This window comes from Empidonax traillii, unplaced genomic scaffold (assembly GCF_003031625.1).
Source record: "Empidonax traillii isolate 1590-97213 ecotype Southwest subspecies unplaced genomic scaffold, ASM303162v1 scaffold53:size2875158, whole genome shotgun sequence".
NCBI classification, from domain to species: Eukaryota; Metazoa; Chordata; class Aves; order Passeriformes; family Tyrannidae; genus Empidonax; species Empidonax traillii.
In genome coordinates, this window is record NW_020955246.1 from 1,836,449 (window position 1) to 1,908,537 (window position 72,089).

At 37.6% G+C, this 72,089-nt stretch overlaps 2 protein-coding genes across 5 annotated transcripts; one reads left to right on the top strand and one right to left on the bottom strand.

Moving 5' to 3' along the window:
• Positions 1–776: 776 nt before the first annotated feature.
• FAM98B (family with sequence similarity 98 member B) lies at positions 777–17,895 on the top strand. 3 transcript variants are annotated; one of them, XM_027879296.1, is made up of 9 exons: positions 777–895; positions 1,673–1,821; positions 2,628–2,762; positions 3,454–3,632; positions 10,206–10,286; positions 10,662–10,778; positions 13,090–13,257; positions 14,604–14,730; positions 14,791–17,895. In XM_027879296.1, exons 1-9 carry the CDS (start codon positions 831–833, stop codon positions 14,985–14,987), a joined length of 1,218 nt encoding a protein of 405 aa, XP_027735097.1. In that variant the 5' UTR covers positions 777–830; the 3' UTR covers positions 14,988–17,895. The 3 variants fall into 3 exon arrangements, with proteins under 3 accessions (XP_027735097.1, XP_027735095.1, XP_027735096.1); XM_027879294.1 differs by having other exon boundaries at positions 14,604–17,895; XM_027879295.1 differs by lacking the exon at positions 777–895 and adding an exon at positions 1,202–1,305 and having other exon boundaries at positions 14,604–17,895.
• Positions 17,896–18,813: 918 nt separating this feature from the next.
• Positions 18,814–59,298, bottom strand: RASGRP1 (RAS guanyl releasing protein 1). 2 transcript variants are annotated; one of them, XR_003570705.1, is made up of 18 exons: positions 59,183–59,298; positions 56,677–56,846; positions 41,580–41,685; positions 39,831–39,893; positions 38,260–38,391; positions 37,201–37,354; positions 33,809–33,982; positions 32,952–33,068; positions 31,010–31,285; positions 28,814–28,894; positions 28,131–28,235; positions 27,593–27,702; positions 26,788–26,932; positions 26,077–26,113; positions 25,494–25,640; positions 23,358–23,731; positions 21,633–21,947; positions 18,814–19,189 (listed from the first exon to the last, which is right to left on the bottom strand). XR_003570705.1 is itself a non-coding variant. In XM_027879293.1 (17 exons), the coding sequence occupies exons 1-17, from the start codon at positions 59,212–59,214 to the stop codon at positions 21,813–21,815; spliced, it is 2,358 nt and encodes a 785-aa protein (XP_027735094.1). In that variant the 5' UTR covers positions 59,215–59,298; the 3' UTR covers positions 18,814–21,812. The 2 variants fall into 2 exon arrangements, 1 of the variants encoding a protein (XP_027735094.1); XM_027879293.1 differs by having other exon boundaries at positions 18,814–21,947.
• Positions 59,299–72,089: the final 12,791 nt, after the last annotated feature.

A 72,089-nucleotide genomic window follows, 5' to 3' on the forward strand; every position in this document is an offset into this window, starting at 1 on the left:
TGCAGTCAGCTGTGCCCTCTCCCAAATTCCCAGGCATCCCCAACCCCCTCACACACGGGGCAGTATGAAAAGCAGAAAAGGCCTTGGTCTATGTAGGCACTGCTAGGCAATAACAAAAATATCTATATTGCCAACCCTGTTTTCAGCATGAATCCAAAACATAGCCCCATACCAGCCACTGGGAAGAAAATTAACCCTATCCCAGCCAAAACCAGCACAGCAGAGCCGAGGAAAGCCAGGACTGCAGGTGCTCTGGAGGCAAGGTCTGCACTGTCTCGTGCAGAATTTCACAATTTGAGAGATCCCAGAAATACCACTGAGGTGCAGGCCTAAAAAGCTGTTTTTTTCAACCATGTCCTAGAGTGGCTTGGGGTAGCTCTAAGGGCCGCAGAGCCGGCTGCCCTGGCATGAGCCTTGTCCGGAGCTCAAACGGTGGCAGTGGTATCTCCTGGTCCCGCATTTCTCAGGGGGCTGGTGCCCGATGGAGAGGGGTAGGTGTCGGCTGAGCCCATGCACCAGGCAGGGTTTGGGCCACGTCCGCGGCACAGCCGCAGGGCCCGGAGACGAGCCCCGCCGGGGGAAGGGTGAGGGCCCCGGTGCGGGAGGAAAGGCAGAACCAGCCCGGGCTTCCACGAACGACTCATCCCCAGCCGCCTGTGCGCGGCGGCCCCCGGTGGCTCTGCAGCCCCTGCGGGCGGGAGGGCCCGGCAGAGGGGCGGGCGCAGCCGGGGCCTCCCCGCCCGGGCTCCCGCGGCGGCAGCGGAACGCGGCGGCGGGCGCGGGTTGCGGAGGGCCGGTTTGGGGCGGGCACCGCGCGGCGCGGCGCCGGCATGAGGGAGCTGCCGCCGGGCCCGGCGATGGAGAGTGACATCCTGGACGCGCTGGAGGCCCTCGGGTAACCGGGGAGCGGCAGCAGCTTCCCTTGCGGGGGGCCAGGGGAAACCCGGGCGGGCGGGGAGCGCGGCACCGCTGCCGCGGGCGGGAGGCCGGGCCGGAGGCGGGAGCGGCGGCGAGCGGAGAGGAGAGAGGGGTCGGCGGAGGGACGGGCCCCGCGTCGCGGCGGTGCCGGGGGGACCCGGTGGGGTCGGGCCTCGGGCCTTGCCCCGCAGCGTGGTCACGGCGGGTGCGGGGGCTCGCCCTGGGCGTGAGCGGGGAGGGCAGAGGGCGCGGCCGCTCGGGAGGTGCGGGGGAACACACCGGGGTCAGTCACACAGGGGCGGCAGCGGCGTCTGGGCGGGCAGCGTCTCGCTCTTTGATGCCTGCCGACCTCCCGCGATGTGCTTCGCATGCTACGGAGCAGAAACGATGTAATTTTCCGTTGTCTAATTGGCAGTACTCTAGGGCTGTGAATTACTAATGTAAAAGGAAATTTGACTAAACGCTTGAACTAATACTTAAGTTCTCTATTAAGCTTGTTCTGAGACTTAAAAGTCTGTTTTCACGTACACATGTAAAAATGCCTGCCTCCTGTTTTCTGACAAACTATATTGTTTGACCAATAGTTTCTTGGTGTGTTAAAAAAAAAATCTGAATTATTCCTTGACAAAAGTAACTTCCAAAGATTAATTCCTTCAAGTATAATTACTAACTAGCTTATAGTAAAATAATTTAAAAACATGTATATTTTACATTAAACTTACTTCCTATTACTAATATTTCTCTGTCTGTGCAGGTACACAGGTGCTCTCTTGGAGGAGGAGGCATTGAACAAAGCAGCTGAAAATGGATTGTCTTCACCAGAATTTTTTGAGCTTTGTGTTTGGTTAGGTTCCCAAATAAAATCACTTTGCAATATGGAAGAAAGCATCACTTCAGGAGATGGTATATGAATGCAAATTTAGTAAAGCAATTTTGTATTTGTTTAGTGGATTTAGACCCCTGTTGTTCAGCTAACAATGAAGTTACAGTGTTGAAGTTTACAAGATAACTGAAAGATAGCCCAGCTGAGACTGATATTTCTGTATATGTAGCTCTTAGATTAAAGTCTTGTGTTGTGAAGATGGTTTCAAAAGGAAAAAAAAAAGGTTATTTTGGGTGGATTTAGGTCTACATAAATATAAAAAGTAATTAACATATGTAATCATATTTTTATGGCTTAAATTGCAGTGCCTGGTATTTTCATCTTGTTGGTCCAATGCAGCATTCCATTCAGCACTGTGTGTAGATATGTAAGGTGCTCAGTAGTGCTACCTGATTATTTCTGTTGAGTGCTGGAATTTGGATGAGATTTCCTATTACTTATGTTTTCACAAAAAAAGTAGTAAAACTAAAACCAGTCACTGAAAATAATGGGCTCATGACTCCTGTAATTTTTTCATCAGAAAATTAATTGGATTGACACATTATTTTGTGACAAACTGTTCAGTTCCTTGGGATGTTCATTTGCATTTGTGTCTTCAGAGACACAAATTCAGCTTCTCATTCAAAGCATGAGTACAATATACTGTTGTAAGGCTTGTCTGCTTGTAGGACTTTTTCAAGAAAAAAAGAAAATGTTGTTAGTGTGGTAGGTGGTTAGTCTTTGTCTGGGCTGTTGAAATCTGCAATTTAAGTGTATAAGTTAAGAAAATTAGATTGCAGTTTGGTGATTCTGTAAAAAGACATAAGCTTTGCATTTATTTCCATAGGTATCAAAGACATAGAGAGTTTCCAGCTTGAGATGAGTGGCTTTCTGAGAGAAATGGCTTGTCCATATTCGTCACTTATATCTGGAGACGTTAAGGACAGATTGAGAGGGAAAGAAGATTGTCTTAAACTCCTGTGTAAGTAGTAACCATTTATCCCATCTATAATACAGTATTTTACACGCGTGCTTTATCATCACTGTACAATTTCCATTAAAGAGTTCTTCATATGTCTTTAAGTTGATGTGTACAATCATTACAACTCAGCTAAGCGCACATCAGCTCACTTGTGTGAAGTGGAAAATTGAAAAGTATTAGAAAATTGTTTTAGGTGAAACTAAAATTTCTTTTCAGTATGGTTCAACCTACTGAGGCCTCCTGATCTTTCTCTTGATCTAGTTCCAGTTCTCCTAAACTGAGACCTTGCTTCCTGCTTTTCTGAGAGGTTTCTGCACAGCTTGAACAGAAATGCTGTGTGATCTGAAGCTACTGAAAGCAGGAGTGAGAGAAGTGAAGTCAAAGTTTAAGCTGGACAAAGGAGTGGCAGCAGGAACCAATGTGATAATATGAAACTAGCCAAGGAACTAGGGTTCTGGTGGTGGAAGTGAATTGAGCAGTTAAATGCAATTTGTGGACTGAAGGTAGGAAGTCAGGTGAGAGGGAGTTTGGATAAAGAATGGAAAGCTGATACTGACCTGTTCAGAAGAGAACTGAGAGTCTTCCATTTATCGTGGTTGTCTTGTAAGCGTATATTGTATCTGTATATGTGAGTGTGGATGCAGAATTATTTATGTCTCTAAATCTGCCATAATAACGCTTTTCTCTTTAGTATTTCTAAGTACAGAACTTCAGGCTTTAAAGATACTGCACAGCAAGAAAATCAAAGGCTCTCATTTGGAAAAGCACAATGAAATTATTCAGGAAGTGCAAGCTATTTGTGATGCACTGGATCTGCCAAACTCCTCATCTTCTGGTATTCCTCCTTTGTTAACCAATGTGGAACAAAAGGTATGGGCTTTTATGTGTTTTCTTTATTGCCAAACTATAATTATTATTTCTGTAAGCATTCATCCTAGAGTTAAGGGCCCAGCAGTCTTATGCATAAAAGCCCTATCTGACAAATTTGAGGGAATTTTAATTCTGAAAGCCAGCCTAGTGTTTTAAGTTAAACTGTTTTAGTTATGAGGTGAAGTATTTCAGCATTTCCCTGAGGTTGCCATCTACTTAATGAGATATACTTTGCCTTGCAAGTTTAAGGTATCAGATTTCCTCTTACCCATTCAAATGTGCTATAGCAAGCAGAAGATTTGGATAATAACGGATTGTGCATTTACGTATCTCTAGTTATTTCTGGGATGTATTTGAATGTAATATCCAAAACTTAAATTAGGTCTTCTTAGTTTATCAATTTCTTAGTGGCAAGTACTGATTTGTTAGTGCCATTGCTTTAGTTGCAGAAGAGGATGAAAATGCCTGAATTGCCAGTACTCAGCCAGTTTAGAAGTCAGCCACCTTAAACCTTATTCAACAGGTTCTTTGTGTCATGGCCCTCCAGGTTCTAACTCAATTCACTGTTGTGATCTTTAGTCTGATTTCCTTATTGCAGAATGTAAATAGGCTCTTGAGGTGGCATTTATCTTTTGTGTCAGACAGCTGAAAGTTTTGCTGTTTATTTCTCTCTAGTATTTGGGGAGAGAGTGGGTGACCAACCCCCCTTAACAGAGGAATAAAACTCCCTCTGCTTCTGAGTCTTTTTACATGCCTTTATATGCTTCTGAAATCTTTTTACATGATTTTACATGATTATGCTTTTTAACTTCCTCCTCATCAACCAGTGAGCCGTTGACCATTCAGAGATTTTCGGGAGAGGGCCTGTTACATGGTTTTCTTACATCTGTATATCTTTAGTCTGACAAGACAAAAGCTTTGATAGATTCATTTGTGAAAATTAAGGTGACAATGAAAATGTCTATTCCTGCACTATTAACTTTGCTTGATCTATTTAGTTCTAAGGAAATCTTTAGTCTTTATGTTAAATATTTTTGAAAGGATGAAGAAACAATTTAGCCTTGTTTTCTGAGAATTCAGGTGTCTGAGTTACAGCTAATAACTAATTGATTTAAACTGGCCTGCTACTGCTGATCTCCCTCTGTGGGTGTTACCCGTGTTTACATCCATGTGTTCTATGCTGCAGCCATGGCCAGTGGCTTGCTTCCTTGCTTCACTTGTCAGTATGGATTTAGTTTAGTCCCATTGTAGGGGTAGGACTCTTGATCTGCAGTTGTGGGACAGCAAGACCAGACCTGGTGCACATACACACATAGTGATTCTAGAAGATTTTGTCTGAATTATTAGACACCTGCTGACACCTTTTTCAAAGTCTGAGATTTCCTATCAGACAAGACCACAGGCTTCAATTGTGTGTGTAGTGTTGCTGTCACAGTTTGTGTAAACTGTTACAGTTTCAGAAGTACTGAAATGAGCAGAATCTTTAAAGCATGTTATTTTTTTTTATTTTATTGTTTTGAAATAGTACTGTCTGGGCTATTTTCCAGTAGTTTTCAGATCTGTTAGTTCCACAATGGTTATACCACTTGTACTCACTTTGGAGTCCAGAAATGCAGCAACAGTAGTTTGTGCCTCCAAATTAATAGTGTAAATTTTTCTCTGCATGTTTCATCCCTTATAAACAAAGGATTTTTTCCTACCTCTTAGATTTTGTAGAATTTCAACTATCTATTCGCTTGTCCTTCACCTATTACTTTAATATAGGACAGGTTCAGAGTTATTTTGATATGTTACAGAGTTAGAGACCTACATTTGTAGGTAAAGCTGCATTAGAAAGGTGATACCACCAGTTAAAGTTCATTGGGTTTGTAAACACTTTTTTCATAGCACCATTTCTTACCTTTTTTAATATTCTCACAAAAATTCACATAAAATGATTGCAAAATATTTTTGCAAATATTTATGGCTTTTGATTTAATTAGATTCTGCCTAAAGTTGCACTGTTGATTTTTAGTATTATATCACTCATAGTAGAATCACACTGATCTAGTATATGTATTTATTGTATCTGCAGCATTTCAACATGTCTACTCTTTGTCTCTGTCTGGCATCTTCAGCCTTCTCAGTAGCTGTGGGAGTAGTTTGAGAGTAGTTTGGCTGTGCAGCAGCAATCTGCCAAAGGGCAGATGACACATTGTATTTTGGTGTGGAACATCAGAATGTTGATTGTTTTAAATAACTTTTAGTTCATTTAAAAGACTAGTATAAAATGAGAATTTCTTTCTTCATTCTAACTGAGCTTTGTAATAGCTCAAACTTCGAATATACAATCATAGCTAGTCTCTTTTACATCTCCTGTCGTTAACTGGAATTGTGGTTATCAACATAAGAAAATGTGAGAGAGAAACTGACAGTATTACAGCCTTCTACCACTAAATATATTTTGTTTTATGGTATAGTACTGAAAAACTAATAGTAATTTTTTAGTTGTTTAAGGTGCTGTTCCCTGGTAAAGTGTATTTGTAAGTGCAACTCTAGGATTCATTCTGAATTTTTGTGCCAAAAGCCCTGTCAATTCTAAGGGAACATTGATGAAAGATTCAGAAAAGTTTTCTGATATGTGAAAAGTGGTTCCCTGCTTTTCACACATCAGTAGAGAATGAAAAACTACAAAGAGTTACCAAAGAAACTAAATCAAAACTAAGCTAAAATAGCATTTAAGTAAATATGAGAAGAATGCTTTTTAAAATATTTGGGCACACTTCCTAGAATTTATTAATATTTAAGTTAATATGTTACTTTTAACTGTTGGTGTGTAATAATTTTGCAGATGTAATGATGCCTGTACAGTGGAGTATTTATGTAGTTTCAGGGAACAAGACAAAAGAGTTATCCTATTCACCAGATATAAAGGTCAAACAAAAATGTATATAAAGTTAGATAAGTACTGAAATTATCTGCAGGTATATTGTAAAGAGACAGAGGATGGTTAAAATTATTTTGTGCTTAAGATTTTAGGTGATCTTTCTGCAGCTGTGCAGTACACCTTATGACTAATTAGGACAGTATTCTTTCCTTAAAATGTAAACTAATAAAATTACACCTCTTCCCAGGTCAGGATTTTTCAAAGTCATAGAAACCCTGGAGGTGCCTATGATGTTTATCTGTGCAAAAGGTGTTAAACAAAAATTATTGCTGTGTTTTGACAGAGGATAATGATAATTAATAAATATATTGAACATGGTAATTAAATGTGAGCTAAATGTTTTTAAAGAAGTACAAAATTACAAACAAATGAAAAATGTCATGTTCAATACATAAAGATATGCTTTTTTTGATAACAGTAGAATAACTGTGTATTTTTATACAGCAGATTTTGAAGTTGGTATTTTTGTCTCAAACAGATCCAAGAGCTAATTTGTTTTCATTCAATTTTTAGGGAGTGTGTGAACTTCCAAAGCAATTTCATAAATATTTAGTGTTACCAAGGTCATGGATTACACAGTTTGTTGAATAGTTAAGTATACTCATCTCGATCTAGTTTTAATTACTGGGTTTGCTTTCTTACAGCTGAATATGTGAAAACTTTAGAGTGATTGGGCTGTGACAATTTGTTTTGCATTTCTTTGAGTATTCTTTCACTGCTCTTTTGTCTGGACACTGCTTTTGGTATTATGGTGGGGTTTTTTAAACTCCTGCTTATCCTGCCTAATCTAGGGCAACTTTCATGTTTGGGAATGTGGTTTATAGCATATTCTTGTCCTCTGGCAAACAGGTGTATATCAAAGTTCCTGTGCTCATAGCTCTGTCACCAGTTAAGGCTGGACAATGTATTCTGCAGCTGTAAGGCAGCTCAGCTTATTTCACCATTGTATTAACAGGTTTTCCCCATGAGCCTGCTGGTGGGAGTGAGGAGTAGAGTTTCAGTAATCTGGGTATGACTTTACAGTGTGTCACAAACATGGACAAGTTCATCAGTGAAAAGATTCTTCCTTAACTGCTCCTTGATTAGTAAACCAGTACTGGATAAAAATTACATAGGTATTCTCTTTAACTAGGAAGAAGGAGGTTGCAGAGATTTGGGTGTAGTTTCTCAGTCAATAAAGGATTGTTTCGTTTAGCTGCTCTTGTTTCTTTTACTTCTGATTTTCATTTATTATCTTACTTAATTGTGCTTTCTAAACTTCCTTTAATTTTTCAGTCTATAGAAATCAGGAGTATGCGGTGCTGATAGATTTGTGATGGCACAATATATGGCTTTTGTATGTGGAGCTCAGTGACTTGCAGTAATTCTAATCTCCAGATAATATTCAGCATCACTGGTTTTCAGATCTTCTTTCACACTCTAGCTGCAAATTACATTGAGGATTTGTTTTCATTCTGTTGTGTTGGTTTTTGTTCCAGCAGCCAGTCTCATGTTGATAAAACTCTCTTCCTTTCAGCTCATTAGAACTTTTGAGGTTGTATTTCTGACCTTAATCATGTATGGATAGACACTTCTTACCAGTAGAATTTTTAATTCATCTGCTGTTCATGCCTTCTTCTATACTAATTACTGATTTCTTCATCTCTTGCTGTCATACTTATCTTGCTCTATTGTTGATTATTAACTTTAGATTTTGATTCTTCAGACATAATGTATAAATTCGAAAATAGTTTGTGCTGAAGTGCATTTGAATTTTGGAGTGGAATATGAGAGGCACCGTGTACATGCTTCAGCAAAATCAAAAAAAAGTTGGCTGCATTTAGGAGATGGGCAGACAGCCCTGGAATGCTTTTTATAAAGAAAATAAATGTTGTAGAGAAACAAAAATTATCAGAGAAAGAAGAGTATTGGGATCAATAGGGTACATGAAACTGAACTTTGCCTCTAATTTTAACCTGGTTTTTTTTATATGGATGGAATACAACAGCAGGGAATATTACAATAATTAGATGGCTGCTTTTCAGATACTACTAAGCTGTCTTTTCTGCTGGAGTCAAAACACTGTTTTCCCATAATTTGCTCACTGCACAATATTTTTTTCTGGGGTATTGTGTTTTTAACGTGCCAGTGCTGCCCAGAGGTGATGTAAAAGAACAAAATATATACACCTTGGTTTAGCAATCCCTGGAGATGATATTTCTGTAGTATGTGGAGCTCAAAACTCTGAGCTTTGAACCATACCTTTATGATAAATGTAGTGTAAATACCTGTGTGTCTACATGAAGTCTTACAATCCTTGCAAACGTATCTATTGGCTGTCCCCAGCTACAGGTTTTACTGTAGATCATGCACTACCTTAATCCTTCCTTTGACATGTAAAAGAAAATTAACACTAGTTTTACTCTTGTTTTACTTGATTCCCCATAATTATAATTTTTTTGCCACAGCATACTCCTGAAAAAGCTGGCAGCTCGTGGCTTGGACAGGGGCACTCTGTGCTGGGTCAGGAACTGGTTGGAGGGCCGGGCCCAGAGAGTGCTGGTGAATGGGGCTGCATCCTGTTGGTGTCCGGTCACCAGTCGTGTTCCCCAGGGATCAGTGCTGGGCCCGGTCCTGTTTAACATCTTTACTGATGATCTGGATGAGAGGATTGAGTGTACCATTAGCAAATTTGCAGATGACACAAAAATAGGGGGGAATGTTGATCTGCTGGAAGGCAGAAGGGCTCTTCAGAGAGACGTGGACAAGCTGGAGAGATGGTCTGATTCCAGCAGAATGAGGTTCAACAAGGCCAAGTGCCAAGCCCTGCACTTTGACCACAACAACCCCCTGCAGCGCTACAGTTCTTCTCCCCATTAGACTGTGTACAAAACTTGCAGGAACAGTATTATGCATGCAGTCTACTCCAGCTAAAAAATCAGTTGGCTGGAAAGTTATGTACAAGTGTTGTAGGCATTCGTGGTAATGGTTTTAGAAGAGCTGTGCCAAAGGAAGTTCACTCAAGAAGAGAAGGTAGAGATTTCTTGTAATGAGAGAGGAGAATGCAGTGGTGTTTGGGAGGCAGAGAGAGCATTCTAGATGGGATTATTGAGGGCAAGAGCTAATGGAAGAAGTATAAGTAAGATTATTTTGGAGAGAATGCAAAAGTCTTAAAACGTAATGTTAGCTGCAACTGATTATAGGATTAGAGCAAAATTTGAGAGAGAATGACTGCATACATATCATCTCCCCTGCCTTCCTTACTAGCACCCATCACCAGATTTTGTAGCCCAGTCTAGCGTTTTGCCACAGAACTGCTAGCTTGCAGTTGTTGTAGTTACAACACTTGGTAATATGTAAAATGAGTAGTTTAACTAGTCCTACTTTCTATATGCATTTGATAAATTTGCTGTATAGCTTTGTTCTATTATCAGGAGAAGTAACATGACAAAATATTTTTGTGCAGAGGCTGGTCATTTTATGAAAGTATTCAGGAAATCTTTTTGTAATGGATCATAAGCCAGAAGATGTGTACCTGTTTTCGTGGAGTCTGCTAAAACAGATCTGCTGTGTTTGATCTTACTAGTACCAAAATGTGATAGTGAAAAATTGTGCTGAAATAAATCTAAATATCGTTTGTGTTCTGAGATGCATGTGTTTTGTTTCAGATAAAGGACGTTCTTGCAAAAGTTCAAAATAAACATGTGGGGAAATCACTGCTAACAAAACCTCTGAATTCTGACCAAGTGGTAAAGTTTCTCGATTTATCTTCAGTATTTAGCAGGATGGTCAAAATTAATGCATACAGCCTCGTTTAGCTTTGCCTATTTTGCAGTCATTGTTCCGTTGCTAAATATTGATACTAAAATTTAATTGCTAAATGTTAACGATAATCAGATACTTCCAGAATTAGCATTATAAAACAGACCTTGTGTTGATTCATCCATTATTAACTTTCAAAACATTTTGTATATACATACTACTCTTGGGTTATATAGATGCTATGTAGTTTATAGTGGTCACCTAGGGGTAAACATGTTAGCTGATGAATGGGGTTAACTTTGAATTGACTTCTATAACTTTATATATTTGAGTGTTTGAATTTTCTTATTGTAACACTGCAGAAAAGATTGGAAAAAATCAATGATGCTCTTCGGAGTGAGTACGAATGTCGGCGACGCATGTTAATGAAGAGGCTTGACGTGACTGTACAGTCTTTTGGCTGGTCTGATAGAGCAAAGGTAAACTTAAAGTAATCTCTGCTTCCTGTGGGTGGGAGTCGGCTACAGTTCCCCAGGTCTTCCTACAGAATATGCATACCATGTAAATACCCTTCATTACTGTTGTCTTTTTTCCAGCCTCTCATCTTGGGTTGTAATATTCAAATCCCAGGTACTGAGGAAAGGGGAGGATTTCATCAGATGGTGCAGTGCATCCTCTTTGACTCTTTATAGCTTCACAGTTAGAAATTCTAGCATCCTCTGTTGGGGTTTCTCAGTTTAATAAATTTGAATCTCCCTTTATTCTTTTCTATATCTAATCCTCTCCTATCATGTAAATTAGGAAGGAACCTCAGTACTTCTCATGTAGATGCAAGAGGAAGACAAACACTGGGACTGCTTATAAAGTCAGTCAAATTACAGTGACTGCTACCTATCTTGGATTCAGTACTACTGAATGAAGAGCTGGTTGGTTGAACAGGTTATTTGAATACCAGCTTGTGTGAGACAATCACACAATTACTTTAACCTTCCAGGTTGCTAAAAATTCCAAAGCACTCCTCTGGATTTGCTGTGCTGGTATCAATTTAATTGTGATAATTTTATTTGTACTATTTCCTAAAACTGTATATTAAAAAATAGTAATGATAGTCTCATAGTTCTGATCTAGAAATAGATCTTGTTTCTCTCCAAAAGAATAGGGAGATAAAATACACCAGGTTTGTAATTTGAAGAACATACATGTGAGAAGCTGGAGACAGATGTTGTTGCTTATAAGCTGCAAGATCAGCTTTCCCTCCAAAGGTAGAAAGCTTAAGGTGGATAAATCTTAAAATTTGAAAAGCTTACTGAAAGTGTGGATTGTTACAAGTCTTCGTGACATTACAATTTGTCATTGACACATGCAGACAGGAATCTAGATGAGTCTAGACTGAGTCTAAATGCTGCTGTACTTTTTTGGCTGACTGTGTATTTTCTGACAGGGTTGTGAATGCTTTTATGCTGCAAGAAAGGAAAAGGGGGGCATTTAGTTCACAGAAGCCAGGAGTCATCCCTACGTGTATAACTTCCTTACAGCTGTACCAAGACAATTATATATCTTCAAATGCAAAGGATACTTCTGTAATATAGTTGACTGATGACTAACTTAAGCAGACTAAAACTTTAGTCCCTTGCTATTGTTCCATTCAAACAATGTGAAAAACAATAAATGCACTTTTGCAATAGAAAAAGTTTAAAGAGCTTTTTAATGATGATAGTCAAGTTATTAATTTTTCTGTCTTTTTAAGACTGTTGACGTGAAATATGTGCAGTTACAGAAATAAAAAGCTTACATATTAATTCAAAATTACGTATTATTTTTAATCTTTTTTTTCCCCTATTTATGTTGTAGGGATATTTCTTCATGACTTCTTCAAGAAGGTTTTGGGGATGGAAAATGTTTTGGCATTGATATACTTTACTTTAGATTTATATTTTTTTAAGCCAAGAGGCAAATTGTTGTCTTTTCTAGTTTATTTATTAGCTTGCCTTTTCCCCCCACCACTAAAGAGGTATTGATACATTTCTCTGATTTGGATGGTGTGGCATTTTTAGTCTTTATTTTTTTTAACTTGTTCAGTCCCCAAGAGGGGGGACTGAAGTTTGCAGACAGAAATGGGTCCATAAATGGTGGAGTAATAACCTAGCAAAACAGCCAAGTAAAGGAACAGCACCTGCTGTCTGGTCTAGCCAAGATCAAATGATTTTTTCGCTCTGAAGATTATTCTAGATGTTCCCAGAAAGTGTATTTATTTTTCTTTTTTGCTAAACAAATGAAACATCAAAGCATGCCTGGAAAAAATCAAATATTCTGCCCTTCTCAGTCTCAGTTTTTCATGGCTTGCACAAGTATTTTGCTGCATTAATACATTTTCAGGTTTCCACAAATTTACCTTTGAAGCTGTGCTGTTAACAGTTATCACATTTAGAAGTAATCTCTTAAATACAGTTTTGTAAAGCTCCAGAGAGAGCAGTGTGGACTCTTTAAGTTTTAATCTGTAGGCATGTTGGAAGACATAAAAGTATCTGTTTGATGCCAGTGGATAGAGGAGTTTCTGTTGTAATGATGCTGAATTTCAGCATCAGTTATACATAATCAGCAGTACTTTAATAGCTCCACCAATATGAAGAGAATCAGTAATAACTGGTACCATATTTTGTAAGAGGATCTATATTTACAGAAGCTACACCTTGTGTTCACATTGAAACTCACTGAGACCAGTACATGGTTTACAGTAAATTGATGTGTTTTATGGATACCAAGTAAGTTGTGTTTGATTTTATCATTTAGGTAAAAACAGATGAAATAGCACGTATCTATCAACCTAAGCGCTATGCATTATCTCCAAAGTCAACTATTACATTAGCTCACCTTCTTGCTGCTCGCGAAGATTTATCCAAGATCATAAGAACAAGTAGTGGATCAACACGGGAAAATACCGTCTGTGCCATCAACAAGGTATGCTTTTTGTTTCTGGGATGTGATAGAAGGACATGGGACTTTACAGACCTATCAAAAGTAATTCCGGAACTATATTCTTTGCTTAGCATTTTCATTTTTCAATGAAAAGAAGGTTTGCAGTATTCCAGTACACATTACAGCAACTTCTTTTTTTATCTTGCTACACAGTCAGTCGTGCAACAGGATGAAACAGTGGTGTGGATGAGAAGGAACAGTGGTGGGGGGTGTTCACGTGTGTGCATGTGCGGGGGGGATGTGTGTATAAATGACTTCCTGAGTTCAGTGGAACTGCACACCTCAAGTTAAGGGTACATGTAAGTATTTCTGGTATCAGTTCCTGGGCTACCTGTTGCCAGGATTGTGTTGTTTGGTTTGTTAACCAGCCTTCTTAGTTCATCAGTGTATTATAAATCACAAAAGTTTCTGTAGAAATGTCTTTCGCTGCAAAATAAAATTATTTGGTTTGGCTACAGTAATAAATCAACATGGTACTCCTTTCTTTTGTATGATAAAAGCTGAAGCTTACAAGTAATAACATTCAAAAGGTAACTAAACTTGCTTTTATTAATCCCATATTTACAAATTTTTCTAAGGTTTTGTGCCTCATTTAGATACCCTTTAATATGTTTATTGATCCCAAAGACACTGAAATTTCTTAATTATTTTAGGATCTCAGAGAAAGGTGTTTTTTTTCCTTGAGGGGACTTTAGTTGGAGTGCCTGGGACTGACCAGAGAATGTAAACATTGATCACACAGAGTTTAGGAAATATGAAAACAACAACAAAAAACCCTGCTCAGATAGCTCTGTGTTTTTCAACTTAATGTTTCATGTAACTTTGTCTAATACAGTCTGTCTTATTTCATGCTAATACCCACTCCTTTGAGAGTTGTGCGTTAGTGTGCCAGTTTGTTTTTTGCCAGCCGGTTAGGTTTGAACTTGAACTTTGAAATTCAAGTAGAAGAGCCACATCATAAGGAATGTTTTCTATATGAATATATATATATTTGGGTATTCGTATGTATTATATTTGAATGATGTACATTGCTTATTGCAATACTAATACTTCATGTGTGTGTAGTGTGCTTCATAAAAATTTCACAGAAGTAATATGAGCTAGCTAGCTGCAGTTATGTTGTTTATAGGTGGAAAATGAGAACACTTTCAGAGTTTTGTTGTGGTGTTGCAAGGACAGGGAATAGGGATTCTGCTGTCAAGCACCTCACTGAGGGGTCATATTTCCTTAAAAGAGCAGGAAGTGGTTTTCTGTCCATAGCAGAAGAGTCCTGTGTCTCTTCAACTTACTATTTTTTAACTCTAAAAATGACCTATTTTTCCATATAGGTTCTGATGGGGAGAGTACCTGATCGTGGAGGCAGACCAACAGAGATTGAACCACCTCCTCCTGAAATGCCTCCGTGGCAAAAAAGACAAGAAGGTGGTGGAAGAGGTGGCTGGGGAGGTGGTGGTGGTGGAAGGGGCAACTGGGGGGGTGGAGGAGGTAGAGGAGGAGGAGGTGGAGGTTTCAGAGGTGGTGGGAGGGGTGGAGGTGGCTTCCAGGGTGGAGGTGGCTTCCAGGGTGGAGGTGGCTTCCAAGGTGGAGGTGGCTTCCAAGGTGGAGGTGGCTTCCAAGGTGGAGGTGGCTTCCAAGGTGGCAGGGGAGGTTATGGTGGCAGGGGAGGCTATGGTGATCCATATGGTGGAAGAGGAGGATATCGAAGATACTAAAGTACTGTAAATCTTAACAGAACAACTGGCAAAATATAGTGGTGGTGTTTACTGGTATTAGACATTAGATATTTTGACTTGAGTTTAGGTTAGAATTAAGTATGACCATATGAATCATTGCATTTAGACCAACTGATGTTCTCATTGAGTCCTTTTAGTTAACAGAGCTTTTATACTAAAATGTGATGACAAAAGTCCTTGTTTGTAATATTGCTTATATGGTGTTTTTTATGTCATTTTATTTAAAATAAGCCTCAGAAAACTGAATAAAACCCTTTCTAACAAACAAAAATATACCAATGTTCAGACTTCTCTAGTTATTGCATGTTGCATATCTACTCCCCTGCTCCAAAATGCTGTGTGAAAAAAAAAAAAAAATTAGGCGTAAGAACCATAAAACCACTTTTAAAAGCCTCTAGAATGCTTTCAGGCTTTTTTCTCTTCATCTAGTTTTGATGTGGGACGTGCAATTGAATTTTAATTTCAAATGTTGAAATCCTTAAGGCTTTGGTCAAAATTATTAAGTTAGATTGGATTATTCTTCCAGAACTTAACATTAAAGTAACATTCTGAATTAATACTCTTACAGAAACTAATAAAATCAGATTGGTTTTTATGGTCATAATGTATCAGAAACTATTGAAGGTCTGAGCATGTACTGTAAACTCAGAATCATGGTGAGTTTTGATAGTATATTATTTTCATTTTACTTGTTTTCCTTTTTATTGGCATTTCATGAAAGTATTTTAAGACCAGATTGGGCAGAAAACCTGCAGCCATCATGTGTGGTAGGAATTCATGTATATATCCTTCTGAATCAGCCTTGAGACATAAAGTTTGAATAAGCTGAACTTCTTAAGAAAGAACATACCATTTCTTCTTCTCCCAGTTTCTTTTTTTCCCCTCCCCTGCCTGCTGTCTTTGGGAGTCACGAACTACCCAGTTAATAAGACATCTCTTACAGCTGTTGCCCTTCCTCAGTGATTTCTCTCTTGCTCTCCCAGCCTGAAAGAAACTCTGTCTTGATACGGTATGGGTGCCTTCTCCCTCACATACAGTGTTACTCTAGGAGTTAGCTGTCATCCGGTTATGGCTGTAAATATATGTAGACAGGAATTAAATTTAGAGCTGTCACTTAAAGAAGACAGTTTCTGCTGTCCAGTGACTTTTAGATCTCCTCCCCTGCTGTGAGGCCACTCCTGAGAAGAGAGATGGAACAGGGGGATGATGCCTGAGTATGTACTCATGACAAATATTTATCAGGGTCAGTTTACTACAGAAAGATTCAGGAAGGCATCTGGTAAGCCTGGGATTATCTGTTGGTTAAATAGCATGGCAGCCTTGAAGCACTTGTAGCTATAGGCTTAACTGCAGGTTGAACTTTAGGATTTGATTTTGGGTTTATGTTCCACAGTTAAAAGTTCTTTTTGCACAAATTTCCTATTGGTGTCCATTGGTATGCTTTAAAGATGTTTTTTTACTTTCATAAACACATGCATCATGTTCTGTTTCATTGGCAGCTTTATGCATGAATGTAAAGCTCTGTTCAAAATCAAATTATTATCTCTTTCAAAAGCTTGTGTAGTTTTTATTAATTAGCAGTCACCAACCTTTTAATTTGAAATTTTAATTCAGATAACCTTCAAATGGTTTTCTCGTGTTATTTCCTCTCTGATCATAGTTTGCCTGAGAATGCTGCTTCTAATGTGATAGATACAGCCTTACCCTGGCTTTAGCGTTACAGCAGGTGCCTGACGAAAAGAGGGAGGAGTTTTCCTGGCTTGAACATGTTAGCTTGGATGTGAACTTTTGCAATATAGGCTAAATGGCACCCAACTGCTGACAATATAGTTCCTTTGCCATTTTTTTTCTATGCTCCTTTGTGGCCTAAGCCCTTGGCAGCCTCTGCAGTTTTGATGGGGAGACTCTCATGGGTCACATGGGAGCAAAAGTACAGGTTCTCTTAATTTTGAGCATGGTTTTTGCTTAATGCTCTGGAATAGCTTACAAACTGATGACATACCAAGGGAGACTGCTGGCCTTGAAGTATTGGTCAGCAAAAGAACGGAGACTAGTTTTTAACAACCAAAGCCTTAAGATAAAATTCTGTTTGCTCATCCCAATGTTACTTTTTGTTACAAGTAATCAGCACTCAAGCATGTTGCTTCACCAGGGAAATACTCAAGGAAAATCAAACTACTTATCTATGCTTAAAGATTTCATTATTCTGAGGATGCAAAGTTGCACCAGTTTAGTTGAATTGTTGTAATTGCGGATGTGGATGTGCCCTTGGAATTTTTACACTCCTCAGTTCATCCTGCTTGTAGTAGGCAGGACAGTTATGAATGAAGTAAATCATCGAGTGAACCAGGTACATGTCCACTTGAATTCTAACAGTTAAATTATTTCAATATCACATTTCAATTATATGTATGTAGACCGTGTAAAAGATGGAAATTTAAATAGGATTAAGATTTTTTTTCTTAAAAAAGAAAATTTCAGTTTTTCTTAAATAATTTCAAAATGTGAAGTCAGGAGGTGAAAACTAAAGTAAGCACCACCACATTTCATAGAGATATCATTTGCTGTCCTCTTTTGTCAGAATGTATGCTTTTAATCTGTCAAATGATGCAATAACGCCATGAGAATAATTGATTTAAACCTCAAGTTTTGTTTGTCTTGGAAAAAAGTATTTTCAAAAATTCTGTTGTAAGTAAAAGATTTTCATATATATGTTTGTGAGTATTTTTGTGTTTATTCACACTTCATGAAAACCTAGATGAGCACTGTCTTGTTGTTCGAGAACTGAAAAATAGGTTGGGGATTTTTTTCCAGGAATTGAGAAAGACACTTTTGTTAACAGCTGTAAACACTGAGGAATAAAGCACTGTATTTGAAGTTAGTTGCATCATCTGTGTAGTGTGATTTGGATCCATGATCATATGTTCCTCCTGTGTTTGTAAGGAAGAATTCGTGCTTGTGATTTACAAGAGTAATGAAACTTACTTTTTATGGTGATGAAAAATAGCAGATATTTTTGACAAAAAATATAGAGAAGGCTGTGGATAACTATGTAGGACAAGTTTAACAGGCACGTTATGTCACAAGTATATCCCTATTACATTGTCTGGGATTGCTAAGGAATCTCAGTTTATTTTTATCTTAGTTAAAAAACATACATGATCTGTATCTATGTGGTCTATATGATCATTACTTTTGTCTTTATGTAAACTTAGGAAATACTTTCCAATTACTTCTGAATTTTTTTTGTGTGTGTCTGTAATGATGAAGAAAACCTCAGCTTGTTTTCTATGTGCCAGACTGTAGAGCAGATTTACCCATATAAATAGGAATTGCACTTCTCCCCTTCCCTCAGGTCCCTCATATGACTGAAGATAACTGAGTGAATGTTTATTACCCCACACATTTAAGAGAAGATGTTTTACTACAAGGTAAAGAATAACAAGTCTTTAGAGTCCTACAGTGCTGTCTTGTGGAATAGGCAGCATTAGCAGACACAACAGAAGCCTCACTTAAACTTGGTTCTTGTGCTGTGAAATCTTTTCAAAATTAGCATTCTTAACAAAAGTGAGAGACTGTGATCATAAAGACTGATGCTTTATAATGCTTGGAATAGTGAGTACCAAAGCAGTGTCTGTACTGTGTCAACCCCTAAAATACCAAAAGAATCATCTGCAAATACCTAGCTTCCTAAGTTTTCTCTGGCAATGTTCCAAGGCTTGTAGAAGGTGAATTTGGACTAGATACTGTGGTACTAGGTTAATCCTGCCAAAGGGGCTCAAGTGACAGTCAAGAAAGATGAATATCAGAGGCATGAAATGCAATTTTAATATTTTTTCTAATATAAATATTGAACCAAAATCTTACAATTTATATAAAATCTTTACAATCTGTACATTTTCAGTCTTCTCAGACAGCATTATAACTTTTTCAAGTTGTCATAGAGATCAATTACAACAAAATAACAGATGCTACTGAACAAAAGCATAGTTCCAAAACCATATATAAGCTAATGTAGAAGTGGTTGTGTTTAACCTGAATATGAACAGTAGCCCTGCCTTGTTAATTGTGATATTTCTCAGTCTATTTACTTTAAATGACCAGAATGCACACCTAAAAAGTAAATGGGGGATGGGGGACTGGCGCTTGTTCTTTCTGTCTTCTTGTATGTGCAGCTGAACCTGAAGAAGGAAAAAGGTGAGTGTTTTCATTTAAATTAGCCATGACAAGATAAATTTCAATATCAGTGTTTGCTACCATGACTTATAAACAGCACTTTTAATTGTATCTTTTTTCCTAACATAAAGCACCTTGAAGATTAACACAGATGCAAGTGATTTTTGTTGGTAGCTTTGTCAGTTTTAACACTTTCCACGTAGTTAGGTTCCACTATTAGTCCTTCATGCAGGAAAAAGGAAGTCTCAAAAGAAAGGACTCACACCATTAAAAAAAATACAAGAGAGGCAGAAAAAAACTGTTAATGGCTTTTGGCAAAAAGAGAGCCTGAAGGTACTTAGAGAGCTCTGAAATTCTTCAGATATCAACTGGCTTCTTTGCAGCAGGAATTTTTCAGCACACTTGTTCTCTTAGACATTCTTGCAGACAGATCTCTTTTAAGTCATTCAGACTGAACAAGAAGACAACACAGCAAAACATTTTTAGCACTTGAGACTGTACAAATCTATGGTCATAACTCAATTTTGAGTTTTAAGTACTCAGCCTAGTTACACAGTAGCCTTTGGGCCAGCTGCTGATGTTAGGGAATTTTTCTTTTAAACAAGAGGTTTTGTTTGTGATCTCTACCCTCAATCATAGACCAAGTATATGCATACACAAAAATTCAATTAGAATCTAGAGTTTAGACCAAACCACAAGTGAACATTTATCTTGTCTGCATAAGATTTATGAGTCTTACGTGCTCTTTTGGACTATTTTTGAAATATGTGAAAATATATTCAACTTCTATCTAGTTTAATTATTGCAGAAAGAGACTTTTATTTGCTAAATGCCAATTAGAAATACACCTTGCTGTAGTTCCCTGAATAGAGGACAAAATTAAGAAGCTTACAGAAAATGGGTAAAGCAAGTTTGCAGACATGAGTTGAAAGCCATTCTGATTGCTTTACTGATCAAAGTGCAATTCCATGTTACTGTTAATACTTCAGGTTTAGTGTATGAAGAAAAAAAAGCTGCACAATCTTCAGAGCTGCTGGGTTTTTTCCTATGCATTTCAGTTATTTACAGTAATGTAACAGAAAATCTACTACTACTACTACTCTTTCCATCCATTTGTTTTTACTTATACATGGAGTTGCAAGCACAGTGCAATCTCTCCAGAACAAGAATCACTAAACTGGCAGGTAGTTTCAAATTTACTTTCTTTATAAATACAGCATTCATATACTTCATTGTGACTGTAAATTGTGAATGGAATATATATTTATACATATTATACGTTTGAACACAAAGCACACATGCTGTTGTTATAGGTTGACTAAATTTCAATCTATGATGGACTTGGTAACAGGAGTTTTGAGGAGCATTGAGTGGAGTTTGTTTCTGATGCTTATATGTGTGATGACAAATCTTTGATGAATGCAAGCAAGTTTTATACAACAGTAAGTGTACAGATTCTCTTGGAAGGCAAATGCAATTTTAAATTTGGCTGTTCTGACAAGTAGATTTATCAGTGACTTGAAAGACACTTTTGTTGTTTCTTAACAATGTGTACACTTTGCATCTTTAAATTATTTCCCTCATACCTTTTACTATACAAAATTTACAGACATAAGAGCACACTTCATCTTGACTCTGTGTAAAGTGCATGTGAAATCGAGGAGAGAGAAAATGGGGAAACCTTGTTAGGAGTGCTGGAATACAGTAGCTGTTGCACTGGGATTACTGTACAGATTCACTCATATTATGGCTCTAAAGGTTGTACTCAACCAGGGCATCCACTTTGACATGAGAGAAAAATAGTCAACCTTGTCCCATATCAACTGTATGGGGACAAGACGTTATCCCTTAAGCCAAATAAGTAGGACTGTGTTCCAACTCATGGCATGGAATGCAAAGATGGAAGCAGTATTCAATGTCAAGTCTCTAGTCTCAATTATTTTACCTTAATAAAGGTAAGCGTTTGAGCAGCAGAACTTCTAAAGCTCTGAAAGAGGTTTTAAAAAATTGTCAGTTTATCCTAAAGTCTAAGACTTAATCAAATATCATTAGCTTAACTACTTATTTTAATGTTCTTGTTAAGCTTTGGAAATAAAGGTCAGAGTTCATGATTTTAATTGGTTCCAGCCCCAGTGATAAGGAACTGTTTCTTTTAATGTGGTATTTCTACAGATTTATTTCCTCAGCTGTAGAATGTAGAAATGTAGAAAACATTTGTTTTCTACAAAACAGAGTTTGGGCTAAATTTGAGGTGACACAGTCTTGTGAACCAGCTACTTTGTCAGAACAGTTGGTGTCAGAACACAGACTTAAGGTGTGCTGCTGGCAGCCAAGTCACTGGGGAATCCACGTGATCTTCAACATGAACAGAGACTTCAGCAACACTAACTACTTTTAAAAGCAAACCCCGAAGGTACTATTTTCATTGCACAGATAATGCTAAATTACCTTAAAAAGTCAAAGGAATGGATTTATGCGTTTGGGAGTGTATGTTTAATAGGGAAATGTGTTGAGTGAAGAGAACATTTCTGCTTAACATCCTTCAGACTCTCTCTCCAGTTCACTTGATAAAGCAGCTTTATCATAGCCCCTCCTTCAGTCTTACATTCTTCTGCAGATTTTCATCTGCTAGGAGCAGTCTCTGTGTTGTAGGCTGTCAACTACATGGTTTCTTCTCTGGATTGTGAGAGATTCAATTTTTTTATGTGCCTGTTCCAGTTGGATCTTCAAACCTTCATTGTCTGCCTTTAGAATATTTCTTTCCTAAACAAACAAAAAGATAGAGATTTGTATTTCATTTTGCATTTGCTTCAGGATGTCTGGTTGTATATTTAGGTTGACTGCCATAAACAGAATTTGGTATAGCTCTTATCAGTGGAACAGAACCTGAAACTTAATTGAACATTTCCATAGTCACTGGTCTGTCTTTTGTGTATCCTCCTAAACTTCTCAGCAGCAGGTATCTAAGTCATGTCCACAACCTGCATTTATCCACCCTCCCCTGCTCCTGTCATGACAGCAGTAGCCTATGGGAAACAACAACACAGCTCACACTTCACCGCTCTACTAATGCAGAAATTGATGTACCACAGCCTGAGCCGTTAATTTATAACATCATCTGCTGTTTAGTAATTGAGGTCAGGATCTGCTGAGGGAGCAAGGTCAAGTGTAAATTGTGGGACTCATATGAGTGGGACATTTTAAGGAGTAAGTTTTTATAAGTACATCCGTGCTTCACATCCTTGTTATATTGAATATACTGTTGATTGAAAGGGAAGTGGTCTGTATTGGAAGTTTCCTCCCCTAACCTCTGTCTGAATAAACCATTCATCTTCCATAAAAGATGAATTCACTTTAACAACAGCAAAGAATATTGTGAAAGTTATACTGATCATTCAAAGATCAGGGTGTAGTCCTGTTGTTAGACTGTTTCCATGCTGGTCATTCACAGAATAGTGGTAAGTAATGAGTCAAGTATGAAAATAAGTCTGACTGTTTCTCATAATTATACTCAGTTGCACTGTTGATGCTGTGATAGTTTCATTAATCTGTCTGGCAGGTGTTGTTTCTACAAACCTGAATTTGGGCCAAATGTGAGGTGATACAGTCTTATGAATAGCTACTTTGTCAGATCACTTGTAGGATAAGATGAGACACAACTGGGTTGATGAAGGTGAAATCTAGCAAGAAGCATCACGTCTGTTGACACAGTAAAATTTCTTGGTGACTTAAAATTGTCAGTTGAACAAAAGCAGCGTTGCCTGCCCTCCCAACCCCATATATTCTGTCACATAGCGGAGCAGAGGCCAGCAAACTCAGGAAGAAGTTCAGAACTATGTTCCACGTTTTCTGGAGTAACATCCTGTCCTCAGTGACTGGATTATGTTCACTTTCTAAAACTGACAGGGATCAGCGTGATCATAACGAGGGCTTCAAAATTTATTCCTTAAGCCCTATATTAGTGCTAAAATTTATAATTGAAGTAAAGCATTGCTGGAGTTAAAAGAGGCTGAGAATTTATGATGCTATTCATGGGTTGTTTAATTTCAGTTAAACTGGCAATTAACTACAGTGGAGTAGGGTGACACCTTCCCACCCAGCCCCTTCCCTACACCCGCCAATCATTTGTTGGTACTGTTGTGTGAAATAGAATTTGTTTCATTATGTGTGTACCTGCTCAAGTTCCTGGTATGAGGGTTTACAGCTGTGATGTTCCTCCTTCGTTTTCTGGCTGGAGTCCTTGTTTTCCCACTTAACAAATGCCTTTTTGCGGCCTAGAATTGGGCTCGGAAACGTGGATAGTGGAGTTGTCTGGAGATAAGGATTTTCTGGCATCCTGTGTTCTTTCTTCTCTCTCCGCTTACGACATATATCACCAGCCAGCAGTACAGGATCAGTCTGTGTACCTTTATGAACCACAGCTGGTTTCAATCTCACTGAGATTTTCTGAGCTGAGGAACCCATGAGCATAATGGTTCGGTCTTTGCTGTCTTCACTGTGTTCCACTACTTCTCCATTAGGAAAGGTGAATGATCCTTCTTCTTGTCCTTTAAAATATATATGGTAAACTGAGGAAAGGTCTTATCCCAGGAAAGGAGAAACAGGAGGCATAGTAATAAAACATTTTAATAAACAAAACATTTATTCCGTATTGGTTTTTACAGTCATTGCTCTCCAAAATAGTTGTCATTAGAAGTTTCTCAATGTTGTGTCTCTTGGAACAACGTTTTGCCCCGTCTCAGTAAGATAAATGTGGATCAGTAAGAGGAAAACAGGTTGCTATCAAGGTCAGCTGGAGAAAATCTAGAGATGGGTAAGAGGTTTTATACAGACCATTTACATCAGCTATTGGGCTGGAAGATTAAATATGGATACTCATTCAGTGTTACCACAACATGAAGCTGTAAGATACAAATTACCCACTTTATAAAAGTGAAATAATGATGTTTTTCATTTTACCCTGCTTTTGCATACATCATCATAAAATATTTTTACTTTTGTGGTTAAAAGTAAAAAGAGGGGGAGGGCAAACCCACAATGTTAGAAGCCATGGGTAAAAGATGCGATTAAAGGATTTTAAAAAGACCTGTTTCAGTAATTTCTGTCGTTGGGAAGAAAACGGAATAAGACTGTATGTTCAGACACGAGGGGAAAGAACAAGCAGTCCAGTAGCTGCTTCAGGCTTTGGAGAATTAAATGAGGATATGGATGATCAATTCATCTGTACGTCTTCAATCTAGACCTGAATTCTCATGTTTTGACATGACATAGTGTTGAGAGGTACCACATCCTGGTGTACTGGGTGGTGCTGGACCAGGCCACACACTACATTTCAATCTCTGTAAGCACGACATCCCATGAGCTGGTTATTACATAGTGCTGCAGGTGCAATCATAGAGCTGCACGTAGTATCGAGAGAAATTGGCCACACTGAGCTCCATGTAAGTGCTAATAGGAAAACTAAGATGGAGTCCAGCAGTATGAATATTAAGTACGACAGGAAAGGTTGATGATTAAAGTGGCAGGAAACAGGTTTGAAGAATATTAGATATAGGCAAAGGAGAGAAAATCAAAGAAAGTGAATATGGAGAGAGTTGGAATATCAACATCAAAATTAAAACAACACAAGTAGCTTGGTGTTTTTCAAGGACAACACTTACTGCTTTGGGAGCCTACATGGTAATACACAATATGAAATGTTTATACAGCTTGTTTGATATAAAGAGAAAAGAACAGAGAGGTATATATTTTTCATTTCTGATTCTGTGAAAGATGGATAGATGAAAAGGAATTACAGCTGCAGCTACTAAAGTGGAAAAATAAAGATAAGGTCTTGGCTTTCCTAGCACACAGATACATAAGTAAACTGACTTCATAAACTCCACATCAAAATCTGAGTCAGAATTGTAACAGTGCAATAGTCAATGTTACAACAGTGCTAAAAAACAAGACCTGCTTGTCACAAGGTGAGAGAGTTAAGGGAACCTGTCAGCTGTTCTGGTCATGGCATCTAGTTCTCATGAGAGTCTGGCAGAAGATTTATTCTTTTTTTGTGTGGAATTTGCGTACCATACATTGTGTAGTGTGACAAGAGATCTCCCAGATAGGGAGTCCATCTTTATTCAGCTTAGAACTGGAATGGTGTTACTTGATACAAACTCGCTTATACCTGGTTCTAGTTTCTATATTGATAAAACACTGCAGTTAACAAAATCTAAAACGATGCTGTAAAACTCAACTTTAAAAGAAAAAGGAGCAAAGAAAATATTATCTAGATCTTTTGATCTTTTCAAAGTGATCTTTTCTTACCATGGAATTGCTCTTTGACTCCTACTGGGCAGAGGCTTGATGCAAGAGCAGATGTTGGGCTGCTGTCTGCAACTGAAGTTTTGGGTCTTCTCTTGCACTCTATCACAACCAGGTCTTTGCATTGCTTGTGACAGTTCATTCCACAGTCTATAAAAAAACACCAAAGTTTACATGATTCAGTGGCTCTGGTGTAGCATCTAAGATAGCTCTCACACTTCTCCCTGTTGCCTCCCTGGAAAGCACGAAATCTTTAGTGTTCTCTATGTACGTTACCTGTAGCAACATACATCTGGTAAACTGGTAAACAGACCAGTGACATCCCTTTAATATATACATCTGAGGGTCTGTTTCCAAACCCTCTGAATTTTGTCTTGCCAAGCATTAGAGCTGTCATTTACAATTTTCTTCATCTTTGCATTTCTTCTGTACCATCTGTTATGCTGTTCTTGAATCAGTCTTCTCCTTCCTGAGAGGTCTGATTGAATAGGTCCATAGACATAGCAATGGATCTCAGGATGATCGGGGGGCTTTACCATTCACTATCAATTATAGTTTAAAATTAACAAAGTACAAAGTACCTTACCTTTGCATCTGTATCCTTGTTTAATGACTCCCCATAGCTAAAATTCAAACAAACAAATTAATATATTTCTCTTCATGTTTGAATACCCCCAAATATAAAAATACACTAAAAGCTCCACTCTTTTCTGAGATCAGAGCACTGGCAGAATATCTTGTTTTCCTGCACTTTTAATGGTAAGGTCAAAATCTGAACTATTTACCTCTTCACAAACAAAATACTTTGATCTAGTCTCTAAAGAACACATCAGCAGATCTGACAGCCCCCCTGAGAAACTGTGGAGCTGGAGTAGATGGAGAATTCTTCTATCTCAGCAGAGTTGTCTGATCCCAGCTGAACAGAAGATTGGTAGGACAGTCAGTTTTATTAAATATTTCTGTGCCACAAGCGGGGACATGTTATGTCTGTATAAGGACATGAGTTCTATCAGCCCCATGGGGTGGAAGGCTCTGGATTTGGAAGTCTTGCCTGAGACTGTGTTTGGTGCACAACCAAACACGACAAGGTATGATCCACGTTTAAAGAGATATTAGTACTGCCAAGAGGGGTGTAAAGGATACCTTAAACAGCTACACAGGCACAAGTCTGATATTCTATATAGCTTCCTTGATGTTTTACATAGATCTATTTCTGTATAAGACACAAGGTGGTTATGCAAGAAAAAAGGCATTATTCCAAAGAATGTTAACATAATTTACTAAAAAGTAAGCTTACAAATCCAGCACAGTTGTCGCAGAAAGTAGGCCTTAAGTAAGTGGTCTCTTGGAAGTTGTGAGCAAAGCCAAGTCCTAATTTGGAATAGATTGAGCTAGCCCTCATAAAGTAAGCTGTTATTTCATCCCTGCTAATCAGACCTTCCCTGGGGGAAAAAAAAAAAAAAAAGAAAAAAAAGTTGTGAGGTTGTGAGACATATATTTTGTTAAAAGCATAAGGAGAATTAAACATATCTTTGTTCACATAATAGCAATAGTTTAATGGGTGAAAAACTAGTGGTCTCAGACAATTAATCATGTCAACTGTTCACAAAATATACAGAAGGCTATCTACACACTTAAAATGCAGACTGTAAGGATAAATGGAATATCTGCCTATGTCATGCAACCTCAAAACTACTTCATATTAAGCATCTGAATAATCACTATTGTAATTTTTTTATGCTTTAATATGTTAAGAAAAATTTTCCTAATTTTATCAAAATACACATTTTCCAATTCTCTATTTTTTAGGGACAGATTTATCTTACAAAATTTCTTTCATAGTATATCCTGAATATTAAAAAAAAAAAAAAAATAGTTCTCCTATTATCTGTTCTTCCTTCCAAACGGTTACCACTGCTGTAAGCCCTTGAAGATGTTATTCACAACACATTTAGGAAAGCTTTTGTCAGTCATGTTTTCACTTCTGTGTGTGCATGAAGAGGATGATTTTACCACCCTAATGACAGAAATACAATTTAAACACAAAACCTCCCAAATCCCTCCCAAAACACATGCTACAAAGTTGATAAGCAGGTACTCACCAGTCCTTTGCCATTACACAAAATGAGAATGGAAAACTGGCAGCTATCTTTTCAAATTCCTCCTGGGAGATATATCCATCCTGATCATGGTCATAATTTTTGAAGACAGACTGCACAAGGTAATAGCAGAATAGTTTATAATGAGGATGGTCTGAATTACCACTTCAGAAAGTCTCCACATTATGTACGGATTTCCTGTCCCATTTTTTTCCCCAGTGTCTATTAAACAGTGTAACAGTCTAATTTCTTTTTTTGCTTGAAACTAAAGAAGGCTGCTTGAAAGAGTGACTATGGAACTACACAAACCAGCATTCACACCTCCTGCCAGCTCCTTAGCCATTTAAGGAATTTCCATCCATGCCTCACTGGCCACTGCTGCTCTTTACAGCTCTGCAAAAATATCTATTTGTGAAGACAGAAGTGCTCACAAGCTCAGCACCACTTTGAATGCATTCATTATTTTTTCCCATCCCTGTATCTTTTCATACCTAGAGGTTGAGACTATGATACGTAAGGTACATGGGCCAACCTTACTTACATCTACCATCCTCTGAACATGTTTGCTGATGGTTTTTGGATCAGGTTTTGGGGCCACTCCTGAGGCCCAGTCAGCAACTACTGGTGGTTTGCAAGGTGTCAAAGGCTAAAATAAATCAAATGGAACTGTATTAGTACCACATGAACAGATTTTCAGTATTGCACTTCTTTCATTGGTGACAGTGGAGTACATGAGACAGGACTGTAGAAATGACCTGTTGGAACTGACATCATACTTTTGATAGTTACATGGTGTTTCAGAGAAAGTTCTTCCCTCAACTGTTCAAAATAGCAGTTGTTCCTCAAATTGTCACAGTTCACTGGCAGCCCATCTTTTCCATATTTATAAAACAGGAACAAAACTACCATATAACACTCATGGGTCTCATCATTTGAATCATATAAGAATTCTTTACTGGAAAGAAACCGCATCAACTGCCAAGACTGAGACTGATGTTATGTCTCTACACAAGTATCTTCATTTGTCTTTTTGTTCATATCATAAAACCTGATATGGTGTTAACTCTCCCATATATTCTAGCTTAGACTTAATGATCAGTCAAATAATTTATGCTTCACTCAGTGTATATGGCTAAAATGTTTTCAATTTAGCATAAACTAAAATTAAATTAACACAAGGGACAAAATTTACATTACTCAAAAAACTTTTGTTAACAATCTTACAGCAGCTCGGTGACTTCGTGGCTCTCGGGCATACGAAAGCTCATAAATTTCATCTTCTGTGTAGTAAAGGTCAAGGGACAGCTGAAAATAAACACATCAGTTTAATCCCAAAACAGTTGGTACTCCTTTATAAACTTGTTTCTGGAGTGCATTCGTATTTTTTGGTGCATTATTTTCTAATTTAGGTTGCACGTAGAAGAGTACACTTGAGTTGCACAGGTGTTCACAGTGATTTGAAATGGGTACAGTTCTACATTCCAGACTGCTGTTGCCATTATCTGGACATCTGTAACATTACACTGCTACAGTCATTAGCGCAGCAAGTGACTGTAGGCATTATTAGCAGTCAGTTAATACATAACATGAAAAAAACTGTCACCCCCATAATATTCAAGTGGTCTACTGTGCAGCTAAGTACAAAAGCACCATTCCAGTGAAACTGTCTGTCTCAAATTCTCAGAAAACTCTTGTTTAAACATGTCACAAGACGAGGTTAAAAGATGGACTGGGATATACTTAGTTAGAACATTTAGCTATCAACAACAGTTACGTAAAGAGAAGAACATTATACCTGGTAAATATTATCAAATTTAGATCTTTGCTTTTGCATATGTCCTGGAAAATAGTATAGTAAATACTTTATAGACTGGAAACAAATTTCAAGCTAAGGTGAAGAGTGGTAACATGATGGTTTTTGAACATTTGAATAGAAAAGCCAGGTGTAAATGTGTTATGAGCCTCAACGTGTGACAAGTCCAAAGAAAATGTAAATTTTACAAAGAGTCAAAATTGCTGCAGTCATATGTATATAAATTAAGAAACAAAAGTAAGCGATTTTATTCAATGAATAGCCTTATTCAAGTTCCAGATATGCAGTAAATTTCTTGTGAACAACTGCAAAAATTATTTTTGTACTCCAAATAGTCAATAATTGTAGGATCTTGGGGAAATCTTAAAGTAGTTTCTGACAAAAAATGAAAGTCCAAATGTTTTGCTACTTCTCTCATGATTCATGTATGTGATTACTAATACCTTTTCTTACTGATTTAACTGCTAGTGGTAAAGCATAAAAATAAAGGAAGCAGAAGAAGGAGGAAGACTGTTGAAAAAATCAGGGGAAAAAATGAAAAATTATCTAGAGTATTAAAACTTCAGAAGTTCCTGCACTGAAATGAAGTATTTGTTTTCATTTATGTCCTGTCATATATCGCTGTATGAAATTGTGGCCTAAGTTCTCCATATTCGTAATAGCCACTTTTATAAACATTATTAAAAAGAAAAAAACCACAACTTAGTATAATTTCAGACAAAACATTTAAAACAAATAGCAGGAAGAAGTAAGAAATTCACGTTGTTTTATTTCATGCCCCGGGCATCTGTGCTTAATTTCACACAAGAGTGCTCTCAGAGATAACAAATAACCTCAGGCACATAAGCATTTTTATCTATTAGCTCTTTCCTGAAACAGGGCTTATAACCAGAAGGAGGAAGTGGACTATCTAGGTTTTCCAAGCTGAGATACTTGTTAAGGCTAAACAAAACTGACAACTCAAAAAGGCAGATTTACTGTTTTAATGAAAGGTAGTATTTTGACTTATTAAGAGAAGTTAAAACTGTCGTTTTAACAGATGTCCTAATTAGTGTCAGTTTTTTTAGTAACACAGCACTCACTAGAATATGACTGGTAGAGTAACACAACTATATTTGACTAATGTTTATGTCAGAAAGTTTTTTTAAGTACGGAAGAAACTTGGCTAGAGATGTGGTATCTTGAGGGACTGAACTTTCATGTGAAAGTTTGTTTTTTCAGCACAAGGAATATTTGTGTGCAATCTTCTGCCTCCAGAGTGCATTTAAGGAAGCTTTCTATCTTTCTCCCTGTTTAGGCTCAATCAGCAGAGGATTCAGAGCACTTCTTTAGTGAAAGTACATAGAGTGCATACTACTATTGTGAAGCAGAAGTAAAAAATTCCTTCCCTCATTGAAATAATTGGAAGCATACTGACACCTCTGCTCTTGCTGACAGATACACCAGCTTTTTCTCTTCTATTACTGTACATTTCTACTTAATGAAAAAAAACTTACAATATTACATATTCATAATTAATTAATTAATTAATTGAATTCTCTACTTAGTTGTTTGAGAGGTATATGAATTTTTTAAAAGGAGATATTTATCTTATCTAACAGACTTACTGTAAGCAAATGAACAAGGTCCATATTAGCCTCCAGGGGAAGTGGCATTTCCTGGAGTTGTATCAGCTCATTTATGTGGTTATACAAAGAGTATAGTTTGTATATGTTAATTTTTTTGTCCTCCAAGTAGTCTGGCATGCCCTCATAAAGTGATATCAAGTCTTTCAGGTGGACCCCAAGGATTGGGATCTTAAAGTTACTGCACTCGTTATAGGCTCGTCGGTAACTATCATAATTTCTGTAAGATGAAAGCAGTTCTGTCATTTCATTAAACACCTAAAAATAAAAAGAAAACAAAAAAAATCAACACTGGTTACTCTTTCTTTTTTTGTCATACAGAACAAGAATTTCCCATGTTATTGTGAAGGAGTTTACTCTCAAGGACTCTTGAAAAGATTTTAAAATTTTAAATGAAATCTAGATATTCTAGATTTCCTATACCTCTAATCTAGGTACTAATATATAATTATAGCTAGTTATTCTACAGCCTAATCTATAATGCTGGTCTCCCTCCATTCCCCATTTAGTCAAATGAAAATAAATAAAATCCTCTCAAATCAAGGGGATCTGTGTGGAATTAATGCATAAGCACAAGATCTCTGACATTCATAAAAGCAGCCATCTTCACCTTAAAATATGGAATGCACTTCTCTGACTTTCAAGACACCTGCTGGAATGTTCCTGGCAGAGAAACCCTATGCTGTGCTATGGTCCCATTGCAGCACGATCAGAATTTGTACTACAGTTCAAGGTGGCACATCTGTGCTTTTAAGAAAAGTTTTCCCATGAATTAGAACCAATATATTTGGGTTGTTGTGAAGGCTAAATTAATCTTCAGTCTAGCAGTATAAATATTGTCCTTATTTATTACTATAGAAATACTAAGTTGACTCAACATTATAAAATCAATGGACCAATGTTTTCTTTGGGAAGTTCCTGTCAAACCCCTTGATTTGTAACCTTTACAAACTTTTTGTTATAGTTAAACCTTAAAATGTGTTCTCAAGTCACTGATTACCAGCCTGTTTTTACCTGCTTTCTGTTAGCACTTGTACATGATTTCTTGATACAGTTACTCAAATGATGTACACACACACAGTCCGTATAACGACAAAATGTGAAAAACAAAATGTTTCTAAAAGAAGTTTGCTAACTGATTTTATAGATTCCAAGTGCTGCAACCATTACCAGTGGGAGGTCATAGTTCAGGTCTATACTCCAGGTATGCACTGTTCATTCATGTTGGTCATATTGTGATCGAAACGTGCTCAATAGATACCTACATAAAATCTTTCAGCCCCAGACAAAATAAGTTAATAAAGGATCTTATTCTCTTAAGAAGCCACTTTATTGCTAAAAAATATGCTTTCATTCACATTTTTAGTAGCTTTCATCTGTATTTCATAAGAATTTACCTGGGCATTAAAACAGATTCCTAAGATTCCACTGTATTATAATGTGTGTATTAGGGCTAAATTTGTTCAAGTTTGAACTAGATAAAATCCATCATTGGGAAAGATGCAATGAACAAAACCAGTCCTTTCAGTTTTAAACTCAAAGTGAAGAATTCTCACAGACCCAGTATGGTCAGTGTTGCTATGGATGACAATAGTTTTGTTCTCAAATGTTCTAGGATCCAATTTTCTGTTTTCATGTTTAGATGCTATTTGGTACTACTGCATATACACAGAAATGCAGCTTGTTACATCTGAGGATTAAAAGAGAAACCTTAGAGAATCTATACAAGTCTTGAAGAAAGGTTGGAACAAGTGTAGGAGTAAATGGTGATGTAAAAATGAAATGACAAATTAAGTTAAAACCCAAGGAATTTTTTTTCTGTCTTTTCATGTTATCCAATGAAGCAAGGCCACTTTTTGGGTGTATAATGACAAAAAAAGTTAAAGGTTATCTTATTTGTAAAACTTAGAGAAGCAATACCAACCTTAATTACATCATGCGGAACACATGAGCTTGTTTCCTTAAGCCTGGAAATGGAACTGTGACAGAGACCTCCTATCACTGCCATTAATGTATTGAAATTCTGCAGCTGGTGGAGCTTCTGTGTTGACATACAAAAAATCAGTATTCATTATTTAAAGTTTCAAGTCATTCAATTTTACATTTCCTCTATTGTTTTACTCTGAAGTCTTACAAGTCTTGTGCCATTTGACTTCATGTATTTTGGTAATGAATTGTGATTTTACTGGGTGTAATGTGGACTTATCCTACTGTTATTAAATCAGATACTAAATTTGCAGATACAGTAAGTCTTCAAAGTACTTCCTCAGTACTTCTCCCTCTTCCCAGAATCCACCACAACTAGGAAACATTGGTTTTATCTTGGTTTTATCTTGCTTATGCAGTTGAATTAGTATGCAACAAATATCAATAGGACCATAGCTCTGCTTTTATCCAGAAAGGCATTTCTGGTGTAATGTTTTTAATTACGGCCAAAGGCATGGGAGTGATTCGTGTGTTGGAAAGGTACAGCTTTCCATTCACAGCTTGGAATCTTACCCACTAATTCAAAAGCAAGTCTAGTTTTTCAGTGAAAATAATTTCTTCACAATGAATATGAGAAGGTCCTGGTGGTCTGACACTGCAATATCTGAATACTTGGTATGACAGCACACAAATATGCATGTGGTGGGTGTGAACCAGGAGGCCAGTGCCAACACTCCCAGTTGTCTCCACAGTAGTAGCATGGGAAGAGCAAAAAAATGGGCTGCCAAGGTGTCTAAATATAAAGGTATCAGAGAAAGACAAAATAAACACTAAACATATCAGATTTTAACTGACCTGTGCAACATGAATGAACTTGATAAACACTTCAGCCCGAAGCTGTGGTGTTGGTCTGCTGAGAACCATTAGCTGCACCCACTGAGAGATACCATTGCAAAGAGAAATTGATCTTTCCATTGTTGGATTCTCTTTCACACAACTATTCACAATGTAGTTCTGATAATCTGAGAACTTAAACAAACAAAAGAAGGGCAAATGAAAATTCATGTACAGTTTCATATACCTCATGATCTGTGTGCAGAGGTCTGCTTTTCAAATGAAACATAAAAGATACATTTTAGACCTTAACTATCCATAAGGCTGAAATCTTTCCTTTGTACAAGTTTTTTGTTTGTTTGTTTATTTGTTTTCACTTCAAAGCAGAGGCTTCAACTACTTGAATTAGCCAAAAGTATCTTTTTGCCATATCTCAGGAGCCTTGGCTCTTATAGACCCTAGGATGAACAGAACTTGGGCTTTCCTTACAGCTTCAGTGGCTTCATAGATTCATTGAGTCCAGGCTTCTATAGGGAAGGTTAAACGGAATTTAAAGTGTAATCTAGTAAGTCAGTAATAGTTTAAGGGAGTTCAGTGTTCAGTTTCTGTAGCTAGGGCACACCTCTAAATTAAGCTACACTAATACAAAAAGCAATTTCAATGAGATTAATATGAAACTGAGATAAGACCATTAAGAATGAGGGTTGCAGCTGCCTTGATATTTTTAATACAGCTTGTGATTCCCTTATTTAACTAAGGCAATCTAAAATTATTCAGTCGATACCTGTATGTGACATAGAGATTTTTTTTTTAAGCCATTCTTCCCTTTAAGATCAAAGAGAACCAATCATTTGCTTTTGTTCATGCAATGTTTGTTTATCCATCCTCTTGCTTTATCCATTACAAAAATACACAATAATTTGAATAATCAGAAAACACGACACAGGGTTTATACATTCATTCTTTACTATTACCTCTATACTACCATCTTACCAAAAACATTTATAGCTGTAATAGACATATCTTCCTTTCTTAAGGCCACAGGAATATGCTGAATGGCATTGATCCTTAAGGAAACATCATAAATTGTCAGGCTGTTGTTAGTTTCTTACTCTCCCTCTCTCACTTTCTCATAACTTTATAATTTTTTTCTATCTGTTTAATAAGAACTATTAACATTTTAAAAGCATATATGACAGCTTATTATGTCCTCTTATTAAATTAAAAATGGAAGAAAAATTGACATTAATAAGTAGAGCTGTCTCTGAGATTACATGGTACTTACATTATAACAATTACTGTTTGAATTTTGAACCCCAGCCATGTTTGGCTGGATCTTGAAATTAACTACTCTATACAGACAGATAATTTTTCAGTATGACTCCATAATTATAGACTTCATAGCAGTTTTAGTACAACTATGAATCAGTTTATATTTTGTTCTCAGCAGCCATCTCCTTTAGAAAAAAATTTTCTTTTCAATGCTGAAGAAATTTACATCTAACCTGCTACTTGAAAGTTTTGAAATCATTTTGGTGCACAAATTTATTAATAAGGTCAGTTGTAAAAATATTGTTAGTGGCAGGTATGGTAAAGAAGTTCAGGTACTTAAATAATGCATGCCTGTTATTGCGATGACTGACGTAAGAGCCTCAGCAGGAATGCAGAATCCATATTCTTACAAAAGATTGCAGCGTCCCTGTATTTTATGACTACAAATTAAAACGGTTCCCAAGAACCAGCATACCTGCAGTTATTAATGTGTGAACACCACTCCCTTCATATTAATTTGCTGCAAGGTACATGGTGTCTCATGGAAGATTTTACTGTGTGCTGGACATGTTCAGGGGATCAAGTATTCCTCTCTGACTTTGAAACGACCAAACCTTGAAATAGTTATTTCTGTGACTAATAACCAGGTCGTTTACAGCTTTTCTCCCAGTATATGGCGCCATGTGAGAAGAACAAAAGGGTTCTGTGGCTTAGCATATCATGAATACATTCTGTAAAGATGTAATTAATATAGCTGTTCATCAATTACACATTATTTTTTGATCTGAAGACTTAGTCAACTCAATTTATACCAAAAAATATGCAGAAAACCTACATATAAAATGTATATATGTATGTAACTGTTGGAACCACTGACTAAAACTGTGTTTGTTATACTCAGTAATCATTAATTACCTTGTATCTGCACAGAGCTTGAAAATGTTAAGTGTTATATAAGCTTTGCATATTATTACTGCCTACAGGCAGCAATCTGTGCATGACTCTGGTTCTACAGCTTTTTGAATTTAATACAAAACACAGAGTCATGTACTGTCAGCTCAAATAAAGTACACTAACACATGACTGTGAAATCTTCCACTATCTATTGAGAGACCCTTTCCTTGCAAGGGTTCATCTTCAATTGCAGCGTTACAAAAAAACCTCCAAAACCCACTGAATAACAGCAACAACAACAACAGCAACAACAACAACAGCAACAACAACAACAACAAAACCACTAAAAAACCCACTCTGCTTTCGCTCTTATCATTACACTGACTTTGTAACCACCTTAGATTTTGGTCTCTAACATTCACTTTTCCATGTGTGAACTGTAACAGGTTTGAATAGAGGTAGTGTTGCAGCATACAATGATGCAAGTGAAGCCAAGGTGCATAGCGAAGTTCACATCTTATCAGCTACAAACATAGCTGAGAAAACAAATCAAATGAAAGAAAACACAAATGAGACAAATCCTTAAGAATTGTTTGTGTACTTGAAAGCTTGTCTAATAAAATATTTTAAGCTCTCACATTAAAAAATGGTATTTTCAAAAATGCTTTCTTATCTCTAGTCTTTATTTTGTCATGCACAATCAAAAAAGGCAAGCAGAGTGCAGTGGACAGTTTCTATACAGCCCATTAGTCACTACACAGGAATGCTGCACTGTTCCCTATAGCCACAGAAAGTTACCGTTCTAGGAGAATATTCCAGGTTTCCTTCATCCCATTTCAGCCTGATTACGCTTTGAGCCAAAGGGGGATACCTGTTCCTGTGCCCAATGACATCACGTGTTCTAACAAAAAGAGACTCTTTGGAAGAAGATCTTGGATTTGGAAGAAGGTTTACTCCTCTTCCTTCCAACTGACCTTGCCCGATTCTGTTCCACAGTTCGAGTTCACTCTTCCTTTCTCCAGTGGCAAAAGGATATGTACTCAGAATAAGTTCCACTGGCCACCTTCAACACTAGTAAACCAAAAAAGACTCTAGACACAGACTCAGCTTGTCAACAGCTTGTGCAGCAGAGTTATTCTTGTAATACTACCTCTCTGCCATATTTTCTATTTCCTTCCCATCTTTGCTCAAAATAAATAAATAAATAAATGGATAGATACATAAACAGATAAAAATTAATTGCTTACTGATATTCTTCTGAAAGACTTAAATTCAAGATAGGTAAGGTGGTCTGACAGCTCCTCTGGCTCAAGGTGATCAAAAAGAAGCGAGACTTTCCGTTTCTTACTGGTGTTGGCCTTTACACGCTGTGTCAGCTTTCTAGACCAGTCCCTAGAATTGCTTTAAAAACAGAATTACCACGAGTTATTTTCTGAAGAGCAAAATTTTCCTCTTTCCCTAATACAAAGGTAACATTGCTTTCACGCCTTACTGCAATAAAAAGGGATTCAAATTTCTAAACAGCAAGCTCCTTTCCTGCATTAGAGATTATATGACAAGATATTATTGTGAATCTCTGTCTCTAGATTTTCTTGACCAGCCTCTGAATATAAACTGTCCTCCTTTGCTATTCACCCATGGAGTAAAGAAATTTGTTTGGATTTGAAAAACTAAATATCCTCTTTCTTAACAAGATATAAAATCTATGCCAAATTCTGCTCTGCTTTAGCCTGTGCATTTACACCCTAAGTATGAATTCACATTGTTATACACTTCCACAGAACTATCTTACTCTCATATAACAGGGAAAGTTTTCTTCCCAAGAAAGAACTATATGATGTATAGCTACAGGATTTATTCTTGACAGGATAAGTATTTTATAACTAAAATCATATAAAACAGTATCAAAAGTCACTCAACGCATCAATCTATATCCTCACTTACCTTTGGGGCTAAAATATAAACACACTTTTTTTACCTCATCTGCTACCCAATCAAATTGTCTACTCCTCATTGATTTAAAGTGATCTTTCAAAATCATTAGGCCTCTACAAATTTTTTCCCTGGATAGACTAAAACTTAGGTAGCATAAAGAATCAGCACAGTCTATATTGCAGCTAAATTCAATCTAAGCCTAGATTCCTAGAATGTACTCTGTTCCACTACATAATATATATTTCATCTGTAATGAAGTATAAACTTTTCTAAGGATAGATACATATGACTTATGATAGACATTATATTTGAATAAAGACAATTTAGAGATAAAGTTTGTTTTCTGAGCATATTCAGACTTTGGCACTCACATTTGAGATGTGTCAATTAGACGACAGTGTAACTCCTCACCATTAGCTCTAACCAGCTCTTGGAATTCCTCCATAGTTGTGGATAGTTTAGAGTCCATTTTGAACATAATCCAGAACTCTGTGATCCAATACCTATTGCACAATTAAAACACACACACACAAAAACATGTTTTGTTCTAACATCAGTAAGGCTGAAATTTAGATATCTGCTCCTGTTTACAAGTTGTATTTTGTCTTTACCAACTTTGGGGGATAAATCTTGCTTTCAGATGCTTTTGCTGGGCTACCTTGATTTTATCAAAAATCAAAATTTCAAGGCTAAAAACAAATTATAAACTATCTGACTTAATGTTGTTTAGCACTATACTACGTATATATATTTGCAACAAAATATCAGAATTTCTATATATATATAAAAAATAAATAATAAAGATAGTTTAATAACTGAGGGCAATAAAAAAGCCAAACAAAGAAAACTCAAGCAAGTGATGCAAACACCATCTCACACAAGACTCCCAGCCAGTATCCAAGTGACAGCAACTTTGGAATGACTACCCCCAACTTTTTATTGATGAGCACGATGCTGTACACCATGGAATGTTCCTTTGGTCAGTTCAGGTCACCTGTCCTAGCTGTATACCCTCCCAACATCAAGCTCCTCCCCAGCCTACACTGTGGTGGTGACACAGTGAGAAACCGGTTTAGATGGTGTGCAATCACTGCTCAGCGATAGCTAAAATGCTGATGGGCTTTTACTCACAGATTCAAAGCACAGCATCATAGGGGCTGCTAAGAAGAAAGTTAACTCCATCCCAGCCAGACCCAGTACACAGTACCAAACATGTAAAAATCTATGCTTGTTGGAAAAATAGAAATGCACATTCTTACAGATGCATGCATGTATGAATTTGCCTACGAGCAAAAATGTTACCAGATCTCATACAATACCAAGGCATTCTAACATAACCAATAATTTGCTCCAAGATAATAAAATCATCACAATTTAATACAAATTCTACTTTCCTGTTGCTAATTATTTCACTTTTTGTACAAAAAAGAGTATCATCAATCTATTGCATTTTTTTCCTCTCTTTTTTTTTTTCTCTAAACTGAGATATCAAACTTTATTACACCTAATGTAAGGAAAAAAAAAAAAAAAAGATGTGTTCCAGGATCATTGCAAGTGACTAAGTAGAATTACTAAGGAAGATTACCTACCAAATGTAATAGAATTTTGTTTAATATAAAAATATCTGCAATATCCCACTTCATTTTTAATAGACCTCTATAATAATATTGGACACAATGCTACCAATTCCTGGATGTTTGAGATACAGATTCATACAGATTCCACTCAAAACTGTAACCCAACAACTCATGCACTGAATTAAACACATCTCAAAGCCACTTGTGTGGGCCTATTTGTGTAAAGCTGCTAAAGCGAACTTTGGAAAGCTGAAGCAGAATACCTATTTCTGTTTTTAATGTCAACTTATAATATGGAAAACCAAACTTATATATGGCACATGGATGGCTGAAAACTAATAGCTACCAACCAAGAATATACTTACCTCACAAAATAGCATATCTTTACACACAGCATGGAAGAGTTATTTTCTAAAGCATTAAGATAAGTAGGAAAACTGTTAAGGAAAACCACATCCATTCACATATGATATGAAATGTAACATGCTGGATACCTGTAAGCAATAGAAATCATTCTACTGATGTCATATAATATCAGATTAGCATTTTACACAAATGTATACAAAGTATAAACCAAGGTTGTTACCAAAGTTTATTGCAACTATGACTACTAGGAGTAATATTGATGCAGCTACCCAAGTATTGAGCAGTGTTTAATAGTCAAACAATTCTGTTTTCTACATATGTTTCTTTGCAATATGCCTCACAATTTCTAACAAAACTCATGAACTTTCACATCTCATTAAAATTTGAAACAGTAATACCAAATTTATGAATCACTGCATTTATGAAGAAATCCTATTCAGATAATTACGATTCATTGGAGCTTTTGAAAGAAAGATGTTATTTTCTTTTAAACATAACCAGTTGTATACAATGGTAGAGCAAAACATGACATGCCTCTCCATAGTAACCTTACCTGTCTAGCTACACAACAGTTTTCATTTGACTTGCTGTGATAACTGAAAAGAAACACCCATATTTTTCATCTATTAGCTCTATAAAACGTGTTTTGATAATGTAGCCAATGTCTGTTGAAGATATGGAAAATACATTTGGAAAATGTATTACACGTCTTTATTCTTCTGATCTAGATGACACACACATTTTCATGTCTGAAAAACATAATTTAATGAAAATACCTTGTGGATCCTCTCACAGCCTGATTGAAAGTAACTTCAGCCAAAACGTACTGCAGCTGAGGGGACATACCATCCACAATTTAAGCAACCATACTGCATGCTTACATCAGGCTGACTATACAATGGTGAGGTCTGAGTAAGTTCCCAAATATTTTGAAAGGCCCCAATTTGAATAAATAAATGCCCGTTAGACTTAAGAGTTTGAGGAAAGAAAGGATTCTCTAAATTGTACTAAAAATGGCTGGGGATTCTAAGCATGACAGGTCTCCTTCCTGCACTGTGCTGATATAATTAGGAGTAAACACTCTGTAAAGCTAAAGAGACAGGTAACATATTCCACAATTAAAGATTCCTAAGAAAGGCTAGTATTGTTAACATGATCTAGCAGCTACATTATGAAAAATGTAATAACCCAGAAACACATAAAACAAAACAAAATAACACAAAACAAAATAACAAATTTTGAGGCAGTTACCTCAAAATGGGAAGAAATAGAAAGGAAAAGCTTATGGTTTATTTCAGTGCATAGTAATTTTCAGAGAAATTATTTTTGTTGAAGATTTTCATATCCAGATGATACACTTCTGTTCTTTGCTCTTTGACTTGTATGGAGAACAGAGAGAGAAACAGATCTGAAACTTGGGCCCGTGTTTACCTCAGTACTTAATTGAGGTGTCTACATTAACCTAACACCTTACAGATATTCCTTCTACAGCCAACAGAGGGTGATTTATCCTACTTAAAACCTAGAGTGTCATCTTTTTACTCTGTATATGACAAGCTAAACCAAAAGACACACAAAAAACCCCAAAGAAACCACACCATGCAACCAGAAAATATAAAGAACAAATATACTAATTAATTAATGGTACAGTAATACACCCACAGATTAAATATCCTCTGCTTACCCATCTCAAACTTGTCAGGCTGTAAAATATTACCTTAACAGCAGGTGAATATTACAAAGGATATAGATCAATGAGTTTCTGAAGCATGTCTGCAGAGGAGATGATAAACTGATGCATGGCAAGAATTATCTTTAGCAGCTGGTTGTTTTGATATGCATTTCCTTCTAAATCTGAAAAAAAAAAAAAAAGTATTCATGTTGAATCTTGCTATACCTCCATAAAGAAGTTGTAAGAGGCTTTTTCAGAATCCTAATTCTAGCTAGGTCTGTTCATGTACACTATGTCAAAAATAGCAGTAACTTACTAACTTGGGACCTGCGTTATTTTTCTGATAAGAGCTATATTACAAGAAATAAATTTCACTACTAGGTTTGGAAGACCTTTTTAAAAAAAAAAAAAAGGTAAACAAAAAATCTCAAAAAAATTCAAAATATCCAGATAATTATACAAAATTATCTAAGTCCATGAATGCACTTAAATGCTTAGCTTTAGGCATATGAATATAGACTTTGAAACAAATTAATGAATTACAGAGCAAAAGAATTCAGTTAATGATCCCTATTAGTCGGTGGCATAATAGAACCTATCAAACAGAACGGCAATATTCTTAAGTGTTTGTGAGGCTTTTTGTACAGATGACATACATAGCACTAAAGTACATGCTCAGGTTGGGATCTATGCCGAGATTCACATGGAATGAAGTACATTATATGCAGGAAGCCCAGAGGTTAACCTATGCATACTCCCTGGGATGGAACTAAACGTCCTACACATATCCCTCAACTATGCATTAAAAGGATTTCAGTTGAATAAGGTTTTTAGACTACATCTGTCTTCTGGGTCATGTGGGGGTTTTTTGCCATATTCTGAAAAGATCAAGGACATTAAATGTAGCAGAACACTTAAAAAAAGTTTCTATTTCTGTAATAAAATCAGTAGTGAAAGTGTTTGTAAACATTAATTGATGAATATTGCAGCCTTCTACAGTCTGTCATGAGAACCTAAGTAGCTTGGAGTTGGATATTCTTTCAAACACAAAAGAAAATTTATCTTTTTGAATAATTTTAAACACACTAAATTCTATTAGGATAAATGTAGTTACCATTTAAAAAAAAGCAGTAACAGGAACAAGATACAGAAGCAATGCACAATAAGGCAAAATGGAAGAAGGATGTGAAACAGCAGATTTGCAACATATAAAATGGCATCTATTACTAGGGAAGGGGGAGAAAAGTCGCTTTATAATTGCACACCGAAAAAGAACACTAAATTTAGCCCATTTGCAAAAAAAGATAATCCCCATTAGTTATTGAGCAAGAACTTCCATGACCTTCTACAGGAAGGTACAAAATGTGAAGACAGAACCCCAGAGCCCAGGCCCTTCCTTTTGAGCAATACATTGGATCTCTGGTAGAACTAATGAAATCCGATTTCCTCCAGATCTGTCTTCTCTGTTCCTCATTCCACAACAGTCCTACTCATGCCCTTTATAACTATGCTCTCTCATGAAAGTCTTTTCATTCTCTTCATCACAATGATGCCGTGCTCAAAGCTATCAGCTACACAAAAGCAATACGTGTTGCGGTTGACTCTAGGCTGCCTGGCCAAAAAGCACATCAAATCAAACCAAGTCTGGTCTCACACAGCTGCTCCTTATATCATTGTGGGCACTTATCTGTACGTCTCTCTTCCACAAATTCATCGGTGTTCCTATCTTTCCATCAAATTTATGTTAAACTGGCAGAGAGGCTGACTCTATTTCATATGAAGTAGATAAAGTTTAGTAGGAAGGTGACTCAGAAAGGCCTAGATCTGTAGTTCACAAGTGATGTTATTGTTTTAGCTGACTATTTAGAGTCCTGAAAGCAGAGGACATGCTGTGTATCATATAACTGGTGTAGGTAACTTTACTCTTCTAGCAAAAGCATAGTCAGTTTGCAGGAAACTCAGTATAGTAAACAAAAACAATGAATATCTTATGACAGCCATCCTCTCAGGCAGGACAAGTAAAAAAATCCTGACCAGTAAATTCTGGCAGAGACTATGTGAATAACAGCAACTGCTCGGCACTAGCAAGCCCAGGATGAGAATTTTATGCATCAGATGACCTTCAACACGGAACATGAGACACCATTTTCTGAAGATGCCTTCTGCAGTTACACTTAATTGTAAGGAGCAATTCCATGTTTAGTGATGCATGTGAGGGGAAAGTCTGCCTGTCGTACAGTCCCATAAATGAGAGCAGTGTAGACCCCAAGTAATGAAAAGCTCTTGATCTGCCTGTTGGCTTATGCTACAGGTTCTCAGTTTAATAGCATAAACCAAAGTTTTTGCGTTCCTTGTTTGCGTTTGCACATAATTTCATTTATTACTGGAAGAATCCTTCTGAGATATAAACTGCCTAGGTATTACAGCATGAGCACTGGGGGCAAAACAGCAAAGCAGGAAGAAGTAGGCAGAGGAAGACTGGGACATCAAGAATCAATACATATTCAGGCTTTTAGTATTTGGCATTTTGTATCAGTGTCTTCAGGAAGAGTAAAACTATTTTAGGCCTTGCACACAGAGGCCTGTATTAATTTTCATGCATTTTACAAAACTTGGTGTTCTGCCAGAACCTCCATTCAGCAGCTTCAGTTTAATAAGAAAAGCAGTTCAGTATATGCTTAACTTGGAAGCTAAATAGTTATGTGCACAAATACTATTAAGAATATAAAGATGTAATTAAATCAACAGATTTTCATAAGTGCTCTTTTATATAATTTTTAGATGACAAAGACAAAAAATAACTCTCTCCTATGACATAAGACAGGTACCACCTGACACCAGGTTCCAAATCGAACTTCTGTCTTCTAGAAGATCCCTTCCATTTTAAATTTTACCTTTTCCATTTCTCAAAGATGCAGAGAATAACAGCATGTTCTGCCTACTATTAGTAAGTAGATCAACACATTTATGGCATTTTCTTGCATAATAAAAGTGTATTTATGCTTCACCACATCCAGACCTAATTATCTTGCAACAGAGGTAGACTTCATTGCAATGACATGCCATTATTTTTCATATATTAAATCAGTACGAGGTTTTGAGCTATGCATTCTCTCACCAAACAAAAGGCTCACCTCCACAAAAAAAAAAAATTGTATTAGTGATGGCTTAAAAAAACAAAATAAACACTATACAACAAAAAAAGTCTAAAGGTTATCAGCACAGTTCATCACTGAACAGCAAGACCGTCTGGAATTGTAGCAGCAAACAGTTTTACAAACATGTGCAGTTTAATGTCATCTTCCTGGCCAATTTTAAAATTAAGCATTTTTCAACTACATACACCACGAGAAAACAAATGCTACTAAAAGAAAAATACTGAGTCTGGTTCCTCTTCCCTTTGCACATAACAAATTCATAATTCAAAAAACCCTAATGGGCCTTAGATGAGAAGGGATTCCAGCTCAGTTTCAGTTTCAGAGGTGTCATTGGGTCTTCCACAATGCTGACCACAAGGTCACTTCTTTTTGAAGAGCTAACTTGCTAACCAGAGCTGTACGTAAGGAAGTAACAAAAGTTACGGTAAAGCATCTTTGTGCAAATGGTGGAGCCAATAAGAGGGCTTTCCTGACTGTGCTGCAGGAGTGCCTCTGACTGCCTCTGCAGCATTCTCTTGAACCTCCAGCAGTTTGTTTTAAAACTTTGCGACTCATTTTCATTTCCGTTTGTATATCTGTTTCTAACCGCAGAGCCTGCGAGCAAAACCACAGAGTGAATACTAAATAAAGTGGAATGGGTGTGTTTCAGTTAGGTCATTTACCTTCAAGAAAGCTGCCAAATACTGCATAAGCCTTAGCTTTGTTTCACTGCAGCAAAATACAAATAACCAACTGGTTGCATGCTTTTCCTCCTGTAAATTCCCTTATTGTACTAAGATTTTTAATAAATATTCTCTGAAACAAATAAGAAAGCAGGAGTTGAATATACTTCTCCAGCATTTAACTCCATGAATGAAAGCACAGATGTGTAATGATAAATACTTTATTATCTAAAACCTACAATTACAGAAGTTCCATTTCTTATATGAGACTCAGAACACACAAGAATAAGAACATTTTAATCTAGGCCCATCAGCCACTCTATGGCACATCCAATTAATGACTCCTTGTAATTTGTGATATAGAAATAACTGAAGTATCGCTTGTTCCTTGAATACTTTAGAGAAACAAATTACTGAAGAATTAATAAGTAAGGCTTTAAGAGCAAACTACCTGCTTTTCACCAGGTCCTGATACCCACAGCTCTGTGGTAAATATACTTAACAGAAAGAGTATGTTCAATAGACAAGATCATTGTACTGAGACCTTCCCTTCCGCTCATGAATGCAATAACAAGACAATAGTAGGAATGCCAAGGATGTCTTAACAGAAAGGACTTTTGCAAGGAGGAAAAGTTAGCTTTTCTAGTTCTAAGAAGCCTTTATTTCATGAATACTGTCTTTATTTCATCAGCAGGTTCCAACTGTATTACCTGGAGTACAATTTGAAATGAATCAGAAGTGAATCACAGAGCACTGACATCACATGATCAGTGACTAAGCTACTAAAAACATGATCAACTTCTTGTAAACTCCCTCAAGTTTTCCAGTGGGTATCAAAAAGTAGCACCAAAAACAATGCAATGCAAGAAAGCACCAAGCAATTGCCAGAAGTTATTAAGTGCAAAGCTGAAAGTCGTGGGTTGCTATACTGATGTGCTTCAAGATTTCTGCAATTTCTTTTTCCCAGTAGTTTAAAGAAGATGGTGCGGGGATGGTGCTATAAAGGTCTGCAAAGATTATTAAATCAGCATGTGATCTGAAAACTGAGGGAACTGATGTTCTTAAGGTCTTAAGGTCTCAAAGGCATCGATGAAACACACAGACATGTATGAAATAGACAGATACATGTGGGAGTACATTTTACAGATACTTGTGGGAGTACATGGCAGGGTTTAGTGACTGAACTGAAACGGCCATAAGTCAATGCCTCTGCCCCACATGTAAGGTGCATTAGTAGAAGATAACCTTAAAATGGCTAGAAGAAACAAAACAATAAAATATTTAATGAGTATTTAGTGGATACTCCCTGGAAATTTCCTTTACAAATAGGAAATGCTCTGTTCCCCTTAAGCTTAAAACTTATGCAACACTTCATAGCCTCCTTACTACAGGTTTGTTGTTATTGCTATGTTGGAATTTGACACCCTGTTAACAGAGGTAGTCATTTGATTGTCTTCATGAAATTGATCACATTTGGTCAGAATCAGATTCATAAAAAGCCACCATTCTGCTCATTAGTTATGACAGCATCACTGAGGGTCAGCCAGCAGATTCAACTTCCACTAATTTTTAATGATAGCTGAAAGCTCAGCTGGTGGCAGAAATCATGGATAACAGCTAATATCTTCTATTTCACTGTTCCAGTGCAGAACCAGCTTTCTCAAAAACAGCATGCTTCAGAACCAGTTTAATTTGTTGTTAAAATTCTACAGTGATGAGGACTTCACGGCCCCTGGAGGTGACTTATTACAACACTTGAGCATCTCCATCATTTAAGAATTCTCCTTTCTGTCAGATCAAATATTTCAGGCAACTTGGGCAGCTTACAGCTGGACTCCAGAAGAGAAAGAAAAAAAAAAAATTTTTCCTTATCCATCTATTTTCTCTATTTAAGGATTGCTTCCCTGATCTCTTTTCTGAGCTAAGAAACACCAAAGTTGTCCTTTTTTTTTTTTTTTTTTTTCCCCTCAGAGGTCAGGTTTTCTAGTTCGTGGGTCAACTTTGATGTTGTTTTCTGAATAGCTTGTACCTTTATGAAGCAAATCTGAATATAGACTTCAGAGGAGTTCTTAGCACCAGAGTTAAAATATTACTTTTAATATCCTGTACATAATTACATAATATCTTTACACACACATTTTAATATAAGCAAGTGTACATGTATAATATATAGAGAGAGAAAATATAAAAGTACACACATCCCTCTATGCCTGCATTTATCACCTTAGAGTTGCTGCAGTGATACCATATCATTATACCATAATCAGTTTTAAAGTCCAGCTTCACACTGAGATCCTTTTCTACACTAACAATGTATATGAAGGATTTTATGATACTGTTTTTACAACTGATTACCCTAAGTGTAGAACTTTACACTTGTCCTGAGTGAATTTTTCTTTATTTCAGATCATTATCTTAAGTGCTTAACATCTTTCAGAAATAATATAACTTAATTAGAATGTCCTTACAAAGATGACACAGTAATTAGATAGAAGAATGCTTGTTTTAAAATTAGCTGCAGCAGAGAGCAGGTGGAGTCTTGAGCTCTCCAGCTTACATTTAATTCTGTGCAGGATGGTAGTACTCCCCCTCAGGCAACAGGAGTGACATGATGTTTAGCAGACAGCATCAAAATACTCTGGAAACTGTGCTAAAGTTTTGGTTTGGTTTATTTGTGTCTTTTAAAAAGTGACTTATTGTTCATACACACTTGCAACTATTGAGTTATACATACATTTATTTACACAAGTAATTGATCTCAGGAATAAAAAATCCAAAACTAAACTTAGAACAAACCAGTGCTTTCCAGAGAGGAACGAATCACACTACTTTGTGATCAATGCTACACCAACAGAACTCTAAAAAAGCTAAATAACTGCAGATGTTAGAAGAAACCCCATAAACTGGATGTTTCTTCAAGCCTGCTCCCTTCAAACTCCCCAACAGGGGAGGGGAAACCCACTGCTGTTCCTCCAAATACTCATAAACAATGTAGATATATCCACGACATAAGTTAGGATAATATGCATCCAAAAAGGACAACGAGACTGTTCTGTGTGAGGCTAGGGAACATTAGGGGAGAAAAACCTCAAGGGAAAGCCATCACCCTCACTCAGAAACAGCTTTTGGAAAGCTACATCTTGCAGAAAGAGCTCTAGGTGGGTAATTCTTTGAAATGAAAACAAGGAGATAAAAGCTCTTGTCAAGGGGAAACGGGATGATTTTCAGAAATTAAAATGTACTTTGCGAGAAACCAAATGCAGTGTGGGCGGAAAGTATTCCATTAGTGTTGGAAATTCAGATGAGCTACATAGAAGAGAAGAGTTTTGCACACATGGACACGCATCATACATCATTCTACTGGATGTTTAAAATATTGATTTTAGCAAATTTAGATAGAAACTTTTCAATTGAATAGTCTTTTCCTACAAAACCTACAAAACATAATTTGAGCATTCAAGACTTTTTTCCAAAAGCTTTGAATGGTGATACTGAAGCAAAGCGCATCTTTTGAGCTGCAAGAAACTCCTGAATAATTCAAATGCAGTGCCTGGCAACACAGCTGTGTTGATAAGTACTGGTGGATAAGAGACTCCCAGAACAGAATTGGAAACTTCTGAGGCCAGTATCACTATCTGACCACTGAACCCAGATGCATGCTTAACATGCATCCCACACAACTGCGGTGTTTTACAACAGGCTTCTCTCTAACTGCATGATTGATCCTGGATCATCAGATCCAAGGACACGCAAAGTCTGTCCCATCCAAAGGTTCAAAGTGTAACAGACTAGTAGACGCCAAGCTGCTTGACACTCAAGGACTTGAAAATGCTGCCTGCATATCACTTTGGTCCCAGCTCCTGACCTTGATTTTCATTACTGATGCATGCTCCAACTCAAAATTTTTGACTTACTGTTTCAGATTTCCCTCATGTACATACCTAAGTTTCCTAGTCTTTGCTTCAGCTTCTAGATATATTTTTGGAACTGGTGTTTACAAACTTAGGCAAACAAGCTTCTAACCTGGCAGCTGGTGCATGACCTCTCACACTGCCCCACCACAGAGAAGGCTGGGGGTGGGCAAAAAGATGGGAGAGGACAGAGCCAGGGCAGGTGACCCCCACTGACCAATGGGATATTCCATACCCTATCATGCAATGCTTAGCATATAAAAACAGGCCGCAAATTTGCCAGGGCTGCTGTTGCCTGGGGACTGTCTGAGTGTCAACTGCCTGGTGATGCAATTAGAGTATTTCACATTGCATGTTCTTCTGGGTTTTTGGTCGTTGGTTTTATTTTTTAACTTAATAAATTGCCTTTATCTTAACCCATGAGTTTCCTCAGTTTTACCCTTACAAGTCTCTCTCTCATCCCACTGGTGGTAGTGGTAAGTTAGCAGCTGTACGGTGCTTGGTTGATGGCCAGCGTTAAACCATTACAGTTCATCCTTGGACTGAAACATCTCTTGTTCACCCTGGACCAAAAAACCCTACAGCTTCACTCCAAACTTAAAACGTACCTAATCACCAGGTTGCACTATAAGATATTTGCATCGCTGGGTGAGAATGAATCTCAGGAGAATTAACTATTTTCTATTTTTCTAAGCTTTTCTTCATTGCTAAATTAAAGTTTTATTTTATGAATTTATGAAATTATATTATGAATTTTATGAAGTTATATTTAGAGGTATGAAGATATATTTACCACAGGGATATTGACCAAAAATTCTAAGTAAATAGGAGATTGCTTTATAAAGCAAAATGTCTAAGTTTTCTTCATTTTGTTTTATTACTTATTTCTTGGCTTTGGAAAATTATATTGAAAAACTGAAGTCAAATTAGCTGAATAGAATGTAATAGTACATATAAAGATAACTAAAGTTCCTTTCCTTTGGGAAAATTTTTTCGCAGACATCAGGTTAAAAAAGAAATAATTTTCATTTTGGTACAATCACAATTAACTTTAATAGTTAGCTAAACAACACTTAGTATTCTCCAGAGCAGTAACTACTCTTCTGTTCCCACAATGTCATGCATTCGACAGAACAGTAATGACTCTTCTGTTCCCACAATGTCATTAATTGATCATTAACGTAGTTTCTGTTGCCAAGCAATACTAAAGTTTCTGCACTCAGAAATCGCACTCAGATTACTTAACACACAATGATCAACAGCATTTTAATACAGAACAGTACTATGAATAAACTTTAACTACTTTGGGGAGGATTGGAGACCTCAACATTCAGCCCAGGCTTCAAGGGGAAGGGGGAGAACCCTGTAAGTTTGTGCAAGCATGAGACAAAACCAAACGACTGTTTAGGCAAACCTAACAGAAAAAGAAACTACCATAGTTGCATTCTGTGGGTGTGCATACATGCCTTGAAAGACTTTACTGCCTTTGAATTAGAATTCTATGTTAGAATTTGGTATATGATAAATTTGGTAAAAGGATAAACTTGGTACTTGAACCATAATTGTTTTACTAGTTATTTTATGTTTTAACTAGACTCGAAGAATGTATTTCAGTTAAGAGGAGAATGGTTTTTTTCTAGATAACTGAAAGGGAAATAACTGGACAAAATTTTCAGTTTTTCTGTATTTTAAAGGAGAAGATGGCTACAGCTTTAAAGAGTGAATAAAGAGTGATATAAAATGTTATCAGTTCACATAACTAGACAGCTCCACTAATGTAGTTATTTTTCATTCTAGAAAATGTTAACTATGGCTATCTTGTACAGTTTTAGGCAGCACCTAAGAGGCAACCAGCACCATTGTCAGATTTGTGATTTCTGTCAAAACAATTCTGTGACATCTTTCATCCAGATTAGTCTGGATGTAGTTTCCAGTGTTTCTAAGGTTTGTTTACAAGTGTCTCACTGTATCACACATTGAGGCAACAAGCTAGTTTAGCACTGATCAAACACTGCAGAACTAGCATCACAACAGACTCTTAGACCTAGCTGTCTAAGACTACTGTGACCACTAGAAGCTGCAAATTACATTAGGTTCACATAAGTTCTATTAAGAATGGTGCTAATCTTAGGAGGTATGATTTTCAACTTCCTTTAACCCAGACATGCATTTAAATAATTTTTTTTTTAATTAAAATTGCCTTATCAGTATAAACAAATAGCTCCACCGCAAGCAGTTTATCATGGATGAGATTCCACACAGAATTACGCTACATTGCTCTAGGAAATAATTTTGTTGCTTTCCTAAAGCCCTTTACTTACATGTCTTTCAGGAAACCAAACACAGGGACATAAATTTAAAGATATTTCTTGATTTCTTTTTAACTGAAGTTCGTGAACTGTAGAATAAGCATAGGTCTTCCATGTGCTACAGTAAACATACTTCCAGCACTCAAATGTAACAGGCTAAGAGTAAGATCTTGCACTGAAAGATTATGTACAGAAATACCTTCATAACATTAAAATTCTGACATCTTAGGGAATTCTCAGCTTTCAAATTCTCAGATTTTTTTTAGGAAGACACAACTGTTTGAATAAATTGTGGCTTTCAAGAGCACTCTTGGAATTGTTTGTTAGATACTTCTAAGTAACATTTTGGGACTTTACTGCAGAAAAAACAGGGAGATATCAAATTGACACTATGCTTAATATACACTTTGTCCTGATTCTAAGAGAGTTTTTAAACACTTCTAAAAAAAATTTAAACAAATATTTTGTGTGGGTGAAGAGAAGGCCCTCTGACCTTACGTGGTTTATAAGCTTGAACTCATGTTAAAACAGCTCATTGCATCTTTGAAAGGTGTGTTTGTTTAAAAAAATAAGCACACTTAAACTTTACTCAAGATTCCAAAAGGTACATTTATAAGATTAAAAAAGACACATTCGAAGGAGAGAAAACAGGGACCTCTTACCATGCACAAACATATAGTGAAGTTACAAAGAGAAAAATAAAATCTTCCAGATTAGAAACTGACTTGATAACACATAGTCAGAACTTCAAACTCACGGTAGCACGATACCCTAAGGTGATAAATGTCATTAACATTTAGCAGATATACAATTAACAAATAAAGGTATCCAGTGAAGTGGACAGTGCTGATATATTTTTTTTCTCCCTGATCTGTAACACTTTCTGGACTAAATATATGTTATGCGTTTATGCAGTCTCACGAAGATGACTTAAAAAACTAGCAAAAAGTAGGGCTATGCTACTAACCATATGCTTCCTGTGTTCTACTGATCTGTTAGCATTAAGCAGTCAGTGTGGCCATGGACCAGTAGACTAGGGCCAGCTCTGCTGGTTTCATCAACTAAGCATAAGTGTTTTTATAACTAGTAACGAAAAGGAGACAAAGACATACTAATTTTCAGACAACTGTCTGCCAGTCAAAAGTACATTCTTCTTCAGGCTTTTTATGTACTACATAATGGAAAAACATGGATGTGGGGGGCTAAAGTCACTGTTCTACTTACAATTCCACTCCAAAATCACAGTCACTAATGAAAATTTCCTCCACAATAAATTATCTTCCTCCTGAAGCTGTCATATTCCAGGCCAAGAACTACTAACTATTTCTTTGCTTTCCTGAACTCACAATTCCAGCCATCTTGTTGCCAATTGAATACTGCTTTAAATTACTTCTTTATGATCTTTCTGTTCAGAATTAAGATCTCTCATGTAGAGGTTGCATGGAATCTAACCTTTCCGCAGCTGCTGAATTTTCTAGTCTTTTCGATCGTTTTACCCTACCTCCTGTTCTTCCTCTCTATGCACTCCTCCCTTTTTTGCTTTCTCTTTCCTTCCCCTTCTTTTCTAAGGCAATCACATGTGATGCGTTTACTTGTGCTCTACAATTCCTCTTGTCAATCCAGATTATAGCAGTAACACCATCCTATAGCTACTTGTAATGTTGAGAGATCTTCCAAGTCACGTAAAACATGTTTTGAATGACTTGGAAAATCTCTCACAACATTGTTTTGAATCACTTATCTCTTATTGAATCCTTATATAAGACAGTGTTTTGAATTACTGTCCTATATAAGCAAACCTCCTCTCTTAAAGCTAATGAGAGTGGTTTCAAGTCTCTACAGATCTTCACCTAATCTCAGGACCCATATTCCCTTCTAAGACACTTCGTGCCTTCAGTCTCTCATGCTATTTTTAACCCAAACTCTTTCCCTCACTTACATCCTTGCTTTTTTGTTGCCTTTACTTTTGATAATGCATTTGCGTGATGGTTCATCTTACTCATCCTGATTCAAACTTTCATGGAACTTGAAGAAACCTCCGCTTTTAGCATCTCCTTCTCATCATGCTATTAAAAAAAAAACACTTGGATAATGCTGATCTCTCAGTTGTTGTGATCTCCTGCATGACTTCAGACTACCTCATATGACCCTCACTATTTCTGTGTCTAAAGCACATGCCTGTCATTCACCAGTTCTAGCTAAAGAAGACCAAATTTGAGAGGTGAAAGAGCACACACCAATCATCCCAAAAGTAAGGTATTTAAGTTACCCGCGCTGACCAAGCTTTTGATCTTTTGGCGGGACGGGGGAACGGAACCAAACCAAACCAAACCAAAAACAAACAAACAACAAACCAAAACAAAGGCCTCCTAACTCTTTATTTTTTGAATCAATGGATACAACACCACCATCGTAATTACGCTATTCTGACCATGTTCCAGTGTCATCTCCTATCTAGATACTTCTACAGATATTAACTCCAAGATTCGGTCTTTCTTCCTGACCTCCTTAGTGTAGGTTTTGGATTAACTTGGTTCTCTGGACAAAACTTGTCTTTCTACAAAACATCTTGGAATCCATTTACAACACTGCAGCAAAGCTTAGTCCTCTCAATTTCAGCTTAGCATATCCCACTTTCTCCTTTCTTGTCCTTATCCCTGATGTAAAATACTTCTCTTCTTTACAGCTGTGTGTACTAATTCTTAATACTCTCTTATTTAGACCTCCTTGTGAGAGTCTTTGCATATATAGCAAAAGGCTGCCAACTTCCTTACACACCATTCTGTTACACAATATTTGTTTTTTCCAAACTTGTATAATTGAGTCCAGGAGCATAAATTCAGCTACACACATTATATAGGAATTGTATTTGTAAATACAGTATTAGCAAATGCAGTATCATATTAACATAATGCAGTATATCTTGTAAAATGTGATGCATCACCACCTCTATCTACTGCCTCTTGTTCTCTTTAACACTAGACAACAAATTAATCCAGAAAACAAACTTAAATTGTATAATGTCTTGAGGGTTTTTGTATTTTTAACGTTTAAATAAAACTTGCTCAGATCACAAAAATGAATTTATAGAATAATGTATGAAATATTTTAGGTCAGCATATCCAAGACTGAAGATATAACCTCATTCTGAATAGAACTATTAGCATACAGGGTAGGAGATTTACTTCAGTATTATGCATGGGAAGAAACTTGTACAACCTTTCAGACTGCTTGTAATCAGTCTGTAACCAAGCTTTTCCCCCCACATTTTTCTCCGTACCCCCACCTCTCTTCAAAATCCCAAATTAAAATTTTTTTTTCATCTCTTCCTTTATTGGCTTTATTCACAACAACGTGAATGAATTTTGCACTGTGTTTTTATTGGTATCTGCAAGAGCCTTCTGTAATGAACTTCATCGTGTAAGTTATCTGCAGTTTTAACAGTTGCATTTTTATTTAAATACCCTAATGGGAAATTCCAACAGAGCGTAAGAACATGCATAATGTCATAGAAGATGTATAAATATATGAACTGCCCGATGAAGAGTCTAAAAATCTGTACCACGCATCATAACTCTATGTTATGATGCAGTCCTCAGTGAGTTATAATAATGTTTGCATATGCAGTAAATTCACTTTGCTAAACCTATGTACCACTTGTCCAGGTTCAAGAAAACCCCATCTACTGGGTTACATATATATATATATGTATATATAGCTGGACAGGTACACTTGGTTTTCTTGGTCAACTTTTAATATATGGGTGTCCAGGAATCTGAGAACATAGAAGCATGTATGTTGTTGTGCAGAGTACTAGACAACAACAATCTCCCATTCAGGGTTTCACCTACACTACTTTAAATCAATAACCTTAATAATTTTACTAGATTTTTACAACATTACAGTTATATCATCTTTTTCATAAAAATATGGAGACAATATTGGTCAAGTAGTCACAATATTAAAACCATCTGAAGGTCTCGTGTTTCAGATGTCTTATCCCACTCTTAGAGAACCAAAAATTACAAAAATATGAATCAACACTTTTTAAGGAATTAGGGCTTTATAGGACTTCAGTGAATATGTTTTCACAACATTTAAATGGAGGAGAAAAGAAGCCAAAAAGAAACAAGACATTACTGACAATTACAAGTTTCACCAGTTTTTCTCAGACATGCATTTCTCTGCACATGCTGATTGAAATGCTTTAAAGATTAATGAATGTGAAAGATTAGTAATAGTTTACACTGTATTTATGCACTGTACCACTTGATCAGCACGATGTGTTACTATTTAACTATACAGATTTTTTTTTAGAGCTGAGTGGGTGTTCAAGTACATTTATTTTCTAAGGACTACTCTGCAATCAAGACTTTGCCACATATACTTTGAGAGTCACTCATAGCACTGAAAGACTCAGCACCAAAAAAAAAAAGACATGCTACTTATAAGCAAATCATTCAGAATCATTTTGAGTACCTTCAGTACTAATATATTTTAATAATATAAAATATAAACACATGGACTAATGAAAAAGTTGGAAAAGCAATCTAGGAATACAGGGCTTAGGCAACACACTACAATTCTTGTTGTAAAAAGACAAATGGATAATTGATAAGCACAAAAAGGTATACAGTTGTGATTTCTTTTCGAATTCCTTCTCTTTTGTAGAGAAGCAACTTTAAATCTATACTGATAATGTAAAAAGCAACCCAATGTGATCTCAGCTAGTTTAAAAATAGCCCTTCTCATTTAAAAATATTTGATATGAACACATTGTTTGCACACATTATGGGAGTGTTACTGTAATATGCAAAATAAGATTACTTGCTGAAGTTTGCAAAATTGGTACTTGAAGGAACAACAAAAAGCATTCATAGAAGTATAGATGACTAGAATTTGTCTTGTTCCCTCAAGAAAAAGCAGTAGTCATAACAATCTCTTAGCATCTGTTACACACCTATGCATAAATACATCCACCAACCTATAAAAATAGTCACCTACAGCATAGAAAATTCTCAGTTAACACCTTTCTATTCCCCCAAAGAATCAATGTAATTCACTACCAAGTGACCTAAACATTGCCAGGACAGGAATAAATTAATATGATTCTAAAAACCTCCAGACACTCACCAAAAGACTGAATGCAGGTTTCAAGAAGATCTTCCAAAGTGGCTCCTTTGGCTAGATGCCCCAATGGCACCATCATGACCTGAGTATGGTTTGAGAGGCTGTGACAGTGACTGGCCTGTTTCAGCTCCAATGCTGATTCAGGGGCAGTGCTGCATGCTTGAGCAGATTGCCTAAAGAAAGCACAAGAGTGAAATAAATACAAGAAGATAGAGTGGCAAATTTTAGATTGCATGGGAAAGGAGGAGAGATTTAAAGGACAAGTAACTCCTTCTAGCTATGAAAGACATAACCCTCCCACTTAATATGCACACCAAAAGGACTGCTCAGTGAGTGTCTGTTTTGGTGTTTTTTTCTGCTAAATGTGGAGTGCAGAGTGCTTGGTTATAGAACTCCCTGAATGATTTGTCAAGATTACCAGAAGTATTTGCACTGTAGTTTCAGAATAAGCATGAAACCCTCTCAAACTATGTAATAGCAATAGTGTCATGCAGTAACCTACCACCACATATCTTTATGCCCACCAAAAGTAAAGGAGAAAAAAATATGACTATAATCAAGTATTAAACACATTGGAAAACACTAGGCTAGCTTTAATAATTTAATTTGGGAAAATCTCTATTAAGTAAACACAATATCAGTGCAACCTCACAGTGGTGTATTTCACAATTAAAACGAATATATTAATTTGCATCCATTCTATACTATTATTTCCTACGAGGTTGTTTTCAAATAGCATAGATAAGTAAATAAATGTATTTAATAATAAATGTAAAAGAAACCAATTCACGAATATGCATGTTTACAGATAATATTAAAGGCTGTTCATTGCTTGCTTAGTTCATAATTCTGTATGAAACCATAAATAGGCACAATATTATATTGATGAAAAGTGCTGAAACATATTTGTCTGCAAGTAACATGAATCACTGCAAAATCTGACAAAAGTATAAACGTACAGTTCATAGAAGAACAATAACCACTGCTGTTTTAATAAAACTTGGGTTTATTTCAGGGACTCCTGACTTTTCAGGGATTCCTTGGGTTTATTTCAGACCCTCCACAGTCTTCCTAAACAAGTGACTCCAACATCTTTAAGATGCTGTCTTACATACGACGCTATGCTATCATACAACTTTTCTTGGAGCACTATGCAAGACTTTATTAATAAGCTGACAGTCCTGGCAAGAAAAGGAATAGAAATGTATCCAGTGTGCATATTACACACAGATAACAGAAGCAAACTCACAAACATCCCCATACAGGCACTCCTGGACGAAGCTGGAAATATCCATGACTTACGAAAAAAGACTGGACCCTAACTCATCCCAGTGAATGTCAAGTCTTATCCTTATCTTTCTGTCTCATTTGAATGCTTTGAAAGCCACAAAACTACCCACGGTGACGCTTACAACCCAACACTGATCCCAGGCCTCCATAGTTTCAAAGTTAGGAAACTACAAGCCTGACCCTGCAGAGGCAGTGACCATCACTGAGTTCCTCCGTAGGCTGACAGTGTCTATGCAAATATTCTCTTCCCCTCCCTCTTTCTCTAAATTTCCCTCTTAGCTTTGTGATATGACTTCCTGTTCTCATTTAAAAAGAACAGGAGCCTGATAAGCCTTCAGGGTTTTCTTTTCACAGGCTTAAACCCCTCTCCTAGCTTTATGCCGGGGACTCTTCAACACAGGGCAGAGGATCCTAGCAATGCAGTAGTAATAAAGTAGGGTTTAAGGCAGAAAATATTTCAGGTTTTGGCAACACACTGGAGAAAAAATGAAGTTTCCACACCCCAAAAAAAGTTTACAGTAACACTGTGGCCGACTTGGCCACACTGGACAGGCAAAGGTCAGCCAGTGACACTTCTGGCCACTTCTTAGAACAGATCCTCTCGCAGCAGTCACCCGAGAAGACAGACAAAAGAGGAACCGGGAGATGGCAGGGGGACGCCCGCCCTGTACTTCCACTGCACGCTAGCGCCGGTGGAGAAGACACCAAAAATAAGTGACCACGCGCTCGTGGAGCGACAGCGGAGCAGGTGCCGCTCCCTCGCAGGGCCGGGACAGCCACGTTCCTGCCCCTCGACCAGCGCCCCCCGCCCCGCAGGCAGTGCCGCAGGTGACCGAGCCCGGGGGACGCGGTGCCGGCCCCCCCGCTCTGCCCGTACCGTAACGTGAGGCTTCTTCATCCCGCAATGAACAGCCTGCCCGGCGCATACTGGCGTTCAAAGGGATGAAACCAAATCCTCCCCCGCACACCCGCTCCCGCGCTTCTTTCCTCCCTCTGTCCCACCTGGGAGGGCCCCGGCTGGCCCCTGAGGAGCTCCAGCCCCTGGAGTGTCGCCCCCGCAACCCCGGCAGCCCTCCAGCCTCGCAGCGGGGCAGCGCCGTGCCCGTCCCCCCGCCCCGGCGAGCACCGCACGGTGTTGGGGGCAGCGTCGTGAGACCGACCCCGGCACCACCGCAGCAGGGAGGGGACACCGGAGCGTAAAACAACACGGTAAACTCACTGATTTTCTCTTCTTTTCCCTAAGGTCCCCATGTCGGTGCGAGGCGCGGCTCCGCCGGCCGGCAGACTGTGCCGGCGGCGCAGGGCGCGGGACTGCGCGGAGCGGAGGAGGCCGGGCGGAGCGGCGCACCCCGCGCATCGCCCCCTCCCTCCCTCCCGTCCGCCCGCCCGCCTCGCCGCTCTCCGCGCCCGTCTCGCCTCGGGAGGAGTCTGAAACCGATTCAAGTAGGGCAGCAGCGGCGGCCGCCACCCGTGACGAGCGCTGGGGAAGATCTTATCGGCAGGAGGAAGTACGGAGCTGGGGGCTGCTCTTCTCTGAAGCCGCTGGGTTTACCAAGTACCGACAGGCGCTCCCGGCTCTCGCCGCTGGGCTCTAAAGCCGCCGCAACTTTTTTTCCACGGCTCAACTCCTGTCAGGCAGGCCCTCCCCTCCCCTGCCCCCCGCTATGGGGAAGCTCCCTCCCCAGGGCGGGCTGAGCTGCCGGGGCTCACAGGTGCCTCAGCCGCGCCCCCGAAGCACCCCCGGCCGCGGCCGGCACGGGCCCCTCCTCACCCAGACTGGGGTGGGCGGTGGGGGCCCCATGGCGATGTGGCTCACGGGGAGGTGCCCAGCGCACTCCGCTCCACGTGGTACACACAGCTGGAAGGGAGCGTCTGTGCGATGCTCGGGTGGGGACACAAAACTGAGATACCCACCTTGACGATTGCCATTTTAAGGGCTCTGTGCTTATTTGGCACCTTAGTTTAATCGCAGAGCAAGGAAAGGAAACCCGGTGTTTTTCATGGTTCTTGTATCATCTTTATGAGTTTCTGAGAGCTCTTCCAAATCAACATTGACAACTTCTCAACTTCTGAGAAGAAATGGCCAGGCAGAAAATCTGAAAGGGCAAACTCACCCCATATCATACAGTTTATCCAAATGGGTTTTTGTTGAGAAATACACTCAATGGAACAATACAATACTGAGTCACAGAGCCATCGCATTATCAACAACTTATTTTAAGCTGTCAGTTTATGTTTTTAAACATTACTTAGTCATCGTAATGCCATTGTGCCACACACCAAGATTCAGACAGATTTAATGAACCGTTTATTTAATTTTAAGACTAACTGGCAAGATTCAGGTATTCCCGTAATTCTCTGACCAACAGCCAGAGCACATTTCTCTTTAGGTCTCAAAAATTATCAATTTTGCTCACCGGCTTTTTGTCAGAGGCAGTGGTAAATACCATTATCACCACAGTAACTGGGGCAACCTGACTTTTGTTTTGCTGAAGAATTCCAAGTAAAAGGAAAAACCTTACATACTCCTTGAAATCACATTCAGTAGGTGTCATTCTTCTGAGTAAGTTGTAAACTCATTCCTAGCATAGAGCTTGAAGGTCACTGTGATTTAAGAAACACAAATACATTGATATATATTCAAGATCACATGTCATATGCTCTGTGGTATTACCTACAGCAATTATGTTGTTGAGCCAATTTTCTGGCTGAATTGTACTTCAGAGAAGTACATCCCAGCCATCCTTGCTTTTTCTTTAACACATGTTCCCTGAGAAGTTCACATGCACGCATACACACAGAAATAAATGTGGGTTTGACAGAAAAAGTACTCTCTAGCTTTGTGGTCTGAAGGTAATCTTTACAGTGGGCCAACTAGTGGAGCATGTACTACCACAGTGAGTTGAACACAAAAATTAATCCAGGAAAAAATAAACCCAACTAAAAATTATACATATTCTGCTATACAGTCCTAATTATTTCATTCATTTCACCACCCGCTTACATTAGCACAACTGCTGCCACAACCAAGCAATGGCAAGACAGCAAGACCATACATTTTTCCAGTAGTATTCACTTAGATCTTTTTAGCACAGATCATTGTAAAAGCACAGCCTTCTGAAAGTTTTTGGTGTCCTTGTGGTGTGGATCATGAATGAAAAGGTTCCCTGGTGCTGACAGTGCCTCTGCTAGGTGGCTGGATTAGTAGACAATTTTAGAAGGGCAAGACAGATAATCTAGCGTAGGAAGCAATTCCAGAAAAGAAGAAAAGCTTGCTAACATAATTGGGAAGAAAGACAGCAAATAGAAACCTAAAAGTCACTGTATGAAATGTCAGCATAGCTTATGCAAACTAGGTAGTAATCAGAGTCATTTGGTTTAACAAGTGAGAGCCTCCTAGCAATTGCATATGAAGGAAATTTCATCTGAGCTGTGATGTGCCAAAGGTGTGGCTGCCCTATATCGTCAGGCCTATTTAAGGTATCATCTAAATTTATTTCTCTGTTATAATTAAGGTTTATATTTCTTAGAACAGGTTTCTGGCTTGAGGTTGATTTTTGTTAGAGCTAGTAGAGCAGTTCTAGTATTGTGTTCCAAGCCTGGGTCATACCTTTTGATCAGGATGATCTAGGCTTTGGGTACACTAACCAATTTATCAAACATTTTCATTTTCAGAAAGTTGCAGTGTTAATGAAGGTTACCATAGTAATTCTCTTGCTGTTTTTCCCTTCACGCAGCTTTGCCATAGTGGCTAGAGATGGAATGTTGCGCTTTCTGCAGCAATGTGCCCTGCAACAGTGTTACCTTTTGTGGCTTTATCATAAGCATCTTCCTTCAATGGTGCATGCTCGAGGGTGACTTTTTGGATAACTGCAGCTTTCATTTATAAGTGGGAGGCAGTAAGCTCATACTCATTATTGCAAAATGGGACCTCAAAGTATAAGACTGTAGGATTCAGAGGGGAGAGTAAATCAAGAAGAATGTGAATCCTCTTTTTAAATATGATCTTTAAGTCAGGTTGAAGAAAACTGGACTGATCTTATTAGAGTGCTTTGGGTTGTCAATAAGGTATCTCTGAATTTCCAGGTTTTCTGCAAGAACAGAAGGAATTGATAGCATGTAGTAGTCCCTGCCTCCTTCCATTTAAGGACCATAGGTTTGTGTACATTGTAAGCAAGACATCTTAGTAGTTAGTACGTAGTCAATCTACTTCTATACTGACATTTCTTCTGTAAAGGTTGCTTCTGTTAAACACATTAACATCCAGCAGTCAGCCTTTAGTTGAACAAGGAGAAATAGAGACACAACTAGAATTCATGAAAGCAGAAAAGGAAAAGCTTAGGAAAACTGTCAGAACCTAGAATAGAGCATGGAATACTGAGTCTTGCTGCTTTTTGAATTTACCAGAGTATGTCTTGGGTTATTTGGCAGCCATGGGTTCCCCATCATTCTCAGTGAACACTCAGGCTGATCATTACAGCTACTGTTAATTTGTTCACTTCAAATGCCAAAGGTCTGTGGAATGGATTAAAAGAGTCTGGTCCTAGTAATCATCCATGTAGTTGTAACCATGATGCCACTTGATGGAACATCTGAGGGTTTTCATCTTGGAAATTATAGGTAAGACACAGCTTGTAGGTAAAGGCAATAGCTTTTATCAGACCAAGTGTCTCATTTAGAAAACTACAAAATTTTGAGTAGACTTAACAAGCATTTCTGCAGAGAATCATTCAATGACTGAGTTTAGAAGGGGCCTCAGGTCCAGCCTTCTGCTCAAGCATGGCCAGCTGGTTGCTCAGGGCTTTATCTAGCTGGATCTTGAAAGACTCTGAATTTGAAGGCTGCACAGTTTCCCTGACCAACCTATTGGAATGTTTGACTGTTCTCCTGATTAAAAAGAAAATCTTCAAAATTTAAAAAAAAAAAAAAATCATCTTTATATCTAATTACCGTCTTTGCTTGTTTTGGGTTATTTGTTGTCTCTCATACTCCTCCTGTGAGCTGCTGTGAAAAACCTGGCTCCTCCTCAATAGCCTTCTCAGAAGAACAGTCAGTCTGCTATTACATCTCCTCTGAGACCATCTCTTCTCCGAGCCAAAAAGGACCAGTTCGTTTAGTATCTCTACTCAGCACAAGTTCTCCAGCATCCAACAGTCTCAGTGGCCCTCTGCTGAATTCAGTCCAGTTCGTCAATGTCCTTCTTGTACTGGGGAGCCCAGAACTGGCTCTGTGCCTATGAATACAGCCCAGGGTGCTTTCAGGGCATGCTGCTGTCTCACGTGCTACTTGCTGCTTGGCAAAACCTCCACCTCCTTCCCGGCAGTGTTGTTCCCCAGATAGTCAGTCCCACTTTCCAGTTATAGTACAACCCCTACTCCCTGAGCCTAAACATTTAATCTGCTTTTTCCTAGTTGTGTATCTAGTTGTCCACCCATCCACATGTCGGTGTCCAAAACTGAATGCAACAACATTATGGGAAATCCAAGCATTCAATAGTGAAAATTAAATAAAAACATGTTCTTCAATAAAGAAAAGGACTAAGTACTCTTCTTTTTTTTTTTCCTTTTTTTTTCTTTTTTTTTTTTTTTGTAAAAAGGTCCTCATTTTCTCATTTTGAATACCACAACTTCTTGGCCCTTCTCTTCTGCCTTTGCTCCCCTCTTTTTAATGGGAAAAATAATCTCACTGTACAATGAGTAATAAAGTCTTTTTTTGATTTACAGTCATGTTGGTGAATATTTATCCAATTGCTTAGTAATATACTCTGAAAAGAACCGCATTTGTGTTTGTGAAAGTGCTCACATATTCCAGGGTTGCATAGTATACATGAATGCATGATTTTGCATCCCAAATTAGAGGTTTCACATTCAGCGCAGGAAATTTGATGCAGATAGATGGATATATGCATCAGGCAAGACATATAGTACTCTAGTACCTGAATTTCATCAGTACTCAGATCGGGATTCTGAGCAGAGACAAATCTGTATAAAATTGCCAAATTCCTCTTCCCTTTTTCTTCTTTTCAGATAAATATTACAAGGTGAAGTGAGACAGCCCAGTACAATGTAGAGATTTCTAATTTTAATAACCTAATTTCTCATTCTGTTTTCATCTGGACTCCCTCACAGACTTAAAAGTCATCAGATAGTCTAAAATTTACTCTAAGAACTATGCTTAAATTTATCATTAGTTGCTTGTACAGATAATTTGCAAGCTGCTGATTGGCAATAATCTTGCACTGCCAGCTATGTGTAACTGAAACTGTTTAAATAACAAGGGACTAAAATTAATTGTCCTAGTAAAATAAAAAAGCAATTAACATATATCTTGATAATATATAAAAACATCAAGAAGTTTGGTGAGTCAGAAAATGTTACTTACTGATGCCGTTCTTCTCAGTAAAATCACACTTCGATTTCTGTGGCTTGCAGGCTTAGTCTCCAAGCTTTCTATTGATTCAAGGTGTTGATATTTTTCTACTTAGGATAATGCTGAAATACAGTGAGGATTAATCAGCTGCTTATAAGGATCATCTGCCTATCTTGCATTAATGTCCAGCTGTTCCAGAAGCAGCACACAGTGGGGCAATATGCAGTGAAAGGTAATGATATTGCTAACCGAAATCTGTGTTCTGTATCAATAAAAGTAAAATCACATTTAATTCTGGCATCAGGGAAAGATAAAAGTTTTTATTTGCTATAACTGAATCCAAGAGCATTGTCTTCATAATTTCTATTTCCCTCCAGTGGTCCATGGCAAAATAGTTTTCTTTCCTTTATGGTCTTTCAGAATTAATGTACTTGATCAGTTTTCATTCAGGTCATCAAAGTGCTTATATGTACATACAGTTTGCCAATTGATTTTGATAAGAATTGCACAAAAAATTAATCTCCTTCCCTTCCTCCTCCCACTCCCCCCAAAACCCCAACTATCCTGCAACACCTTCTTTCTTAAAACACATGTGTATAAAGTATGGATAGATAAGGTTAAAAACAGCCTCTACCCTTGAAATAACCACTGTCCAGAAACAAGATACAGAAAGGAAAAGCATAACAATACTACTAAGAATGCTTCTTTTTGGTTCACCATCTGATTTAAAAGAACAAAATAGCTACTTAAACAGGATGTAGATAACATCATCCCAAACGTCCCTATGTAAACATTTTCCAAGGGGGACAGTAATTAGCTACTTCCTTTACAGGATATCTCTTGGTCAGCAGCAAGAGGCCAGACACCACTTTCTAGAAATATACTAAGTGTATTGTTTTAACTTTAAAATTGGTTTCACAGATAAATTGTTGTGGATATAACAATCCTTTTGAAAGTGTAACAGGATGAAAGTTGGGCTCACAGAAGTTGTTAGGGTATTGAGTTTTTTTGATGTAATGTTTACTTAAATTTTTTCTGTTTAGCAAATAGCAGTGTTGATGGTTTTGCCATTGTTATTTGCAGTGACAAAGTCATTGGCAGGGATTGAGTGACAACTCCTGCTGACTGTGAGGTGAGAAGAAATAAGGAGTAATCAGAGGGGTTTCATAGGACATGGGTGTGAGGAAAGTGGTGTTTCACTGCCCTTTCTGATCTCATTTGCAGGGCAGGAACCTTTTCCAAGGGATTTCACCCTGAAATGCAAAGTTGTGCTGATTTGAACTGAACATTGCTGAAAATGTGAGTGGACATGATAGGCCACATAGACAAGGCCCATTCTTCTCTGCTGAGGGACTCTCCTTTTCCATCAGTTTAAGGGAAAAGCTCTTCTCCCTTCTCACCAGATTTTGCTTGCTTCTCTCTGCTTCTCTGATGTGCTCATTATGTGAGTCAAATGGAGAAGAAACGAAGTGAAGGGGGAGGAAGAGCATCTTCCCTCAAACCCATTCCAGCAACTCACCAGAGCCGATGGTTTTGGAGGATCAGAAGGAAGCAGAACAGGACTAACAAAGTCAGTGTGGCTGCAGGTAATAGTGGCTGCCAAAGGCTGGCTGTCTTCGGTTGTTATTGGTACAAGAACTAACAGTAAGTTGACTGTTATTTAAAAAGAAAAAAAGAGTCTTAATTGTGGGCTGCAATTGGTAAATTTTCCACCTATAAGTATGCATGAAGGGAAAGATTAAGCTTTTTAAGACTCCTGTTGTGTCTCATGTGCTCTCTTGTGCTCAGTTTGTCTGTAAACTTACGACTTGACCTGGAGGCTATCTGCTGCACATATACTGCAGAAGGAAGGGTATTTGACTGAGGAATTCAACTGACGCTTTTTCAGTTGAAGAGAACTGATATTTCGTAACATATTTGGAGCTACTTAGAAAAAATTCTGGGTTTTTTCAAAGCTGTTTACAAAATTTGTTACACACAACAGTCTGTTGTTGAATTACTACTTTGTCCCTGAAGAATATCATTAGGATAGGTCAATACGCTGGTCAGTCTCTATTGTTCTTATGGCTTTTATGAATGAATGGTGAAAATAGATTGGAGAGGTAGGGGACCAAAATACCAGCAAAACTGTTCTCAGACTCTTTGTAGGAGAATACTTAACACTCCTATATTGATACCATCAGTATAGGAAGGTAACATAAAACCTGTTCCTCAGTTTCCTGGATTTAATAGACAGTTTGCAATAAATTATGTTTGGAATAGGATCAGACAAATTAATTCAATAAAGAAAATTGTGAGTAAGGAGGGAGGTACTGGACATTGATGGTCTGTTGTGACTAGATGTGAAATGAATAGAGGGCAATGTCAATTACTTAGACCTAAAATGATGCAAATTTTCCTGAACTCTGAAAATCTTTTCTTTTTCCCAGTTTTATACCTTCTTACCTTCTCAGTTTTAAAGCAGTGTATATTGTTTCCTGTTTTAAAGGACTGCTCAGAATATTGTCAAGTATTACTGTCACTTTTATGGATTAGAAGCCCTATCTATTGTTGGCTTCAGTTTTAATCAGGGAGAGTAGCTGTAGCAGTACTGAACAGAATGTATTTGTGAATATATATCAAAACCAATGTTCAGTACTACATCAATAACCCCATCATTTGAATGTATTTAGGCAGCAATTCAGCAAATGGGGCAGGGACAGGCTGAAAATTTATATGCAGAAAATTAATCAGGTTTAAAGTAAGTCCTTATTTGTCAGGAGCTCCTCTAGGGGCGATATTAAGTGGTAAAACCCTACCCCAAGTCTATTGTTACCTTCAGGAACTTACTTTGTAAGTATAAGTGCCTCTGTGAATATCTAACTCAGAAAACAATGCAAAATTGTCAAGATATGCTAAGCACTTTTAGTGCTAATATTTCTGGTTGTCAGTCTACAAGAGGGTTGGGTAAAGTATCCAAAGCTTTTTTTAGCTTCATCTGGAAGGTCTTTTAAAATCATTAGTTTGCAGCTTCTTATTTTGTTTCTTTGATTGTTAGTAAAAATTTAATTGTACCTTTCTCCATCCCAGACAAAACCAGGATAAAAACTTCTGAAACCTTTTAAAATCATGTGGCAGAAACATGATGAGTGAAATCTTATGACAACCTGAAACTAATATGGTAGTGAAAGTTAGAGATTCTATTTCTGTCTGAAAAGTGGTTGTTTGGGTGTGTTCTTTCTACCTATCTACCTGTCTTATTTCCTCACTTCTTTGGAATTTTGAGAGGAAAGTTTGTTTGTGTTTGTTCAGGATGACTCACACGTTAATAAAAACCAAAGTGTGCTATTTCTTCATCAAATGCAAGCACATTTTAAAATTTGAGTTTAAACTTAGTGATATCTTTCTTTAAAAGTTCAGAAAAAAAGGGGATGGAAAAACATTGTCAATAAACTGCGTGACTAATGAATCAGAGTAACTGAACTAGTATTCTTAATGCAGATTGGTTTATGTCACTTTTACGAACATGACAAACATTATTATTCTCAGCATCAGTTACTGAATATTTCTTAGGACTGCGGAAAAAAAAGTTTTTTGTGTGTTTGCCTAGCAGGACAATGACCATAAAGAAGGAAAATTATGTTTAAATGAACATGTCAGATTCTATAAATATTCAAACCACTATTTTAAAAGGTGCAAACTATTTGTATTCAGACAGGACAGTTGATTAAGTGCTTTTGTCTCAGTCTGTGGTTGTGACAGTGAAAAAATAGTTTGAACTTTTAAAATAGGTCTGTACATCCCTTGACATTTTTTGCAGGCTAAGTGGCAAAAAACAGATTGTAGCACACTGTCAAAGTAGTTGCTCTTTGGGATTCAGGACCTCATATCTCTTTTAACCTAACTTTAGTGATGTCTCGGTCACATTTATGCTGTAGTTACTGAAGATTCAGTTTGACCTCCCAGTTGGAAGCATGAACATGCCATGCTGACTTTACAACATTGTTCATCACCATTAGAAGTTGGGCAAGCATGTAGATGTGATAGACCGTCTCATCTTCATGCAAACTTCCAAGATTGTGCTATGGTAATAGTTGTGGAGATGATGCTCACAGAAGCAGATGTGTGTGTGGCCAGTCTCTTCGCGAACGAAGAACCGGGGAAGGTCTTTCCACCTTCCAGCCTGCGCATTGGATTTTTTAGGTGAGACACAGTGTGCGCGGAACTGAGCCCACCCTTTAATCCTGAGGTTCATCTGCCGGGGCCAAGCACGCTTGGACGGTGGCAGCGAGGTCCTCAGGACGTAGATGAATTGCCTTACGGGCTAACGAGCTCCATCTGCCCGGGGAGGGGCCCCGACCAGGAATCGAACCCGGGTCTCTGCAGTGACAGTGCAGTGTGTTTTCCTCTACACCACCGGGGGCTCCCTACAGAAGCAGATACAATGTTAGTGTTTGATGTGCTTCCATAGGACGTTGTTCCTTTGGAGCTGTGCAGATTGCAGAACATGCTTAAGTATACCACAGGGAGTTGAAAGAGTTATTTAATTGATTTTTTTTAATATTTTATTTTAACTGCCTGTATTTACTTGCAGCCACCTTTTCAGGCATTGTTTGTATCCCTCAACACTACTTTCCTAATTTACCCTATTTTCCTGTCCCTTGAAATCTAATTTTAACCCTTTTGGAAACATCAAGGATAAGAGGGTATTCAGGAAGTCGCTCCAGCTATTTAACAAGTTTATTTCAATCATGAGCCTTTTCTTTTTCATTTTGGCCCCATTTATGTATAGATCAGAACATGTTGGGGTGTTTATAAATTTTACTTTATCTGTTGTGCAAATATCTCCTTTTGCCTTTTTATTTTTTTGTATCTCATCTGTCTCTTTGGTTGTCACAAGACAAATTACTTAACAAAGCAATTATTCAAAGCACCTTAGAGTTAGTTTATGGAATATATTTTGAAAAGCAATAAAAATTTCCCACTATAAGTCCCTGTGCTATCTTTAAGGGATTAAATACTATGCTTTTTGCAAGCTTAGTTGTTTTAATACTTTGATACTTCAGAAAATTGCTTAGAGGAATCCTCTAATTTGAAGCTGTTTAACTTTGTTAAATCTTTGTCAGTTTATTTTTATTTTCAATGGGCATATGGTGGTAATTCCTCATATTATAACAGTTTTAATGTAGTTAATCACACAGAACATGGGGCAAGTAAGGAACTACCAATATGGTCATTTTACTAATGAATGACTGTTCCTCGGGACTGATATCTTAGTACATAGATAATTTTGTCTTCCAAATTCTTTGGATCAAATTTAAAATTCTTAGTATCCTGACACAACTGCTTTCTCAATCTGGTGACATCTAAACTCTTTCTGGTCAGGCTAGTAAGTCCCCAGCAACCAAAATCCATAGGCTATTTGTTCCTCTAGCTATGTTTCTTGAAAACCATGATCCAAGGACTAGTTAATATTAAATATAAGTGAAATGGAACCTAATTTCTTCCCTTCCCAAGGAAGCGTTCTGGTAGTTGGCAGTGTTAATGTTTGTTGTGTGCATTCCCTGTGCACACAAGGTTCTTTAATTATTGAATATAAGAGAGTAAGAGCATGTTACCCTTTTAAGCAATCTATAGCCTGGCATTTAAGACATTAAAATAAGATTTGATTTTTTACCAGCAGCAGAAGGAATTGAACCTAGGCATCTCATAGAGCAATATTATAAGTAACAGAGCACTCTCTACAAGTGAGCACATCTCTATTAGGGCTCCTAGCATCTGAGCCACTGAATTTAAATACATTACAAAACCAGACACTTAACTTCCTTGCCCTTTGAAGCAAATCTGTCTTGAGAACAGATTTCATTGCCTCAAACATAAGAAGTGCCTCCCTTCAGCAGAGACACTTGTGCACCTCAGATGATCTTGTAGGATATGATCTATCAGAAGGAATTACTATTAACTGTGTTTAGCTGCTCCTAGCTCAGAATGCAGTCTGTGGCCAATCTGAGTAACTTAAGGTTTTGGATTCTGCTCCATGGCCAAAACCTCAAATGGCTTGTTACTGCTCATAACGTTTATTCAACACTGTGTTTCACTGTCAGGGTCACAAAAGAAAGCTGTGGAAGAGCAAAATACTGATTTTTAAATGTAAAAAGCTGATGCTAGTATCTTAACAAAGAGTCAGATTTCCTCTCTAAAATATTTCATCATAATCCAATAAATGTGTCTTAAACATGCTGTTGACTTATGCTTCTATCTTTCCTTGATTACATCACTTTCTCACATTGCAGTTGCATTGCTACTGTCTGAAAGTACCACCCTCTTTAAATGCGTAATTGCGGTGATTGCACAGTCAGTTGTATTCATTACTATAGCAACAAGAATAAAAATGTTCCCTAGCCCATCCCATGTAAAAAAGGTCTTAGCTTCTCTCCTTCCATTTTATTCTTATGCTGAATAAATGTTTGTGACACAGTGGAAATTGTGTTCTTTGGTTTGATTGAAGGCTGCTCACATTAGTGAGGGGGGGAAACTGAATTATACTGGAACTTTTGTTTAAAAAGGGGTAAATAAAATTTCTGACCTGCAGACTTGAAACATACACATCAAACATACAAACCCTCTCTCCAGCTTCACTCACACACTGTTGGCAGGGTATCTCACAGCAGGAAGGGGAGCAGTGCCTGTAAGGAGCAAGTAAATTCCAGCACAAGGCATGTGCTTGACCGGCATATTCTAATGTTAGAGGTTGAATCATTGCCTTCCTTGAGCCCCAATGAGGCCTTGTTTGCACTGATACTTTTGAGTAGACCTTGCCTCATTATGACATCTGAGATCGCTAACATAAATATTTGCCATAATGAACCACCTCAGTTTTCATCTCTGATTCCTCTTTCTTTCTTTAGATACATCAGTGAGCCTTTCTGCTGCCATGAGGTTTACCCTCTGAAGCACAGAGGAAATCTGAGCAGTCTTGTGGCTGTTCATGAAGACATGAAACCCACAGACTGCAAAGAGAAATCTGTACACCATCCACCCATGAGTAGTTATTCTAGTTATTTTATTACTAATAAACTATATGTGGCTTTCTTCCTTTAAGTTCCCATTCCTAATATTACACTGTTTCATGAGATTCCATTTTGTTGTTGGGTTTCTAATTAGCAAATTTCTTACTACAGAGGAAGACTCTCAAACATAACTGAAGAAGTCAGTGTGTGATTCTGCTGACATCAAAACTGAAGTAGCATGATTTCTATCACATGAACTTTCTTGCTATCAGGCTGTAGCCTGGCATCTACGGCTATCCCACTATTTTCCCAACATTTGTATTATGTTACCTTTGAGACCAAGACTTTTGAATTATGCTATCTGTGAGACCAATATTTTGTATCCAATTTGCTACAGTTTGCCAACAGGTTCAAAAGTTACTATTGGGAACATGTGTGCAGCCACCCATACACACCCACCGTGATTGCACAAGTTTCATTTCCTTAGGAAACCAGACTGAAAACAACAGGCAAAGCTGGAGAACTTGAAACTCTGTCTCCTAATCTGATGTAATATCCACATTCTGGCAATTGATAAAATGGGGTTTCCCCTGAAAGTCCTACATGTAAAAAGCAGCCTGGTCCACTGCTTATCAGGTTTAATGCAGGAAATCCTTTGTTTGCTATTAGTCAGTTGAGTAATTTTGGTCAAATTCTCATCTCTCATTTCCCCTTTTGCCTGTTTAGACACAGTATGGTCAAAGAGGAACAAGCACTTTGTCAATGTCT

Coding starts and splice junctions, on each gene's coding strand:
- FAM98B (XM_027879294.1), top strand. CDS start 831: ATGAGGGAGCTGCCGCCGGGCCCGGCGATGGAGAGTGACATCCTGGAC. Junction 1,822..2,627: donor AAGCATCACTTCAGGAGATG/GTATATGAATGC, acceptor TTATTTCCATAG/GTATCAAAGACATAGAGAGT. Junction 2,763..3,453: donor AGATTGTCTTAAACTCCTGT/GTAAGTAGTAAC, acceptor TTTTCTCTTTAG/TATTTCTAAGTACAGAACTT.
- RASGRP1 (XM_027879293.1), bottom strand. CDS start 59,214: ATGGGGACCTTAGGGAAAAGAAGAGAAAATCA. Junction 26,114..26,787: donor GCGACAACTGTGCTGGATTT/GTAAGCTTACTT, acceptor TTTGAATTTTAG/CTATGGGGAGTCATTAAACA. Junction 21,948..23,357: donor CATACCAGGAACTTGAGCAG/GTACACACATAA, acceptor TTGTTTGTTTAG/GAAAGAAATATTCTAAAGGC.